This window comes from Hakea prostrata, chromosome 1, assembly GCF_041222555.1.
Source record: "Hakea prostrata isolate BN-2017 chromosome 1, UWA_Hpros_2, whole genome shotgun sequence".
Classification (NCBI taxonomy): domain Eukaryota; kingdom Viridiplantae; phylum Streptophyta; class Magnoliopsida; order Proteales; family Proteaceae; genus Hakea; species Hakea prostrata.
Window position 1 is genome coordinate 45,308,029 of NC_142600.1, and position 72,089 is coordinate 45,380,117.

Below are 72,089 nucleotides of genomic sequence, written 5' to 3' on the forward strand. Positions count from 1 at the left end.
TACTTTTGCCTTGAGAACTAACTTGACACCTCAATGTTTGTCTAGTCATTCATCTATTTGTACCCCTGTTGGGTCTGCTGTTAAACTAGATAAAGTGTTAGAAGATTGTTCTGTTTTGATTTGTGGAAGAAATCTGAAAGCAAACCTTGTATTGTTTGACATGAGAGATTTTGATGAAATCTTGGGAATCGACTGGTTGACCTTCTACAATGCCGTGATCTTATGCTCCTCAAAGAAGATTCAGTTCCGTGTAGAAGAGAATTCAGTTTTCGAATTTCAAGGAGAGAAGGGAAGATTTAGCAAGAAGACCTTGTCCACTCTAATGCAAGTCCATGCCTTTTTGGGAGATGCTTCGTCTGGAAGCAAGGTCAGAGAGAAGAAGAGACTTGGAGAAGTCAGAGTTGTTAGTGAATTCCCTGATGTTTTTCCGGATGACTTGTCAGGTTTGCCTCCTGATAGGGAAGTTGAGTTTTCTATAGACTTAATTCCTGGAGCGGCTCCTGTATCCAAGGCCCCTTACAGAATGGCACCTACCGAACTCAAAGAGTTGCAAACTCAATTAAATGAACACTTAGAGAGAGGTTTCGTGCAGCCAAGTGTGTCGCCTTGGGGAGCTCCGGTCTTGTTTGTAGAGAAGAAAGATGGTAGTATGCGTCTGTGCATTGACTACCGGGGATTGAACAAGTCGACAATCAAGAACAGATATCCTTTGCCTCGGATTGATGACCTTTTTGATCAGTTGAAGGGTGCTGCTGTCTTTTCAAAGATTGATTTGAGATCGGGATATCACCAGCTGAAGGTGAAGTCAAGTGACATCCTTAAGACAACTGTTCGTAACAAGGTACGGACATTATGAATTTAAAGTGATGCCTTTCGGCTTGACTAATGCCCCTGCCGTGTTCATGGACCTCATGAACCGAGTATTTCACGATGTACTCGATAAATTTGTAATCGTCTTCATTGATGACATCTTGATTTACTCAAAGAATGAGGAAGAGCATGCGGAGCACCTGAACTGCACGTTGCAAAGGTTGAGAGAAAAGAAACTCTATGCTAAATTTAGCAAGTGTGACTTCTGGCTCTCAAGTGTAGTATTTCTTGGCCATGTTGTTTCAGCTGAGGGTATTCGTGTTGACCCAGAGAAAGTCCAAACTGTTACTGATTGAGAAAGACCGAAGACCGTGACTGAGATAAGAAGTTTTCTTGGATTAGCAGGATACTACCGGAGATTCATTGAAAACTTTTCTAGGTTGGCTGCCCCTATGACTAAGCTAACTAGAAAAGAAGAGAAGTTTGTCTGGACCAATTCTTGTGAGAAGAACTTTGAAGAGCTGAAAGTTAGATTGACAAGCGCCCCGGTTCTGACTATACCTGATAGTTCCGATGGATTGACGGTCTACATTGATGCTTCTAAAATCAGTTTGGGCTGCGTGTTGATGCAACACGGAAAGGTAGTGGCTTATACCTCTCGACAACTAAAGGATTATGAGCGGAACTACCCCACTCATGACTTAGAGCTTGCAGCTGTTGTATTTGCTTTGAAAATTTGGAGACACTATCTGTACGGTGAGAAGATTGCCATCTTCACGGATCATAAAAGTTTGAAATACTTCTTCACCCAAAAGGAGCTGAATGTGAGACAGAGAAGATGGTTGAATTGGTCTCTGACTATGATTGTGACATCCAGTACCACCCGAGTAAAGCAAATGTAGTGGCGAATGCTCTTAGTAGAAAGAGTCAAAGAAAAGAGTTGGATTTAAATGTTTTGAGTCGGCCTTTGTTGTCCTCGATGGAAAGATTTGGTTTGGAAGTGGTCCCTAAGGGTTCGGATTGTATTCTCTATGCCATGACTGCAAGATCCTCCCTTAGAGATAGAATTGTTGCCTTGCAAAGTTCTGATCAAGAGTTGAAAGAGAAGATTGATAAGATTGCCTCGAATTCAGAAATGGACCCTGCTTTTAGTACATCTATGGATGGTACCTTATTGTTTAGAGGTAGACTCTGTGTGCCCGCTGTTGAGGAAATCAAGAAGGAAATATTGAAAGAAGCACATCAGTCCATCTTTACAGTACACCCTGGAAGTACCAAAATGTACAAGGACTTAAGGGAACATTTTTGGTGGAATGGTTTGAAAGCAAACGTTGAAGACTTTGTTGCCAGGTGTGAAACTTGCCAACGTGTGAAAGCTGTTCGCCAACCCCAATCTGGATTACTTCAGCCTCTTCCTATTCCTAGTTGGAAGTGGGAAGATATCTCAATGGACTTTGTGACTAGCTTGCCGCGGACTAGTAAGGGAAATGACACTGTGTGGGTGATTGTTGATAGGTTGACTAAATCAGCCCATTTCATTCCTATGAAGATCACCTACTCTTTGGATAAGCTAGCTAGACTTTATGTGGACAATGTAATTCGTCTACACGGAGTGCCAGTGAGTATCGTTTCGGACCGTGATCCTAGGTTCACCTCAATGTTTTGGAATGGACTGCAGAAAGCCTTGGGAACCCAATTGAATCTGAGTACAACTCATCACCCACAGTCTGATGGACAATCTGAGCGGACAATTCATATTCTTGAAGACATGCTTAGGTCTTGTGTGGTTGACATGGGTGGAAATTTGGATGAACACCTAGCCTTAGTCGAGTTTGCCTATAACAACAGTTATCAAGCAACAATAGGCATGGCTCCGTTTAAGGCTTTGTATGGTAACACTTGTAGAACGCCCTTGTATTGGACTGAGACTGGTGAAAGAAAAGTCTTAGGTCCAGAGATGATTGAAGCTACCAGTGATATGGTTGACATGATTCAGGAAAGGATCAAGTCTGCTCAATCTAGACAGAAGTCGTATGCCGACAAGAGAAGAACCGACTTAGAATTTCCAATTGGAGAGAAAGTCTTCCTTAAAGTATCACCTATGAAAGGGGTGACGAGATTCAATGTGAAAGGAAAGCTTAGTCCCCGCTTCATTGGACCTTTTGAGATTTTGGAAAGGGTTGGACCTGTAGCATACCGCATGGCCTTGCCTCCGTCACTCGCTGGAGTTCACAATGTGTTCCATGTTTCAATGCTTCGGAAATACCTAGAAAACCCGGAGCACATACTACAGCAAGCACCCGAAGGACTTAGTGCCGATCTTTCTTACGATGAAGGACCAGCCGAGATCCTAGATAGAAAGGACAAGCGATTCTTGGAATCGCACCATCCCTCTGGTGAAGATTCGATGGAAAAACCATACCCCTGAAGAACCTTCATGGGAGAAAGAAGAAGACATGAAGGAGAAGTTTCCTCATCTTTTAGGAAGCACAAGTACGCTTTCAATTTCGAGGACGAAATTCTTTGAAGAGGGGGAGAATGTAATATCCAGCCCTATTCTAACCTTGACCCTGACCCGGATCCACTGTTGTATTCAGGTCCGAGGACCCGAAGCAGTGGAAGAAGAGATTTATGGACCATTCTGATTGATGATCATGATTCGGAGACCAAGCCCATGGACATTGACAATGATACCCCTTGCTTAAATGCATTGTCAGTGTTTAAGGAAAGTCTACGCATCGGAAAAGATTATTATGGTTGATGTACCAAATGACCTCCTGTGCACAATCAGAAGGTATTCCCCGAAACTAGACTTCTTGATTGAATTGTGGAAGAAAACCTCACTCAATTTGACCTTGTATAGCCTTTCAAATCCCTACTTGAAGTTATTGTTCTAAACCTGAGTTTTCTGCTGAAAATATTTTGGTCGATCCTTTTGGTCGATACCATCGACCAAGGACCATCGACCAAAATATCCCAGTCTGCCAAGTTAATGATTCCATGGAATATTCCTTTTCTATTTAATGTGACCTCGAGCCTTGAGCCTTTTGCAATTATTTTTCTCACCTACGAACGTGGGGAGAGCTTCCCAAAGCAGCTCCTTGGTTAGTGTGAAGGGTATCTCATCAAAGACACTTAGTTTATCATTGATTCTTGTCTTCATCTTCCACACTAAGGTATGACTCCTCATTCCACTCTCTACCCTACCATTTTCTACTCTTTTCTATTGTCATCTTGCTGATGAGACATTTGGAATGGTGCTGCAACCTTGCAACCACCACTCCAAGTGCCTACTCATGCTCAATCCATGATTCCCTTAGCCATTCATTGATGCTATGCTTATATCTCATGCCTAGCATATGTATTCCATGATTTACCTATTAACATCATACCGTTTGATATCAAACTGAGCTATAGAGTGTATTATGTTCATGTTTAACATTGCCATATGATTCCAATCGAATTTCTATTAGTTCCTCTAGCTATTGCATGCTATTCCTCATCAATGCAATCAATTCCAACTCATGCCATGATGTTTATCACTTGAACTTGATAGCTCAAATTGGGGCTTTTTAATTAGACCATTGGATTGGGTTAATTCCTTGATTTATAGTGTCCTACTACTGTTGTTAAGTATGCCTCCAAGTTTCAGATTGATCCAAACACCGGAAGACTCATTTAGGACCAAAATCCCCAAAATCCACTATTCTGCCCCGAGGACAATTTTGGTCGATCCTTTTGGTCGATACCATCGACCAAAGTTGTTGTTGCCGACAACAACCTTGGTCGCTTTGACCCAAATGACATCCGATCTTCCCGACTTCTTTTCTAACTTATTATTGATGTTTGTTTTGGGCCTTAACAATTCTATTGGACTATTCTTGGTATTCTCAATCCATCATCAACTCATCCAAGGTAAGGATGGTTATATCCATAAACATATAAGTCATCAAATATTGAACTGTGCTTTATTTAAAGAATGAAATCCCTAAATTTCCTTTCAATCATTATGAGACTGTTACATATGTGTTAGAACAGTAGCATTTAAATCTTTATACTTTTGTTGTGTTACTTTATCATTTTGATTTGCTTATGATTATAATGATTCGTTTCAATATCATGATTTGATTACTATTGTGAATATGCATTGGATGCATGAGAAATGATGAGATTTGATGTGTGATTGCTTACGTATGACTTGGGATTTGGGGGTGTCCTACTGACACTTCTGTCTTTGGGCATCGGAGGGAATAGTATGGATGTTCTCCGATGGTGCCTATCGACACTTTCCCGAGTTATTGGATGACATACATAGGATTGTCTAGTTGTGTGGCTAGGTTCATCCTTGTCGTGTCAGACCCGAATCGGAAGGGCATTGAGACCGAACAACCCGTGGTAGTGTATGGTTGGATGGGCGCTCTAGGCCGGTAGCCAATCCGGTAGGGGACATAAACCATGCTACGGATACCTGAAAGGGGCCATTTATTGGTAGAGTTGCATATGGATAGACTTGGGCTCACGGGCGCTCAAGACCGGTAACCAATCCGTGAGAGGACGTGAGAGCTTACCGTTTACTATATGTGGATGACCAATAGGGTTGATGAGTCCGAAATTCGGGATTTCGCTGACTCTAGTGTGAAGGATACCAGAAAGGATCGTCGGGGGCGAGGAATGGACGTATCTGAATATGACTTGACCGACTGAGTAGATGACTTGCATTGGGCTAGGCTTTACTGTGACATGCGCCAGTACTTGACCAAATGGTGATGTGAGAGAGTGGTGACCGATCCCCTTACCACGGCTTTTGATGACTTTACCGATCTTCCCCGGGCATTCCTAAGATATGGAAATGGGAGAGTGACTGACGACCCAGAGAAGTACGGTGCTATGACTTAAAGCATGTCTACCCTAGAGACCAACATTCATAGAGTTAGGCTCATATCTGCATCATATGTTCCATATCACATTGCATTATTATATGTTCTGAATGTGTATGATTTCTAATTATGGAATAACTTCCTTGCTGAGTTCTTCGAACTCATTCCTTTTTGTGCAAATGTTTTAGATTACATTCCAGGTACCGAAGATTACGATGGCACCTCCTATGAGGCGGACTATGATTCCACATACTACCCTCCGGGTAGTGGCGTCGGTGAGGATCCGTATATTGGAGCCGAGGAGGATTACTATCCACACTAGGGTTAGCCCCACAGTTGTGCGGGAGCGGCAGCGTTGGGTTTACTTCATCCGTACGGTTGAGGAGACTACCATTAGTATAGAAAAAACCCTAGCATAGTGCCCCATTCCCCTGGTGTATTTGTGGAACCTTGGATATTGTAATTAACTTGTCTTTGAATTATTCTAGTGACATTTGGATATATAACTAACTTGATTTACTTCTTTTCCGCTGCTCTGAGAGGGTGGCTACCACACCTTCTTACCCTTTATGATTTTGATCACACTTTATTATTATCTATATTCCGCACTCTGATTTAGTTAATCTTATCTTATTCATGATACTTAGTATTAATTGTTTTTACCATTGATTATTACTGTTCATGATTGTGTTACCGTGTATGTGGGAGGCATGGACCTCAGATGATTGATCCTTGGACTGTGGATCACATCCCGGGTATTCCAAATGGGGTACCGGCTGGGTGGATGTGACAGAGTTGGTCTTGAGCTTGACTCTCCGGTAATTCTTTGATTCGGTTACTTTGCATCGAGATTCACTGTAGTGATGAGCTGGACAAAACATATATACATGGAATCATTAGTAGAGTGTTTGTCATCATCAAAACTGATTAGAGGCCGATGTGGCAAATGCTGACATGGCATTTCACAATAGGGAATAACCAACCCACGGACCTCCAATTAAGCCTGAGTTAAGAAGATCCACTAGGCCACAACATCAATCTACCAGGTATTCACCTACTCAATTTATTATGCTAACAAACGCAGGTGAACCAAAATGCTTTGAAGAAGCAAATGACAGCAAGCATAAAAATGAGTGGTTGAAAGCTATGCAAGAAGAGATGGATTCTTTGCATAAGAACCACACATATGACCTGGTAAAGTTACTTGAAGGTACGAAAGCACTCGAAAACTGGGTGTTTAAGCTAAAAGCCCAACAGAAAAGCTCACAACCAAGGTACAAGGCAAGATTGGTCGTGAGGGGATTAGGCAAAAAAAAGGTATTAACTTCAATGAAATTTTTTCACCTATAGTAAAAATGTCTTCTATACGGGTGGTGTTAAGTATAGCTGTTAGTATGGATTTGGAAATCCATCAACTAGATGTAAAGATGGCCTTTCTCTATGGAGATTTGGGGGAAGAAATTTACATGGAGCAGCTAGAAGGTTTTGAAGTCAAAGGTAAGGAACACATGGTCTGCAGGTTAAGAAAGAGCTTGTATGGCTTGAAACAAGCACCAAGGCAATTGTACAAGAAGTTTGATTCATTCATGATGGATCATGGGAATAACAAAACAGCATCAGACCATTGTGTGTTTGTTAAGAAATTTTCTAAAGAAGATTTCATTATTCTCTTGTTCTATGTTGATGACATGTTGATTGTTGGTCAAGATGTTAATAAAATTGACAAGTTGAAGAAAGAATTGAGCAAGTCCTTTGCCATGAAGGATTTGGGAGCTACACAACATATCTTAGGCATAAAGATTTATAGTGACCAAGCAGCTAGAAAGTTACGACTATCACAAGAAAAGTATGTGCAGAAGGTACTTGAAAGATTTAATATGAGCAAAGCAAAATATGTAAGTACCCCCCTTGGTAGTCATTTCAAGTTGAGTAGTGAACAAAGTCCCTCAACTGAAGAAGAAAGGGATGAAATGAAGCATTCCCTACTCTTCAGCAGTAGGAAGCCTGATGTATGCCATGGTTTGTACTAGACCTGATATTGCACATGCAGTAGGAATTATTAGTAGATTTCTATCCAATCCTAGAAATGAACACTGGGAAGCAGTGAAGTGGATAATGAGATATCTTAAAGGTACTACTAACATTTCGTTTTGGAGGTGAGAAACCTATGGTATAAGCATATACAAATGCTGATTTGGCTGGAGTCATTGACTCCAGAAAATCCACATCAGGATACCTAGTTACCTTTGCAAGGGGAGCAATATCATGGCAATCTAAGTTGCAAAGATGTGTGGCTTTGTCATCCATAGAAGCAGAATACATCGTTGTTGTTGAAGCATGTAAGGAGATGTTGTGGATGAAGCAATTCACTCAAGAACTTGGTTTGAAACAAGAAAAATATGTTGTTCATTGCGACAACCAAAGTGCAATCCATATAAGTAAGAATCTGAGTTTCTATTATAAATCGAAACACATCCATGTAAGGTATCACTGGATACGAGATGTACTGGAACATAAGCAGTTGCAGCTTGAGAAAATCCATACTGACAGAAATAGAGCAGATATGATGATAAAAGGCTCTACCAATGGGCAAACATGACTACTATAGAAGCATGAGTTGTCCCTCCTTATAAGTCAGAAGGGGAGTTTGTGGGGTCCTCTCATAAAGTGACAAATAGTCACCAAAAATGAGAAAAATGAGATTTATCTCTCAGCCACAATATTTGACGAAGTGAAAGAGAGGAAATCTCTCTCTCTCCCTGCCTCCCTCCTGATATCTTTAAATCTTATATGGGTGACAACCCATTAATGAGAACGGCACCTCCTTTGACAAATGACAATGGAGACAAAAGCAATAAATAAGAGACGTCCAGTTTTCTCTCTTTAACATCCCCCTTTCCATCTATAAATAGGGGGGGGGTTCATTTGAGAGGAGAAAAACAAGTGAGCGAGAGATCTCACGAGAGAACTCATTAAGTGCAGGGTTTTGGGGGTTTGAGTGAGGTGCTTTCTGTGTTCGGAGTAGTGGATTTGAAACTCTTCAAGGATAAGAGTGTGAGTTGAGAGAGGGTTTACAGAGGTATCCAATTTTGGATACAGGGTTGGTTTTGGTTATAAATCCAAGCACTGTACAAGTATTGTATTTCTATTTTCTCATAGTGAAAAGTCTTATTACGCCCGTGGATGTAGGCAAAGCCAAACCACGTATACTGTTGTCTGTGTTTCTTTTGTGATTATTTATTTTGTTATCTTTCACGTGGGCCCCACACAAGTACTATTCACGTGGGCCCCACACAGGCACTATTTACGACATTATTCACACGGGCACTATTCACGAATACCTTTTTTCTCTGTCGATCTTTTACACAAGCAGGAAAAGAGTGAACCGTCTTTCTATATTTTTCCCAACAAGAGATGCATGAATCATTGTTGTTGTTTCGTATAGCATCAAAAGAACATCAACATTGCTTGCAAGGGGTTCTCTATTGTGGAATTTCTCTATATATTGAGAGAGAAAGGAGGTCAAGGTCATGTGACAAGTGTTCTACGCCGCATTATCAAGATTTGACTCAGTCTTTTTAGAGTTTGGAATATCCATTCTCGGCATTCGGCAATCCCTTTCAGAGTTTCAGACCTCAGTAGAGAGAGCAGGAGGTGAACATGAAGGGTGGACAGATGTGGTTTCCCAAACTTGAGGATTTGAGGAACTGCAAGTTTGAAGAAGACAAAATGAAGGACAGAACATTTAAATGCCTCGCTAGATCCACCTTTATTCACTTTGAGTGCTTCGTGTCAATTGAGACCTTGACAAGGAAGAAGCACGCAAGTTAACGAGCCAATGTAACTGCTCCTGTTGCCATTACTCTACAGCATAAGGAAGGAAGATGGAGGAAGAAAAATGAAAGATGGAGGAAAGGGAGAGAGATGGAAGATGGGAAAAATCGTGAGAACTTCAACTTTTAGGACTGGGTTTTGAGACTAATTCTAAACTGGTCATAAAAATGTGTATTTTCACTTAAAACCCAATCTTCTAATTTCAATCCTTTATTTAGTATATCACACTTGTCATGCTATGGTGCTGCACTACTATATACAGCAGAGGATTTTAGTCAACCTTAGAACAACCTAAAGCACTTCCCTCCCTTTGAATCCTTATCCATTCATGTTTGGTTTGTGCCAGCCGTTGCATTACTTGCCGTCTAGACAATTAGTTGTCAAAGAAGCTATAATCTGCTATCGGATTACACTTCCAATAAGAGTGATATTCCCCAGGCCGTGTTGTTGAATATGACTTCAACATACACCATCAGCGTTGAGCTTGAGCCTACCACGGCAAGTTTTATCACTGTAATAACTGTATAAGGAACACCAAGGCTGCCGAGTCGATTCCATTCACTAGTCATGCCATCTCATATTTGCTACAATTTATAGTCCAACCAAAAGAGCCTTCACGATGCAGTCTTACATAGATATCATCCAAGCTTGGAAAGCCTTAACAAACTATGTTGGTGCCCATCTATTTGAGTTATTAGTATATTTACATTGGGGTCCAATAAAATTCCCAAACAAGGGTCAAAGTGCACCAAGACCAGATCTTGGTCTTGGTATCTCTATTTATATGACCCCCAAAGAAAACTCTAGGTTAACTTTTGAATAACTGAAACCATGTAATAATATCAATAGGATAACACGAGCAGGTGGGCAAGGAAGTTCTCTGCAATGTGTGCTATTAATAAAACCTGTTAGATACATTTGAGCATTTAAAGGTACCAAATGGCAAAATCTCATGTTACAAACTAGAATCTGAAGAAAAAAAGAACTGTGGGAGAGACAACGAACGAAGAAGAAGAAGAACAAGAAGAAGAAGAAGATGAGAAGACGGGATAATAGACTGCATAAGGTTATCATACAAACCAATGTGTCTTCATACTGAACCGAAATAGAAATGAAAAAGGAACATTACTCTCACCTACCTAAGTTCAAATCCTAATTACAACAGGAAAACTAAGAATTATACTTGAATAGGACTAAGAATAAAAACCAGCTACACAGTTAGGAACAAACTCCCATGCTATAGACGCATTGAATCATAGAAAAATTATTTCCTCGTATATGCACATGGAAACTATAAGATATTGTTGCACAAGATACATGTACAAGTTTTGATGAATCACAAGCCCTCATCCTGCTGTATAAGGAACCCTGCAAGCGTATCCCAGGAAGTGCCAAGAGCAAATTATTTACCTTTTCTGGTGAGAAGCTTTTAATTATATACCAGTAGCATCTACCTGGGACTTGGCCAGTTGCAGTTCCCAATTCATCTACTCCTAAGAAAGATTGACACTGTAACGTCAGTTTTTTAATATGCTGCAACATTTTTACCTGGACCAGAAGAAAACAGTACCTCTAGATTATCAATTGAGGAAGAATTTGGTTCTGCTTCCAGGAGTGCCTCCGAGTTCTTTGCTTCAGATTTCCCATTTGAGTTACTATGGGAAATAAAAGATGATCAATATCTAATAATCATAAGAGAAAAGCACACACATAGGTAAATTAGTTGATACATGAAGATGGTAGCAAAAGTTAGCATGTTGTTTTGAATGATACATGGGGCATTATTTGTATAAGGGCATGACCAATTATTCGATATGAAGACAGTGCAGCACAAACTGGTAAGGTTATCATGTACATCCCACAGAGGAGATTGACAAATTCCCAGAATGATGCAACAAATTCCTTCACATTAACTCATAACTATGGGTTGAGCATGCATAAGTGGTTTACACATTAAATGGTGATCTCAGATTAGGTCTTGCTAGGGGAGTTACCCTGAATCAGGACCTAATAAGCATTTAGAGTCTGTATCCCACCAATGAACACGGCAGGATAATCAATATATTATTTGATGGAAATCCTAATGTGATTGAATGACAACTTCAGTTAGAATATCCTACCATGATTAGATGTCACTGAACATCAATTATAGAATTTATTTTTTTTACTTTTTTGAGGGAATAATCCACCACATCCTAAGATCTCTATTGCATAGTTAAAACAATCAAAAGGTACCTGCATTCTCACACACGAACCTCATAAAGTCTACCAACAATTTTTTTCAAAAGCAACCAAACGAGGGATTTAGATGGAAACCCAGGCCCCAGCTTCCTCACAGATGAATGTTGATCGTGTAAGTGGAAAATATCAAACTCAGACAAGCAGCAGATAGAAACCGTTATCTTTTAGGTTTGCTGGTATAACTGAGATCAACTGCCAAAAATTTGTGACACCTTTTAATTGATGGATCTTTTCAAGTGTAGCAGGTTCAAATTTCTTTTCATGTTCTAGAGGTCAGAACTTAAGGGTTTAGAATTAATGGGTATTAATTGATCATAATCAAGTTGAATACTTACGTTGATAGTATGGTCACCCAGATAAGCTCCACACAGTCCACCCAAAGAAGCCTTTGTTCCAATGAAATCACACCATATGTAATCAGGTGGGCAAAAGGCCAAAGCTTCCACCCTGCCTGTCAAGGAAACAACACCATGAAAGATGTATGACATAGATTTATAGAAAAAAAATTCCAACTTGGTTAAGCACTTGCCATTATATTCCACTGCTCCATTTGTTACGGCCTAAAATTTTACATGTTGAAAAGTTTTTCAATGTTTATTTCCATTTAAGAAAAGAAAAAGAAAAAAATAATGAATTGGCTACTTTTAAACATGAAATATTTTGCTGGTCAAATTTTCGAAGTTCAAACTCTCGATGGTGAAATAACAAAGCCAATAGTTATAACAAATAAGTACTTAAATTCTAAACTTAACTCAACAGCTTCTACAAATTCGATATTTTTTTTATTTTTTTTTTGTACAAGGGGCTTTATTAAACCGGGGGATGGGGATATTAATATGCCTCAGCAGAGTCAAACCCACGACCTCTTCACTAAGAGGTGTTGGTTTCGACCACTAGGACAGCTCTGCTTTGGCACAAATTCGATATTTTAAGTGAGCCCGACAATAGGTAATCCATTTGTGAAAGGGTTCCTTAGGCTTGACGAAATACTAGCAAGTCGATATTTTGTTAAAAAATTCCTCATTTGAAGCATCGAAAGAAGAAATAAATAGAGGATGCCAGAAGTTTTCTCTTACCGTAAGCAGGGGCCAAAATGTTGCTTTCAGCTCACTAAAAATACTGGCTGGAGATTCAAATCGTAAGAAGCCCAGTACAACATAGTAAATGTTGTTCCAAACAGAAGCCTATGCAGTTTGATCAAATAAAACCGTAGCAGGGACCACCCACCAGTCCTCAAAAGGAAATAGAGCCTGGACAATAAAGTAATCTTCAGTCTTCCAAAGAAAGTCAACTATATGGTTGAGCTAAATACTCCAATGTTAATTACGGCAGTTACCTCACAGTACTAGTAATAATAGTGAGAAAGGGAGCCATGTAGAGAAAACCCAACAAGACCAGATCTGAACATTCGGCCTCTGTCAAACTCAAAAAGAGGTTTTCCTTCATAGCACTGCAAGTATAAGAATATAAATGTTGGAATTTATTAATATAATTAATAAATTAAATGTCCAAGGGAAAATTTATAAATTCACTATTAGGGCGGTTACAAAATAGGGTTATATATTTTGGTAACCACCGCATAAGTGAGAGTATTTTACATTACGTAAGTTTTCCAAGAAAAGGAGGCGGCTCCCATCTCTCTCTCTCCCTCTCTCCCTCTCTCCATCTCTCCAAGAAACGCAGAAAGGATAAACCTAATGGAGGTTTCCTTCCTTTGCCTTAGATTATTCTCCCATCTTCTTTCCAAACGGCATTTGGGTTGTGGAAATACTTCCCTTTCCTTGTGATTGTGGAATCATCCCGGTAGAGATTCGGTGGTGGAACGAGAACATGGATCCAGACTTACTTCCGCTGCGAATACTTCATAAAAAAGGAAAAGCTAATCCAGGTAAGGAATCTTTCCCCGTCAATTAAATAGAATTGATATATATGGAGTATTACCAATATTGGTATTAGAGCCGTGGTTCCCACGATTCTCGGTTCCTCCCCATTGTTTAATTTTATTGTATGGATCCAATGGGAGGATCAAGGGTTTATGGAAACCCACAGAGAATCCAGGGTTTAATACGAAACCCATGGGAGAATTGATAGGGTTTTTAGAAACCCTTATGTTTTGGTTTCGGATCCAAGTGGGAGAATCCTTGTGAATTTCTCTTGTGAATTTTTGCATGAATTGATTATCTGTGAAAATTATTTTTTGTTTAATAATTATTGCTGGATTTTTTAATGCATTTTTGGATGATTTTTTGGGTGAAAAAACGTGTTTTACCGTTTTTTGAAAAAAATTCGTTCATGAAAAAATCAGAAAAAACGTCATTTTCTGGTCACTGTGGACCAGACGGTCGTCCATATATTTTCAGACAGATCACAGTGACCCAAACGGAATTTCCGTCTGGGAGACGGTCATCCATTTGGCTAGACGGCAGGATTTTTTTGGATATTGGTTTGTCCAGTTTAGAATGTGTTTCTAACTTACTGGACACCAATGGCCCGACAATCTGTGTGATGTTTGGGCATTGAGAGCCAAATGGGGCCTAGTGGGAGCTAATGAGGTATAAGTGTTCTGTGTGAACCACCTCATAGTATTAACATGATTGCATGTTTTATTTTAATAAAACTGTTGTTTTTAATTATGGGTCTATCAATCATGTTTCTTGCACAGAATAAAACTAGTGTATAAGTCTATGTGGGTTTGCATGAGAATTTGATTGAATGTTTGTTAGCATCTCTTTTGGTTTAAGTGCTTATCCCATAAGTTGACTATGCTAGTGTGATTTGCTATTGCATGAGTTGTGTTTTATGCTAGAATAGTTGAACTCATTCTAGTATATAATGTCTCTAGAATAAATGGCTGCTACCAAGAGCATTGTTGTTAACTTCGCAAAAGGAGATAAACTGAATGAGAGGTATTATGCCCTTTAGCACCGAAAGGTGCAGTATCTCCTAGAAGAACAGAATATGCTGTAAACTGTAAACTAGACCATGTCCCCACCTGAGGAAGGTACCACTGCACAGTATCGCAGGAACCTTGAGCTTTACAATGCCTGGAAGAGGAAAGACCGGGTAGCTAGGATTAGTATCTTAGGCTCCATGAGGGATGACCTGATGCTTCGGTTTGAGAAGCATAGGACTGCAAAGTCTTTGTGGGAGGCTGTGAAGTTCCAGTATGGAGGGACTTCCACCACAAGAGGCCGCCAGCTTAGACTCACATTTGATGGTTATAAGATGCGCCAGGGTCACACCATGAGGCAGCATATAACCATCATGTCCAACATGATTAGTGAGTTGAGCGCATGTGGGCGCCAAAAGACTGATGAGGAGCAAGTCTGGAGTCATCAAATCATTGCCTAAGTCTTGGGAGCATATGAAGATCTTCTTGACTCATACTGATGAGGTCAAGACATTTGATCAAGCTGCCAAGCACCTTGAGCTAGAGGACGATCGGATGTTGGCCGATGCTCCTCACACTGAAGTACTTGCTACTGAAGCTAGCACTAGTAAGGGTGCAGGCTTCGAGCTCAAGAAGGAGAAAGCTCAACCTCAGCGGTCTAGGCAAAGTAACAGAGATGGGAACAGAAACAAGAGTGGTTTATGAGACATGGTTTTAGAATTGTATTTGAAAACAATTCTTTGGTTTTGTATCTAGGTGATATAGTTTATGGTTATAGTTTTCTTAAAAATGGTTTCATTGTATTGGATACAATTGATTATTCATTTAATTCTAGTAGTGCTTTTGTTTGCCAAGATACTGTGTGTATTGATTCTAATTTGTGGCATGCTAGACTAGGACATATTGGCTTAGATAGAATGAACAGGTTGGCAAGAGAAGGTCTCTTAGGCCAAGGTTCACTATCTGATTTGCCAACATGTCAGTCATGTCTAGCAGGAAAAGCAACTAGAAAACCATTTGAAAAGGCTTTGAAAGCCTCTCTTCCTTTAGAACTTATCCATTCAGATGTGTGTGGACCCATGAATGTGCATACTAGAAAATGATAGGCTTATTTCATCACATTCATAAATGACTATACCCAGTATGGTCACATTTATCTAATTTCTCATAAGTCAGAAGCTCTAGAATGTTTTAAGAAATTCATGAGCTTAGTTGAGAATCAGTTAGATAAGAAGATTAAAACTCTTAGAACGGATAGAGGTAGAGAGTATCTCTCCGATATATTCAAAGGGTTGTGTGATGAAAAGGGGATATCTAGACAACTTACTATTCCAGGGACTCCACAGCAGAAATGGGGTTCTTTGAGAGGAGGAATAGAACCTTGCTAGACATAGTGAGATCCATGATGGCGCAGGCAAATCTACCCATCTCTTATTGGGGAGATGCTTTGCTGACTACGGCCTATATCCTCAACAGAGTTCCAACCAAATCGGTTCCTTCCACACCATATGAGTTGTGGACCGGAAGGAAGCCAGATTTGAGTTACTTGCGCGCATGGGGATGTGCAGCATATGTTCACTCTACTTCTCACCAATATGGAAAGCTTGGACCCAGAGGAAGAAAGTGTATCTTTGTGAGATATTCTGAACCCTCAAAGGGCCATGTCTTCATTAGACTAGATGAGAGTGAGAGGACAACGGAACTTGAGTCTAGGGATGCAACATTCTTGGAGAATGATTTTCCATCTCTTTCAAGAGTTAACAAAGAATCATGGGAATTCTTTGAAATACAAGATAGTGGTCTTGTCACTCCAGGGATTCAGATTCTGGATAATGAACCTGGGGTTCATCCAGAAGATCCTAGTGGGAGTGGGTGTGCAGATGTGATAGCTACCTCAGAGGGTGAGCAATCTGACATGCACTTGCGCCGTAGTGAGCGCGGGCAAGTTCCTCGTCGACGTTTCGACATAGAGGATGAAGCCTACATGGTAACTCCTGAAGAGATCGACTGTGAGATGACTTCAGTCGATGAGCATAAACCGAAGAGCGTACAGGAAGCTCTTTGCGGGGTCAAGCTAAAAGAAATGGTTGAAAGCAATAGAGGAAGAGTTGGAGTCGATAAAAGTTAATCATGTCTGGGACTTGGTTGACTTGCCACCGAGCCGAAAGGCAATTGGGAACAAGTGGGTTCTCAAGATTAAAAGGAAGGCGGATGGATCTATTGAGAGATTCAAGGCTCATTTAGTGGCTAAGGGCTACACCCAACGAGAGGGCGTTGATTATGAGGAAACTTTTTCCCCTGTGGTTAGGTTTGCCTCGATCCACCTCATACTAGCCATTGTTGCTCAGTTGGACTTGGAGCTTTATCAGATGGATGTAAAAATTGCTTTTCTCAATGGAGAACTTGAGGAAATGGACTTTGAAGCAAATGGACTTGAGCGCAAAGTGTGCAAGCTTAAGAAGTCCATACACGGCTTAAAGCAATCATCTAGACAGTGGAATGTGCGCTTCCACCAAGCTATGATGGAAAATGGTTTTTCCATGCTTGAGGAAGACCACTGTGTTTACACCAAGAGATCTGATGGTAATTATGTCATTCTGACACTGTATGTAGATGACATACTTATGGCTAGCAATAGCAAGGTGTTATTGGAAACCATTAAGAAATGGTTGTCCTCTGTATTTGATATGAAGGACATGGGTGAAGCAAACAATGTGCTTGGTGTCAAGATTGTCAGAAATAGGCATAAGCAAGCATCTAGACAGTGCGCTTCCACCAAGCTATGATGGAAAATGGTTTTTCCATGCTTGAGGAAGACCACTGTGTTTACACCAAGAGATCTAATGGTAATTATGTCATTCTGACACTGTACGTAGATGACATACTTATGGCTAGCAATAGCAAGGTGCTATTGGAAACCATTAAGAAATGGTTGTCCTCTGTATTTGATATGAAGGACATGGGTGAAACAAGCTATGTGCTTGGTGTCAAGATTGTCAGAAATAGGCAAAAGAGATTATTGGGTTTATCTCAGGAGACCTATATTGACAATGTTTTGACAAGATACCAGATGCACAACTACAAACCAATTGATACTCCAGTGGAGAAGGGTTTGCATTTGAGCCTTGATATGGGTCCTAAGACTTCAGAGGAGAAAATCAAGATGGAAAGAGTTCCATATTCCAGTGTAGTGGTTAGCCTAATGTACACTATGATGTGTACTAGGTCGAATATTTGTTATGCAGTGGGTTTGGTTAGTCGATACCAATCAAACCTAGGCATAGAGCACTGGAAAGTAGTTAAGAGGATATTGAGATATCTCAGAGGAACGAGTAACTACATGTTGTGTTACCAAGGATTGGATTTGCGCTTAGTTGGCTATAGTGATGCTGACTGGGCTGGAGACATTGATGAGCACAAATCAACCTCTGGATATGCTTTCTTGCTGAATGACGGGGTCATTTCGTGGTGTAGCAAGAAGCAGACTTGTATATCCCTCTTGACCATGGAAGCAAAGTATGTGGCATGCTCAGCTGCGGTTCAAGAGGCTGTTTGGTTGAGGAGATTCCTTCGACATACTGGAATTGTGATGACATCCAAAGAGGCTGCCCTTGTCTACTGTGATAGTACGGCAGCTCTTAGCTATGTCAAGGACCCTAAGTATCATGGGAAGACCAAACATATATACAATTGAGATATCACTTTATTAGAGACATTACATCAAAGAAGAAAGTTGTACTTAAGCACATATCTACTAGTCAGATGGTAGCTAACCCAATTACCAAACCTATAGCCAAGGATGTTTTTTTATTTCTCATGTAAAATCCTTGGGCTTGTGTAGATTGTGACTTACTTTTGTACTGAGACTTTCTTATTAATGAGTAATATAAGTTCATTCCAGCATTTATTTTTATTCACTTTCTGTGTGATTGTGTTTCTTCTAGCATAAAACAAGATATGTCAATAGGTAAGAGAATGGCTCACTCACACGAGCATTCGCCTCTGGCGCCTTGAAGGCGAGCAGAGATGAGACGGATTGTGAATGACTTTGTGTAGGTCAAGTCATAATCATGCTGTCGCCTTGATTTGGAATCAAGATGAGTTTCTCTATTGTGAAGAGAATCGACATGAATGTTCCCACTATTCATGTTGCCTATAGGAGCTAGGTGCGAGTACTTTATGTGGCGCTAGGGTGGCAACAATAAAGCAACTCGGGTTAGGCGCAAGAGGTTGCGACTAGACTAAGACCTGTATGGTGTTGAGATGGACTATAGAATGCTCCACCATAGCACGTATATCATACTATGTATGCTTAGCGATCATTGGAAATGAGAGGATGGATCCCTGCTCCTCTCATTGTGTGAGTCCTAGACCTGGACCTTATGGTCCATTAGTGTTCTAAGTGACTTTCAACGACATTATGAAACGAAGGGTTGTTGTGGCTACTTTGGGGTGTTACCTATGGTCATGATTGATTCGACCTAAAGCGGCACTACCGGGAAATGAGTCAATCCTAAGTGTAGTGATGGTTTGGGGCGAAAGGAAATGTTTGATTCAACTACACCCTAAAAGTGTTTGCTGGCGCCAACTGTATGTGTTACAGTAGTGAACATTTTAAGGACAAGAAGGTGATCTCTCAGAGGGATTGAGATACCTTTAGTCTGGTGAGTTTGAATAAACCTAGGACACTGTGTTATACTAATACTTATTTGCTATGTTTCTTTGAGGGATGTGCCATTCTGGCCTTCTGGGAAGGTTTCTAGTTTGGGGCTCATGCGTGTAGGTATATCACTGGTCGCACGACCCATTTTGCTAGTATGACTTGTGGATATTAGTATCTGAGACATAGGTGGTCTATGTATATGGGATACATAGTGAAGAGATCAATATATATATATATATATATATATATATTATATATATATATATATATATATATATATATATATATATATATATATATATATATATATATATATATATATAGGATATACATGTGTGTATGGGACACAAGAGGTCTATGTATCTGGGATACATAGCAGAGAGATTGAATATGTATATCTAGGATATACATGTGTGTCTGGGACTCAAGAGGTCTATGTATCTGGGATACATAGCAGAGAGATTGAATATGTATATCTAGGATATACATGTGTGTCTGGGACACATTGAAAGATTAACACTTGCCCTTGTGCAAGTGGGAGCTGTTGGAATTTATTAATATAATTAATAAATTAAATGTCCAAGGGAAAATTTGGAAATTCACTATTAGGGCGGTTACAAAATAGGGTTATATATTTTGGTAACCACCGCATAAATGAGAGTATTTTACATTACGTAAGTTTTCCAAGAAAAGGAGGCGGCTCCCATCTCTCTCTCTCCCTCTCTCCAAGAAACGCAGGAAGGATAAACCTAGTGGAGGTTTCCTTTCTTTGCGTTAGATCATTCTTCCATTTTCTTTCCACACGGCATTTGGGTTGTGGAAATACTTCCCTTTCCTTGTGATTGTGAAATCATCCCGGTAGAAATTTGGTAGTGGAACGAGAACGTAGATCAAGACTTACTTCCGCTGCGAATACTTCATAAAAAAGGGAAAGCGAATCCAGGTAAGGAATCTTTCCCCCCGTCAATTAAATAGAACTGATATATCTGGAGTATTACCAATAATAAACATGAAAGATTACAAAAAGATTTGTTAAAGAAAAAGAAGACAGCAAAGAAATAAGCTTCTCTTTCAAGATGGAGTCATTACCTGTGCAATCCAGTCCCCCAGCGAGTAGACAATCCCACTTATTACCATCTTGGCCAAAACTGGATTTGTTTTCAGAGCTTCCTCATAAGCAGTCCAGTTGTGCTGGGGTGCATATCTAAATATCTCATAGAGAGTCCATCCCTAAGGAATGCATGTAAACTGCCATGAGATACATTTGAAAAAACACAAAAAGAGAATAAAAAATGGCGAAGGAGGTTGCTTCTTTACAATAGCACATGAAATGAGTCAAATGACAATTACATCCAGATCCCAGTTTCTAGACATTCATGACCTTTATCTTCCATATAAGAAATTAATTTATCTTGCTAAACTCAGACGGCTTTGAAGTGAAATTCAACTTAAAATGCAAAAACAAGTAAGAATTCCACACCAGTAAACGGTATGATAAATATAAAATCCCAGAATCCACTATCGCAATCTGAGAGCAATTAAGCTGATGGTTTAACGCAATGGATCGAAACCCTGGTAGAACAAAGTCAACAAACAAATAAATGGCAAAATGCAATCGGATATTCGTACAGCCATGAATGTTTTGAGCCGATTACAGCAAATCAGAAAGAAAAACACAAGGACTGCACAGTAGAACTCATGCCCAAAATCATCAAAATCATAAGAAAAGCCCAAGACAACAGAGCCCAAATAATTAGAACATAACGGAAGCCAGTCAAATTTATATTCAAAATTCCTTCATTTTTTAACTGAAGGGAACTCAGAGTGGAGAAAACTGGGTAGAAGGTAAAGTTTTATCAAAGCAGCCAATCTCATTTGGGACCATATGATGACACCAAATAAAAGAAAAGAGGAGCAGGAGAGAGCAAACAGACTACGAAAACAATTGAAATTAAAAAGATAAACCTTTTCGATTCGAACACACCAGCAGTGGCAGTAGTAGTAGTAGTTCAAGTAGGAGTAATGGAGGGCTTCAACTTAAGAAAATTGGACTTAGGAAAAGAAATTCATATAAAGTCGCGTATGTATCAAGTATATGCATTGCAACTAATCTAGAAATCACAAGAGAATCCGAATTTGAAGTGGTCCACAGTTTCATTTCTACAAAATGAAAATCAAAGAATAGAAAAGAGATTAGATGACTCACATGCCAGTAATCACGATCGATAGTAAGCAATTTAGTGATGGCAAAAGTGCCCGCAGCAAGAACAATAGTGGTATTGATTGCCGTATCGATTAACTTATAGATTTCTTCCCACTCTATTTTCTCTGAAGAAACAGACGAAGAAGACGAACAGAACCCTCCAGCCCCTTCGAACGATAACCTGTTCTCTTTAGGGAACCCACCAACCTGGTTAACGTTTTCTGTTTCCCTCTCTGTCCATTTCAGCAGCAACTCCATCTTGCTGGTCCGTCGAATCACTGCTCTGCACTGGAATGACATCGACATCTTCCACAACTGAACCAACGACACAACCTCTCCTCTTTCCTTTCAAGAAACTAGAATTCGAACCAGTTACCGGTAAACTGCATTTGGGTTTCGCTTCTTTTATGGGTTTCGCCATGGGAAGAAATACCTGGGCTGCGACGCTATTTAGAGAAGCCATTGCTGGCTGAGTTTGGGAAGAACAAAGCGGCGTACAAGACCTAAGAGTGAAATCCACCAGCCTGGTTTCTCCAAACCAGAGAAGGGTACAGTTCTACGGCTTTAATATGTAAACAAATTCATGGTTATCAATTAATCATAAATGAGTAGAATTTTTATAGTTAGGACGGATAAGCTGTCAGAAAATCCAGAGCAAGTCTTTTTCTTTGTGATTGAACGAGGAATGCAGTCCACAAATTGGAAACTGGAATTTCTGGATTTCGAACTGGGAGTATAGCAGACTCTTCTGGAATGAGGATGAGCGGCATGGCATTCACAGAAAATCCAACTCCAAATTCCTCCAAAAATTCTATTTCTTTTGGATTATAAGGAGAATTCCAGTCCGATAAAAAAAAGTTGTCACTTATTACAAAATTAGTTACAGTAAGATAATGTCACAGCACCAGTTCAAATCCATAAGAATCTGGGTTTCAAGGTTGAACACACACCCACCCCTTCCCCAAACTATAACTCAATAATTGAAATCAAGAAGCTATAGTTCCAGTCGAGTGGCCCAGGATACATGTGGAAGGACGATGAAGTCTCTCATAATCACGAAAAATCTTCTTCATCCCAAAGAAAATAATTATATATATTTCCTTCTCGATTATGGATATGTAGGATTTCATTTTATATTTTATATTTGATGGATCAAAGGGGCTTATGCAGCTTAGTCCGAGAATTTGACAAGGACCTGCAGGGTATTGTTGACAACATATCCTCAAGCGGGGAAGGAAATTCTCATTAAAGCAGTTGCAACTGCTTTGCCAACATACACAATGTCAAATTTCTTAATCCCTAAAGAGATGAGCGATAAGCTTTCTCGCCTCTTAAGGAAGTTTTGGTGGAAAAATAAAGGAACCACAGGTATTAATTAGATTAATTGGGACACACTATGCAAATCAAAGAAACAAGGTGGTCTGGGATTTAGGTACCTTCATTCTCTTAACAAAGCCCTACTAGCGAAACAAGGATGGAGGCTCCTTACAAATCCAAGCTCACTTTGGGCAAGAACAATGAGGGGCAAATATTTGAAAGATTCAAACTTCTTAAAAGTCCAGGTGTCAAAAAAAGCATCTTGGGGGTGGAAAAGCATTTTAGTGGGGTGGGAAATCCTAAAAAAAAGTTTGATTTGTAGAATAGGAAATGGCCTATCTACAAGAGTGTTCCTAGATCCTTGGATACCTCATTTTCCCTCCTCTTTTGCTTCAAGGGACCCAACACCTTTCGGGCCTATTCTTGTACATGACTTAATTGATTGGCCTAACAAAAAATGGAATTCTCAAATGCTAGATTGTTGGTTTAACCATGATGAAAAGCAAGCTATCTTATCTATTCCAATTTTATCGGAGGAATTTGAAGATGAATGGGTATGGAAATTATCAAAAAATGGATCTTTTCAAGTGAAATCTGCATAATAATGTTCTAGAGATACTGCTAACCACTCTCAAGCCCAATCATCTATCTCGGTAAATGAGAACTGGGGAAGACTTTGGAAAATCAAATCTTTGCCAAAAATCAAAACCTTCTTATGAAAGGCAGCTCATAATGGTATTGCAACTCAACAAGCTCTTTTTTCTAGGAATAGTAGTCCTTCACCTCTATGTCTTATATGTGCTTCACATGTGGAAACTACTATTCATGCATTATTCCATTGTGAGTTTGCAAAAGCTTGTTGGAGAGCTCCTCCTCTTAGAATTGACACTAATGAATTTGTTGGTAACTCTATTCATGATTGGTTGAATTTCTTGGATGCAAAATTTAAAGATTCTGGTCATAATGAACATGTGCATACAATTAGTAGTATACTTTGTTGGGTCATTTGGTATGCAAGAAATGAATTTTTATTTAATGGTAAAAGTACTTCACTTTCTAATACTATGATTTGGATGAATAGGTTACTCAACGAAATTCAATGGGTGCAAGAACACACTTCTATCCAGGGTCCAATTGATAGTGTGGATATCACAGCAAGCAACAGTAGTGCTTTAGATACAAATCTTTTACCACCTAAAACATGTTTCAAGGTTTTCTCATATGCTTCGTGGGACAAGTCTTCAAGGCATTCAGGGAGGAGTAACATTGTTTGGAGTCCTATAGGGCATTTTGTTCTTGCAAAGGTTAACTTTGGGTTTGGTTTTTCTGCACTTGCAGCAGAATTAGAAGCAATTAGAGACGTTGTCTTACTTATATGTAATTTGCATATTAATCAGGTTGTAATATTTTCAGATTGCCTCATAGCTGTAAAGGCCTTAAATGGCCAAGTCCAGTCTCTAGACTGGCCAAGTCACGGCTTAGTCCAGGAAATTCTGAGGCTCTTTTCTAGTTTGGTGTATATAAGTTTTCGCTTTGTCCATAGATCTTGTAACTATCTTACTGATTTCTTAGCCCGTGGCTCTAAGAAATTTCAGCTTAATCATATCTGGTGGCAGCCCCCACCTTGTTTTGTAAACACTAATTTCCTTTCCTCTAGTATTAGCCTAGAGAGTTTAATATAAGTTATTATTTGTTCAAAAAAAAAAAAAAAAAAGACAACATATCCTCCGACAATTACTGGCATAGAAAAACAAATCGAAATTCAGCCGAGGTCATTTTCGCAGTTCAAAATTTTTTTTTAGCTGAAATCGAAACCGTCCAAATTTTGGCAATATCTGGTGATAAATCACGGAACCGTTAATTTATCGACCTTTCGGCAATTTTTTACAAAATATCGGAATTTCTCAATAATTTTGGCAATATAAACCGAAAAATCTCCAAAATTTCCATGAATTTTCATTCTATTTTTAATAAATTTATCTCCCTTCTCCGGAACTTTTCTCTCCTATTTCTTACATTTTTACCATATTTTCTTTCGATCTTCGACATATTGTAGTAAAATTCGCTTCATTCTTTACAAGTATAGCATTGTTTGCAATCAAACGGGATTTCACACAGATTTGAGAATTTTGCCCGATACAGTCGGGTATGTGCTGATCAACAACAATTTAAGTGAAATCTTAGGCAAAATTATCAATTCTAATGTGTTTACTAGCATCAAATTATACTAGACATCCAATTTGGGCCCAAAATGACCTAAAATACCCACCCGAAATGGGGGGGTCGAAACCTGCCAATATTTTGGCTGAAGTTTTGGCAAACTTTGCTGGTTCGCCAGTTTCACCAAGGGGCAAACGGGTGAATTTAGCCAAAACTTCACACCCTGGTTACTAGAGAACTAGAAGATGATAGAAGGCATACATGATGAGTAACCAACAGGTTGTTCCACAATGATTCTTGGTGTTTCTCGCCTAGTTTCTGGTGATTCTGTGCCCAATTTTTCATTCACTCAGTTAAAATCTTATTTGGTAAAACCAGAATGAACACATGCCAGTGGCAAAATGGACACAGAATCTTATTTGGCAAGTGCAAAAAGTGGGCACATTATTTTTTTTGTTTTAGTTTTTTAAATAACAATCATCTTAAAAACAAGTTAAAATATAAATATTCAGACTTAACACCTGAATTGTTCATAATACCACAAATATTATTAGAAATGTTAACAATATAATTACAACTCTAAATAATATAATGTCTAAAGTGAATCTGCAAAACCTCTTTTGCTGCCAATTCATTCTCAATTGTCTTCTTTAAATGTTTCATTTGTCTTGCTTCGTTTATAGCGTTGTGAAATCCAGCCCTAACCCTAACCCAAAAACCCTGTTGTCTGTAGGTCTAAAGACTCAAAGTGAAGGTAGAAGGCTACTATGGGCCATCTCAATGGAAGACATGGTATTTGACCCAGAACCCATGGAAATTGATGATGGTGTTCCATATTTAGAAACTTTATCTGAGTTGGAGAAGAAACTGCACATTGATGAAGGAGAGCCTGGTTATTAAACCTAAAGCCTAGTTGGACATGGTTTGAAGGCATCATTCCATGCTAGGTAAGTTGTTTGATGAGTTGGGAGAAGCCCCATAAAAAATCTTGAGGTTTGGAGCTACAAATCCCTATTTTTGGGCAAGTTGCCAAGGTAGGGGCACTTTGGTAAACTCTGTTTTCTTTAGGGTTTTGAAGCTCTATTTATTGAATTTCGTGGTGATCAGCCCCATTATGTTCATAAGCCTCTGGAGAACGTGGGAAGGACCTTAGAACCTCCTCTTCGAAGCCAAGGAAGATCCCCAAGCATCCGTTAAATCTTCTTTTGCAAGGTTAGTAATCGATCTATTTCTTCTTTGATCTATTCTCTCTTCTATTCTTCTAATTATTTGATTATGAGGAAGATATTACACTACTATAATGGCCTCTTCTCTAATTCTTGAAGCCATATGGTGATGTTCTTGAAATTGATCTTACTTGAAATCTTGATCACTCCCTCATTATTTTTCTACCTATCTTGGTGATTGTGGGAAAGGTCTCACATCAGTGTTACAATCTTTCCTTCTATCCCCATAATTGTTGGGTTGATCCCTATTTTTCTTTCTACCTTGAGAATCTGCTACTGATTGATTTTGGGAGGAAACCCTTGGATAACCCTCAAGAGAGATTATCCAAATTGGGAACCCTAGTTTTATTTTAATTCGTTGGATCCTCCCTATCACCTTTCTTGATTATAAATTTATATTTTTTCTTGACCTAGGGTGAATCTTTATTCTCCCTAATCTTTATTGGTTGATTTTGGGAGGAAACTCTTGGGTAACTCTCATGAGAGGGTATCCAAATTGGGACCATGATTTATCTTCTATTTGTTGGATCCTCCCTAACACCTTTCTTGATTATAAATTTCTATTTTTCTTGACCTAAGGTGAATCTTTATTCTCCCTAATCTTTTCATGAGATCCATGGACTATATGCAATTAAACCCTAATCCTATGGTTCAATTAGGATTCTACTTTTTGACCATGTTTTGATGCTTAGACCTTCATATATAGTCTTAATATGTTTTTTGGAAAACTCTCTTTCGAATTTCGGAGCAATCAGACTTCAAACGAAGAAGTTATGACCAAATTAGGGTTTTCTGCCCCATTGGTCTACTAACCCAATCGCCCAACCAAGCTGCAAATAGTGACAACAGCTTGTTTCTTCGTTCGATTTGATCCGTTTGACTTCTAATATTCTAGGGCTTATTCCTAAAGATTATATATTCGGATTACAAGGTGAATATTCCAACTCACAATATGCCTATTTACATGCTTTTATGCATTATGACATGAATGCATGACTAGCTACTAATGTTTTATTTTCTTTACATTATGATACTTCTGCAACTACAGTAGTATGTTTATAACTTTATTTACATATTGGAATTGATGGTTTAATGTTGTGAATGCGATATGGACTATGATGTGGATATGAATGTGAATGCGATTTGTATGGAATCATGATGTGATGTGAATGCCTAGGTCGTAGTTGTGAAATGGGGAATGCCCTTTTGGCGTTTCTGTCTTTGGACACCAGTGGAGGTGGTATGGGACACTTTCCTATGGTGCCCCTTGACTCTTTCCTTGACTACTGGTTGACATACCTAGGATTGATCTAGCAGTGTTTGGCTAGGAATACCCTGTCATATCAGACCCGATTCGGAAGGGTATTGAAGCCGAGTGACCCGTGGTAGCAATGGGGATTTATGGGCGCTCAAGACCGGTAACCAACCCATGAGAGGACATGTGTAAAATCCAGCTTTTACCTAACCTTGACCCGACCCGGTCATTGTTGTGTTTGTAGGTCCGAAGACCCGAAGTGGTGGTAGGAAGGACTTGTGGGCCCTGATTGTTGAGGACGTGGTGTCGGAACTCCAGTACATGGACATTGATGATGCTTCTCCTTCCTTGAGCACATTATCAGTGTTAAGTTAGAATCTGCGCAGTGATGAAGAGTGAGACAGTTGAGATATCAAACGGACTCCTGTGCATAATCCGAAGGTACCCCCTAAAACTAGACCTCTTGAGTGAACTGTAGGAGAAAACTCCATGCAATTTGACCTTGTGTAGCCCTCCAAGTCCACACCTAAAGTTGCTGAACTATTCTGTTAAATTCTGCAGAAACATGATTTGGTCGATACTATCAACCAAATGTATCGACCAACAGGTTTGCAGAACCCAAGTTTAAAGATTCTCTGGAATATTCTTTTCTATTTATTTATTCCTCGAGACTGGAGCCCTATTCTAGCGTTTTCAACATTTGGGAATGTGGGAGAGCCTCTCAAGGACTTCTCCTTGGTAGTGGTGAAGCATCTTCTTCATCAATCATTGCCAACCACTCATTCCTACTTTCTTGTTCCACTCTCAAGGTATGACTCTCTCTCCTAATCACTTTCTCACTCATCTTTTCTCTATCTTACTGTTGGGACCATGGCCAAGATGCTGCAACCTTGCAAACACCTTGCCATGAACCTTCTAAACCCCATACAATGATGTTTTCATCGATATGACTATGATTGATTCACCTCATGATCATTAACTACACATTCCCATGATTTATTGCTCACCAACTTGCTTTATTTACCAAAACTGAGGTGAAGCTTATGAATAACCTAGTCTATATCTTGCTTATGAGTTCAATGTTACTTCTAAATGATTCCCTACCTAATCCCCCGTGTTTTTCCCCAATTTGCATTAAGATGTAGCCAATGCCATGATCTACAACTCTTAACCTTGTTATGTCAATTTGGGGTTTTCCAAATGGACCATTGGATTATGATAATTTCTTAATAATTAGTGCCCCTATGTTGTGCTTAGACTATCCTCCAAGTTTTGTGTCGATTCGAGACCCAAAAGACCAAATCTGGGCAAGAATCCAAAAAGCCAGCTTGTTGTTCGAAAATTGATTTGGTCGATACTATCGACCAAATGTATCGACCAATAGAGTTGCTGTCAGCAACTTTTGCCTAGTTCTGATTCATTTGATCTCCAATTGTTCTGAATTCTTCTCTAACCTTTCATATATGCTTGTTTAGGACTTTAAGACTATTTGGGCCACTTGCTTGTAATCTTGGACCATTCTCATCTCCGATTCAAGGTAAGGATAGTTATCGATAAAATTACTTAGGATATGGAATTTTGACTTGGTGTTCTTAACCTAGTAAATTTAGTTTCTATTTCACATTCTTATCATGTTAGACTTGCTACATATGTCTTTCAACAGTAGCTTTGTGTTTACATTATTTTATTTCAATGTCTTATCATGTTTATCAATTTCGATATATGATGATTTATGTCAATGTCATGAATTGAACATTTATTATGATGTTGTATCTTGTGAACTGATATGATGAACTTGGGCATGTGATTGCTTAAGTATAACTTGGGATTGAGGGGTACCCTACTAGTGCTTCTGTCCTTGGACATCGGAGGGAATAGTATGGGATGTTCTCCAAAGGTGTCCATTGACGCTTTCCCGGGTTATTGGATGACATACATAGGACTTGTCTAGATGTATGGCTAGGATGTCCCTATCATATCAGACCCGATTCGGAAGGGCATTGAGACCGAACAACCCATGGTAGTAGTGTGGATTTGTGGACGCTCAAGACCGGTATCCACTCTGTGAGAGGACATAAATTGCATTACGGTTACCCGAAAGGGGCAATTTATTGGTAGGGTTGCAAATGGCTAGACTTGGGCTCACGGGCACTCAAGACCGGTGAAGTGATCCGTGAGAGGGACGTGAGAGCTTCCCGTTTACCATTTGTGGATGACCAATAGGGTTGATGAGTCCGATGAGTAATATCCGTGAGTCTAGTGTGAAGGATACCGGAAAGGATCCCGAGAGGGGAGGAATGGACGTATCTGGAACTGACATGATATGATCAAGTAGTTGACTTGCATTGGGCTAGGCTTCACCTTGACATGCGCCAATACTTGTACCAAATGGTGACGTGAGTGAGTGGTGACCAAAACCCCCAACCATGGATTTGTCCGAGAGGGATGCAGGACCCAATTCCCCCCGGTGATGAGTGACTGAGACTACCTAAAGAAGTATGGTGCTATGACTTAAAGCATGTCTACCATAGAGGACCAGCATACTTAGAGTAGAATCATATTGCATTATATGTCTCATATCATCTGCATCATTTTATGATTATCTTGTGGCTTATGTGTTGTGGAATAACTTCCTTGCTGAGTTCTTTTGAACTCATTCCTTTTTTGTTGCAATATTTTGCTAGGCTACTCTACAAGTGATTTCTCGGATGGCACATTCCTTGAGGCAGACCCGGATGCCTTGTACTACTATCCGGAGGCTAGCTACAATGAAGACTTCGGTGATGGTACCGAAGCAGATCCTCCGGCGTATTAGGGTTAGCCTTGAGATAGTATGGGAGCAGCCATATTAGGTCTCTAAGGTCTTCACTATTGAAGAGAACATATTTATTGTGGAGGAGACTTATGTGTAGCTACCCACCCCCTTTTTGTGACAGTTAAACTCAGAGGAATTGTAATAACCTTAAATTAAATTTCATAACTTGAGACTTGTACTTATTTAGTTTTGACCTCACTTCCGCTTATTTGAAGGAGTGGATTCCGCCCACTGCCTTCTTAATTTATCTGATATGATATTTACTTCCGTACTCTGATTATCCTTGGTATTTTTTTCTAAATTTTATGATTATCCATTGTTAGTTTATTATTATTATTATCTGTTCATGATTATATTATCTTCAATGTGGATGATGTGGTCCCTGAACTATGGATCTTCGGGGCTGTGGATCACATCCCGGGTATGCCAGATTGGGTACCGGCTGGGTGGATGTGACAACATGAATCAAGTTGTGGGGGCCATTCATTGGTAGGGTCACATTTAGTAAACTTGGGCTCATGGGCGCTCAAGACCAGTAACCAACCCTTGAGAGGACATGAGAGCTTCTCGTTTGCTATTTGTGGATGACCAATAGGGTTAATGAGTCCGTAGTCTGAGTTGGTTGTAGCTATAGGATATGCTGATTCTAGTGAGAAGGATATTGGAAAGGATCGCCCGGGGCGAGAAATGGATGTATCTGGATCTAAGTTGATATAATTAAGTAGAAGACTTGCATAACCCTGATATGTGCCAGTACTTAGACCAAACGGTGGTGTGATAGAGTGGTGACCTAAACTGTCACATCCACCCAGCTGGTACCCTATCTGGCATACCCGGGAATGTGATCCACAGTCCAAGGATCAAGAATCGAGGGACAATGCCTCCCACATACGCGATAACACAATCATGAACAATAATAATCAAGGTAAAAGCAACTAATAATAGATATCATAAATAAGATAAGATTCAATAAATTAAAGTACGAAAAATAGATAATGTCAATGTATAAGTGTGATCATAAAGATGAGAGATTAAGTGAAAATCACTCTCTCAAAGCAGCGAAAATGAAGTAATAATCAAGTTAGTTACAATCCCATGTTTCGAAAGACAATCTAAAGAAAGTTAATTACATATCCAGTTGTTCCACTAGGCTAGGGTTTCTTCTATCCTAATGATCATCTCCTCATAGGTGTGGATGAAGAAAGCCTAGCTCTGCCGCTCCCGCACTATCGTGGGGCTAACCCATGTTCGAAGAGTAATCATCTTCGGCACCAAAACTCTGATCTTCACTGAAGCTACCACCCGGAGGGTAGTATGTGGGATCAAAGTCCATCTTGAAGAAGGTACCATCAGAGTCTTCGGTACCTGCAGGATAATCTAACAACATTTGCACAAAAGGAATGAGTTCGAAGAACTCATCAAGGTAGTTATTCCATAATTTAAAATCGTACATATATAAAACATTACATAATGCAATGTGATATGAAACATATGATGCAAATATGATTCTAACTCTATGAATGGTAGTCTCTATGGTAGACATGCTTTAAGTCATAGCACCATACTCCTTTGGGTTGTCAGTCACTCTCCCTTAACCCATTCCATATCTTGGGAATGCCGTGGTAATTGGGTAAAGTCCTCTCAAACCATGGTAGGGGAATCGGTCACCGCTCTCTCACATCACCGTTTGGTATAAGTACTGGCGCATGTCACAGTAAAGCCTAGCCCAATGCAAGTCATCTACTCAGTCATATCAAGTCAGATCCAGATACGTCCATTCCTCGCCCCTAGCAATCCTTTCCGGTATCCTTCACACTAGAGTCAGCGTAATCCCAGATTGTGGACTCATCAACCCTATTGGTCATCCACAAATAGTAAACGGGAAGCTCTCACGTCCTCTCACAGATTGGTTACCGGTCTTGAGCGCCCGTGAGCCCAAGTCTAGCCATTTGTAACCCTACCAATAAATGGCCCCTTTTGTTTATCCGTAGCATGGTTTATGTCCCCTACCGAGTTGGTTACCGGTCTTGAGCGCCCATCAAACCATACACTACCACGGGTCGTTCGGTCTCAATGCCCTTCCGATTCGGGTCTGACATGACAAAGACAATCCTAGCCACACAACTAGACAATCCTATGTATGTCATCCAATAACCTGGGAAAGTGTCGATAGGCACCTTCGGAGAACATCCCATACTATTCCCTCCGAAGCCCAAGGACAGAAGTGTCAATAGGACACTCCCCAATCCCAAGTTATACGTAGGCAATCACATATTCAAGTTCATCATTTCTCATGCATTCAATACATCTTCATGATAAAAGTTAAATCATAATATTGAAATGATTCATCATAGACACAAGTAATCAAGAATAATAAATTAATATGACAAGAGTATATGAGTCGCAATACTACTGTCCTAAAACATGTATAACAGTCTTATAATAATTAAAAGCACTCAAGAGACTATGTTCTTTAAGTATAAGCACAAATCATAAGTTTATGGCCTATATGTTTATGGGGATAACCATCCTTTCCTTAGGTTGAGTTGATGATGAATTGAGAATTACCAAGGAATGGTCCAAAAGAAATGTTAAGACCCTAAACAAATATCAATAATAAGTTAGAGAAGAAATCGGGAAGATCGGATGTTAAACGGGTCAAAACTGGCTAAGGTTGCTATCAGCAACAACTTTGGTCAATGGTCGTTGGTCGATGGCATAGACCAAAGAGGATCGACCAAAACTTCTTGGGGACAGAATAGTGGATTTTGGGGGTTTTGATCCGAAATTGGTTTTCCGGGGTTCGGATCAATCCGAAACTTGGAGGAATGCTTAAGAACAGTATGAGGACACTACAAATTAAGGAATTAACATAATCTAATGGTCTAAATAGAAAGCCCTAAATTAAGCTACCAAGTTCAAGAGATAAGCATCATAGCATGAATTAGAATTGATTGCATTGACATTGAAAAGGCATGCATTAGCTAAGGGAACTTATAGAAATTCGATTAGAATCATATGCTAGTGATAAACATGTACATAGCATACTATACAACTCAGTTTTGTACAAAATGGCATGATGTTAAGAGGAAAATCAAAGAATGTATATTCTAGGCTTGAGATGGGGGCATAGCATCAATAGATAGTTAAGAGGATCATAGGTTAAGCAAGGGTGGACACTTGGAGTGATGGTTGTAAGGTTGCAACACCATCTCCAAGGTCTCAACAGCAAAAGAGGGATAGAAAAGAATAAAAAAAAGATAGAATAGAAAGTGGAATGATGAATCATACCTTGTTGTTGTAGATGGAGACAAGAAATAATGATTAACAATGAGTTTTGGTGGAGTATCCTTCACAAATGCCTAGGAGTTGCTTTAGGAAGCTCACCCCACATTCTCAAGAGTGAAAATGATTGCAATAGGGCTCAAAACATGAGGCTAGTATAAATAGAATAGGGAATATTCCAAAGAATCATTAACTTGGCTGATTGGGAAACTTTGGTCGATGGTCCTTGGTCGATGGCATCGACCAAAGAGGATCGACCAAAACATAAATCAACAGAAAAGTCAGGTTTAGTTTAGCAACTTCACACAGGGTTTTGGAAGGCTATACAAGGTCAAATTGAGTGGGGTTTTCTTCTACAATTCAATCAAGAAGTCTAGTTTGGGGAATACCTTCGGATTGTCCACGGGAGGTCAGTAGGTACTTCAACTAAAACATTCATCTCCGATGCGCAGACTTTCATTAAACACCGACAATGTACTCAAGCAAGGGGTATCATCGTTAATGTCCATGGGCTCGATCTCCGACTCATAATTATCAATCAAAAGGGTCCATAAGTCTCTTCTACCACCGCTTCAGGTCTTTGGACCTAAATACAACAGTGGATCCGGGTTAGGGTCAGGGTTAGAATAGGGCTGGATATTACATAAACCCCAGCCATGGAATGTCCTGAGGGATGTAGGACCCATTACCAACCGGAGAACCCAAGATATCTTAAATGGTTGAGGGAGAGTGATTTGGACCAGACCTAGGGGAGTATGGTGCTATGGCTTAAAGCATGTCTACCAATAGAGACCAACATACATATATAGAGTTAGAAGCATACTTGCATATACTATTTCATATCATTGCATTTATGTTTGCCTTTGATTGCGTGTGAAGATGCTTATTGTGATTGGATATACTTGCTAAGTTCTTTTAAGCGTACCCTTCGGGGGACTTGTTCTTAGATGACATTGCAGGTGCGAAAAGAACTTGTGCCATGGTACGAAGGACCCTTCCATATGTGATACAGCTCTGAAAGTCTTTGGACAAGGTTATGACCAGCGGAGCAGCCAACACACAGGTTTGGACTACATTGATGGCTCCTATTGACGGCAGTAGGCATTGTCTTGTTTGCCGATGGGATCGTGAGCTAGATGCTGACCTGAAGCTACAAGAGCACAACCCAAAGGTGAAGAAGATGAAGATTGAAGAAGAAGAAGAGCCGATGGAAGATGTTGATTAGATTGTCTCTTTTCTTCTAGACTTTTTCCTTTTGATTTGTAATAGCTTAGCTTTGCTTTAGATTTCGATCTACCTTCAGCATATGTTTGTGGGGTATATTTCCACTATACTTCATAGTTGCCTTTCGATTTGGTATATTGTTATTCACACTTTGATATTCTTTTGTGATCCTTCTGAGATCCTTTCTTGACTTTTATTAGTAAAATACTTGAATACTATGATTTGTTCTTACTTTTGATTATGTTATTGTGCTAAATGGATATGATCGTTCCTAAACTTGATCTTCGGGGCTGTGGATTACACCTTCGGGTATTCCAGAAAGGCTACCGACTGGAGGGATGTGATATCAAATGTAAAATCCAGCCCTATCCTAACCCTGACCCTAACCCGGATCCACTGTTCTTTTTAGGTCCGAAGAACCGAAGCGGTGGTAGAAGAGATTTGTGGACCCTTTTGATTGATAATTATGAGTTGGAGTCTGAGCCCATGGACATTGACGATGATACCCCTTACTTGAGTACATTGTCGATGTTTAGTGAAAATCTGTGCATCGGAGAAGAATGATTTATTTGAAGTACCTAATGGACTCCCGTGCACAATCCAAAGGTATTTCCCGAAACTAGACTTCTTGATTGAATTGTAGAAGAAAATCCTATTCAATTTGACCCTGTATAGCCCTCCAAGTCCCTATCCGAAGTTACTAAACTAAATCTGATTTTCTGTTGAATTATGTTTTGGTCGATCCTCTTTGGTCGATGGCATCGACCAAAGACCATCGACCAAAGTTTCCCAGACAAACAAGTTAATGATTCTTTGGAATATTCCCTATTCTATTTATACTAGCCTCGTGTTTTGAGCCCTATTCCAATCATTATCACTCTTGAGAACGTGGGGAGAGCTTCCCAAAGCACCTCCTAGGCATTTGTGAAGAAGATCCCACAAAAAATCATTGTTAATCATTGTTCCTTGTCTCCATCAACAACTACAAGGTATGATTCATCACTCCCACTCTCTATTCTATTCTTTTCTATCATTTTCTATCCCTCTTTTGCTGTTGAGACCTTGGAGATGGTGTTGCAACTTTGCAACCATCACTCCAAGTGTCTATTCTTGCTTAACCTATGATTCTCTCACTTGTCCATTGATGCTATACTCTCATTTCAAGCCTTGCATATGCATTCCTTGATTTTTCTTCTTAACTTCATGCCTTCTTGTACAAAACTGAAGTAGATATTATGCTATGTACATGTTTATCACTAGCATATGATCCTAATCAAATTCCTATAAGTTCCCTTAGCTAATGCATGCCTTTCCAATGTCAATGCAATCAATTTCAATCCATGCTATGATGCTTGTCTCTTGAACTTAGTAACTCAATTTGGGGCTTTCTATTTAGACCATTAGATTATGTTAACTCCTTGATTTGTAGTGTCCTCATACTGTTCTTAAGCATTGCTCCAAGTTCTGATCGATCCGAACCCCGAAAGACCAATTTTAGACCAAAATCCCCAAAACCCATTATGCAACCTTGAAGACATTTTGGTTGATCCTCCTTGGTCGATGATATCGAACAAGACCATCGACCAAACTTGTTGTTGACAGCAACCTCAGCCAGTTTTGGACTGTCTTACATCCGATCTTCCTGATTTCTTCTCTAACCTCTTATTTATGTTTGTTTAGGGTCTTAACACTACTTTTGGATCATTCCTTGGTAATTCTTGATTCATCATCAACTCAACCTAAGGTAAGGATGGTTATCTCCATAAACACATAGGCTATGAACTTATGCTTTGGTGATTATACTTAGTGAACATAGTCTCTTAATTGCTTTTGATTATTATAGGACTGCTATACATGTTTTAGAACAGTAGTATTGTGATTCATATACTCTTGTCATAATGATTTATTATTCTTCTTACTTGTATTCATGATGGATCATTTCGATATTATAATTTAACTTTTATCATGATGATGTATCAAATGTATGAGATATGATGAACTTGGGTATGTGATTGCCTTGGTATAACTTGGGATTGGGGAGTGTCCTATTGACGCTTCTGTCCTTGGGCATCGGAGGGAATAATATGGGATGTTCTCCGAAGGTGCCTATCGACACTTTCCCGGGTTATTGGATGACATACATAGGATTGTCTAGTTGTGTGGCTAGGATCGTCCTTGTCGTGTCAGACCCGAATCGGAAGGGCATTGAGACCGAACGACCCATGGTAGTGTGTGGTTTGATGGGCACTCAAGACCGGTAACCAACCCGAGGGAGGAAATAAACCATGCTACGGATACCCGAAAGGGGCCTTTTATTGGTAGGGTTGCAAATAGCTAGACCTAGGCTCACGGGAGCTCAAGACCGGTAACCAACCCGTGAGAGGACGTGAGAGCTTCCCGTTTACTATTTGTGGATGACCAATAGGGTTGATGAGTCCATAATCCGGGATTACGCTGACTCTAGTGTGAAGGATACCGGAAAGGATCGCCGGGGCGAGGAATGGACGTATCAGGATCTGAGTTGATACGACTGAGTAGATGACTTGCATTGGGCTAGGCTTTACCGTAACATGCACTAATACTTATACCAAATGATGATGTGAGAGAGTGGTGACCGAATCTGTAAAATCCGACCTTATCCTAACCCTTACCCGGCCCGGATTTGGTACTGTTGTAGGTCCGAAGACTCGAAGTGGAGGTAGGAGAGACTTGTGGGCCCTTATAGTTGAAGATTCGGTGCTTGATCCAAAGCCTATGGACATTGACAATGATGCCCCTTACTTGAGCACATTGTCAGTGTTTAGTGAAAATCTGCACATCGAAGAAGATTGGATTAGTTGAAGCACCTATTGAACCCCCGTGCTCAATCCGAAGGTATTTCTTGAAGCTAGACTTGTTGATTGATTTGTAGGAGAAAACCCAACTCAATTCGGATCAGTCTGGCCTTCCGAATCCATGTTCTAAGGTTGCTGTTAGCCTTGGTCGACTGACCAGTCGACCAGCCAGTCGACCAGCAGTTATGAAATTCGAAAATCACAAAAATACTTACCATTTTGACCCTACCTTTTTGGAACTCGTGAATGAAGGTCTACCCTTATCATTGGCACTCTAGAGAACGAGGAGTGGCATTCCCTAGGCCATCTCTTGGTGTTTGTGAAGATCTTTGGCTCCAATCATTGGTTTTCCATCTCAATCATCACTTCAAGGTATGATTTCTCTTATTATTCTTCTAATATACTCAATCTCTTTTTAATTTATAATCTTTGGACCATGGCTGAAGTGCTGCAACCTTGCAAACACTTGGCCATGAGCTTCCCCTTTCATTTCCATCAATCTCAATTCATTCTTGCTATGATTATGTTAACCAACCCCATGATTTCCTTCATTTCAACCTATTCTTTAATTCAAATTGAAGTGTAGATGTATGCTTGGTTTGAATTACTATTGATTCATGATTCTAATTTATTTTTTATCATCTCCTTAATTGATTCCCCATCAATTCTTGCTATTGCAATCAATCCCAATTCAATCCTTGATGTTTAACATATAGAACATAGGATTTCAATTTGGGTATTCACAATTGGACCGTTGGATCGTGATAACTTTTGGTGTGTAGTGTCCCCATATTGCCATAATCATGCCCTCCAAGTTTCATGTCGATCGGAGCATCGGAAGATCAGTTTTGGGCCAAATCCCCAATTCTGCCCATTACTGTTTGCTTTGGTCGATTGCTTGGTCGACTGACAGTCGACCAGCTAGTCGACCAAGATATGAAAACAACTTTGTCTTTGGCCGAATTGCTTCATTTGACCTCCGATTCGATTGCTTTCTTCTCTAATGTTGATTAAATGTTGTCTAGGGTACAAACACTAACTTTTGGGCTATTCTTGGTGACTCTTAGTTTTATTTCCGACTCGATTAAGGTAAGGATGGTCATTACCTCAAGTATGTTGATTATGCAAATCTACTTCTACTTTGGAAACTTAGTAGATATACTTCATATGTGTACTCCTTAGCCATGTATGACTGTTGTATGCATTTTATATCAGTAATAGTATGTTACATGTCATTCGGAATATCATGCTTAATTATTCTTTATGATTACGTATATGATTAATCATGTTATATTATGCCTTTGTTTATATGATGAATTATTGATCATGTATGATATGAATTGAGATTGAGCTTGTGAATGACTAAGTATGACATAGAATTGGGAAGTGTCCTACCGACACTTCTGTCCTTCAACATCGGAGGGAATAGTATGGGATGTTCTCCGAAGGTGTCCATCGACACTCTCCCGGGTTATTGGATGACATACATAGGATTGTCTAGATGGATGGCTAGGACTATCCTTGTTGTATCAGACCCGAATCGGAAGGGTATTGAGACCGAACGACCAGTGGTAGGGTATGGTTTGATGGGCGCTTCAGACCGGTAACCACCCCGTGAGAGGACATAAACCATACTGCGGATACTCGGAAGGGGCCATTTATTGGTAGGGTTGCAAATGGATAGACTTGAACTCACGGGCGCTCAAGACTGGTAACCAATCCATGAGAGGACGTGAGAGCTTCCTGTTTACCATTTGTGGATGACCAATAGGGTTGATGAGTCCGTAGTTTGAGTTGGTTGTAGCCATAGGATACGCTGACTCTAGTGTGAAGGATACGAAACCGAGTTGGTCGGTGCCATAGGGGAAGTATCCGGATCTGACTTGATACGACTAAGTAAATGACTTGCATTGGGCTAGGCTTCACCGTGACATGCACCAATACTTATACCAATGGTGATGTGAGAGAGTGGTGACCTAATCCCCAACCATGGTTTCTAATGAGGACTTTACCCAATTACCCCGGTAGACCCAAGATATCATGTATGATTGAGGGGGAGCGACAGACGACCTAAAGAAGTATGGTGCTATGGCTTAAAGCATGTCTACCTTAGAGACTAGCATACTCAGAGTTATAATCATATTTCATTATTGTCTTATATCATCTTGCATCGTATTGTGACTTGTATTGTATGATTTGTGTATTGTGGAACGACTCGCCTTGCTGAGTTCTTTGAACTCATTTCCTTTCTACAATTGTTTTTTTTAGACATATCTGCAGGTACCGAAGACATTGATGGCTCCTACTATGAGGCGGCGCAGGATCCCTCATACTATGGTGAAGGTCCTAGCTATTACAAAGATTATGGTGAAGGTGCCGAGGGTGATTACCCTCCGTACTAGAGTTAGTCCGACCTTGTTTTTGGAGAGGCCGTGATTGGTCTCCTTTGTGTACACATACAAGGACACTCTATACAAGATGGAGGAGACTCTAGCTTAGGCCCCTTTATGTCATTTTGGAACTTGGATACGTTGTAATAACTCCTTTGGATTTACTCTTTGATATTGGGATTTGTAACTGAATTGATCAACCTTTTCCGCTGCCTTTGAGAAGGAGTGACTTCTGATCACTCTCTTTCTCTTTTGAGAATGTTCTTGATATGTACTCGATACTTGATAATTTCCGCACTCTAATTGATTTTCTTATCTTATCCATTTGATCTGGTTATTACTTGTTTAAAACATTTGATTATATTATTCGTAATTATGTTATTGTGTATGTGGGAGGCATGGCCGCTCGATCCTTGATCCTCAGGCTGTGGATCACATTCCCGGGTATGCCAGATAGGATACCAGTTGGGTGGATGTGACAGAATCCCCTACCATGGTTTGAGAAGATTTTACCCAACTACTACGACAATCCCAAGATACGGAATTGGTTGAGGGAGAGTGATTGATGACCCAAAAAAGTATGGTGCTATGGCTTAAAGCATGTCTACCCTAGAGACTAGCATTCATTGAGTTAGAATCATACTCACATCATATGTTTCATATCACATTGCATTATGTTATGATTTGTACTTATATGATTTTGAATTATGGAATAACTGCCTTGCTGAGTTCTTTTGAACTCATTCCTTTTGTGCAAATGTTGTTAGATTTTCCTGCAGGTATTGAAAACTCTGATGGCACACTCTACGAGACGGACTTTGATTCCTTATACTACCCTCCGGGTGGTAGCTATGGTGAAGATCAGAGTTATGGTGCCGAAGAGAATTACTCTACGTACCAGGGTTAGCCCCACTATGGTGAGGGAGCAGCCGTGCTAGGCTTTCTTCGTCCACACCTATGAGGAGACAATCATTAGGATAGAAGAAACCCTTGCTTAGTGCCCCATTTCCCTGGATTATTGTTAAACATTTGGGATATGTAATTAACTTTCTTTGAGTTACTCTTTAAACATGGGATTGTAACTTAACTTGATTTTACTACTTTTCTGCTGCCTTGAGAGAGTGACTTTCACTGATTTTCTCATTCTTATGATTACACTTATACACATGGTATCATTTATTTCCACACTCTGATTATTTGAATCTTATCTTATTTATGATGTCTATTATTTATTGCTTTTACCTTGATTATTATTGTTCATGATTGTGTTATCGCATATGTGGGAGGCAAGGTCCCTCGATGCTTGATCCTTGGACTGTGGATCACATTCCCAGGTATGCCAGATAGGGTACCGGCTGGGTGGATGTGACATGACCAATAGGGTTGATGAGTCCGTAGTCCGAGTTGGTTGTAACCATAGGATACGATGACTCTAGGGGGGAAGGTACTGGAAAGGATCCCCCGGGGCGAGGAATGGAAGTATCCAACCCTAAGTTGATATAACAAAGTAGATGACTTGCATTTGGCTAGGCTTTACCTTGACATGTGCCAATACTTAGACCAATGGTGAGAGAACAGTGACGTAAACCCCAGCCAAGGAATGTCCTGAGGGATGCATGTAAAACCCAGCCCTAACCTTGACCCGGAAACCTTGTTATTTGTAGGTCCGATGACCCGAAGTAAAGTAAGAAGTCAGCTTTGGGCCATCCCAGTGGAGGACTTGGTGTCTGGCTTTGAATCCATGAAAGTTGATGATGAGGTTCTATTTATGGAAACTGAATCCTAATGAAGATCTAATTAGTTGATGGACTTGGAGTGCTCTCTATCTTGGTTTGAAGGCATTTCTACCTATTAGGTAAGTCACTTGACTTGTGTGCAAAACCCCTTTAGGATTGGATTTGATCTGGACCTTCAATTCCCTGTTTTGGTCTTGCTGTCAGCATTGGTCGACTGATTGGTCGACTGGGCCAGTCGACCAATCCACTCAACCAATGAGTGCTGTCTTTGGCAATTAGGTTGTTCTTGCTCTATTTAAGTCCAACCTTGAGTCCACTTCGTATTTGCTGCCTCCAAACCCTCCGGAGCAGACCAAAGACCTCTGCAAGTCATCTCTCTTGCATCCTTGGTGTTTTCTTGACGGATCTTCGTCGGAACTCTTCTTTTTGCATCAAAAGGTATGTCTACTCTCTCTTCTTCTCCTCCATCTTTGTTTTTCTTTCCTTTTTGAGTTGAGACAGTAGAAGAGATGCTGCATTCTCTGTTGCAAACATCTCTGAACATGTTCTCATGATCATCCTAAGGATTTAAGGCTAGAACAATGATCTTAACCATGATCATTGCAAGCTTTTGAAGGATTCATGATCAAACCATGATTTAATCTCTGTTAAACTTCTAATCTGAATTCGATCTCTTTGGATCTTCTTTTGTTGATCATGTTAGTAGTAATTCTTGTGTTTTCTTTCCATGATTCATAATCTATAGATTTCTAGATGTTCTCTTCTACCATACTATGTGTTCTTCATGATGCATGATAGTTACATATATGGTAGGTTTTATTTCCTTATTTAGATTTATGCTTCTAAGCCTTATTCCATGAAGACCTATGTATGTTTTCATGTTTTCATTACCGAAAGCAATGATCCATCCTCCTATTGTTCTTGTCTTTGTTTTCTATTTCAAATTCATCAAGATCCATGTTTGAGTTAATTATGGTAACTTTTTGTTTCCTAATTTGGATCTTGATATCTTGATTTGATTGGTGTTTTGAGGTCCCCTATTTGTTAGAATACTACTGATGTAGTCTACCCCTTGATTAGTACCCTTTTGAACCACCAAATTCGGATTTCATATCTTAAAACTCTGATTTTATAGGCTCTATCATGCTGCATTGGTCGATGGACCACTCGACCAATCCACTCGACCAATGAGTACAGCAACTCCAGATTTGGTCGTTTCGGATGTTTTGATATCTTTTCTGTTAGGGATCTTTCCTAATATGTTGTATATACTTGTTTAGGACCTTCTTCTCAAGTTTGCCAAGATCTTACTTGATTTCTTAGGATCCCTTTGCGAGTTATAAAAGGTAAGGATGGTTATTTCCTTAATTACATAGATAGCATGAATCTAGTTTCTATATTTGAATATCATTAATATGTTTCCTAAATTAGATTCTTACAATGATATACTACTGTTGCATAACTTTGATTACGGTAGCATTACTTATTCATATTAAATTGATTCATGTATGATTTACTTAACAATGTTATACAAGTGATTGTAATTACTGATTTCTTTCCATATATGAAGTTACCATATATGTGATGATATGAATTGATGCATGTGTATGCTTACGTATGGTTTGGAAAGGAGAGGTGTCCTTTCGACACTTCTGTCCTTGGACTACTACGGGAATATTATGGGATGTTTCCGGAGATGCCCTCTGGACACCTTCCTAAACCGTTGGATGACATATCTAGGATTGTCTAGTAGTGTTTGGCTAGGATGTCCTGTTATGTCGACCCTAATCGGAGGGGTATTGAGACCGAACGACCCGTGGTAGCAATGGGGATTCATGGGCGCTCAAGACCGGTAACCAACCCGTGAGAGGACGGAATCACATTGTGGGGGCCATTTATTGGTAGGGTTGCATATGGTTAGACTTGGGCTCACGGGCGCTTAAGACCGGTAACCAACCCGTGAGAGGACGTGAGAGCTTCCCGTTTACCATATGTGGATGATCAATAGGGTTGATGAGTCCGTAGTCCGGTTGGTCGGTGCCATAGGATACGTTGACTCTAGTGTGAAGGATACCGGAAAGGATCGTCGGGGCGAGGAATGGAAGTATCTGGATCGACTTGATGTAACCAAGTAGAAGACTTGCATTTGGCTAGGTTTACCCGCATGCGCCGGTCTTATACCAAATGGTTGTGAGAGAGTGTGTTGACTTAACCCCCTGCCAAGGTTTGTCCGGGGATGAAGGACCCATTACCAATCGGCTGCTCAAGACCGGTGAAATGATCCGTGAGAGAATCCAAGATATCTTAAATGGTTGAGGATGTGAGTGGACTTTCCTAAAGAGTACGGTGCTATGACTTAAAGCATGTCCGCCAATAGAGACCAGCATACATAGAGTTAGATTCATTCATTCATTGTTTGTCTCATGTCATATTGCATTTATGTTTGTTCGGAATCCTGCCATTTATGTTATTATGGATTTTAACGCCTTCGGTTTCTTGAAACTCATTCCTTTATTGTACAATGTTGTTAGACTATCCTGGGTCCGAGTACTATGCGGTTCCTATGAAGAGCGCAAGGCGAAGGGCATATCTCCGGAAGGTGATTGCGGTTACCACAATTACTCGAAGATCCCGCGTGGTTATGCTCCGTCGATGCTTAGTCCGCCATTGGTGGAGCGTCCTTGTGCTATTTATGAGTTTACACTTACAAGGATGTTGTCTATAAAGTGGAGAACAATTTAGTTCCCAATGTACTTGCTCGGGATTAGGTTTTGTCTGTTTATTCTTTTAGAGTTACTTTTCCGCGGTTGTAAAGTGGGATTTTGCCTCGCTTACTTATCCGTTTGATACTCGATTATATCTATTATTCGATTCATTTATGATTCATTCTTTCTTTATTGGATCTATGATTTATCTTCCGCCTCTTGTTATGATTGTTCATGATTATGTTATTGTTTATGTGGGAGGTTGATCACTCGATACCGATCTTGGGGAGCCACTCTCGGGTATGCCAGATAGGGTACCGGCTGGGAGGGCGTGACAATGCAAGACCCAATTACTGCCGGAGAACCCAAGATACCTGAATGGTTGAGGGAGAGTGATTTGAGACCTACCCAAAGAAGTATGGTGCTATGACTTAAAGCATGTCTGTCAATAGAGACCAGCATACATAGAGTTAGATTCATACATGCATTGTCTATGAAATCCAGCCCTATCCTAACCCTGACCTTGACCCAAAAACCCGGTTGTTTGTAGGTCCGAAGACCCGGAGTAAAGGAAGAAGCCAACTATGGGCCATCTCAGTAGAAGACATGGTGTTTGACCCAGAACCCATGGAGATTGATGATGGAGTTCCATACTTGGAAGTCTGTGCAGATTTGGAAAGAAAGCTGCAGCTTGACGAAGGTGAGTCTAATTGATGGACTTGAAGTATAGTTAGATATAATTCAAAAACATTTTTCTATACTAGATAAGTCATATGTTGTGTTGGGAGAAGCCCATGAGGTGGTTTCTCACTTTCTATTTAAATTAACTTCGTGTTTCTTAGTATCCTTTGCCGCGAAAACTCTCTGAGAACATGGGAAGATTCATTCAAAGCTCTCTTTGGTGATTTTGAAGGATCTTTGCGAGATCTAAAGCTTCTCATCTCCGATCTATCAATCCAAAGTTAGTGATCTCTTCTTTCTTGTGATTTATTCTTCTACGGTCTTATTCTTGATTGAGATTGGGAAGAAGATGCTGCATTCTTGCAATCATCTCTTCCATAATCTCATTCAATTCTTAAGGGTTTATGATCATCATAGTGACCTTAACCCTAATCCTTGATAAACTCCTTTTGAAACGCTAATTTTACCCTTTCTAATCACTTTCTTAACATGATTGAATCCAACTCTCATGACGTACTTGTGTTTGATTTTGATTACCTTCTTCTAGGATGAGCTGATCATCCCTAGTCTTTTCCGTGATTTCATAGTATATTTTTCATCGAAGTCTAGCGTTTTCACCCAATTGGGGAAACCATGATTTCAAATTGGAAGGTAGTGTTTTTAATCATTATTAAGGCCTAATCTATACTCCTTTAGTGTTAGAATACTGTTCTAAAGGTTTCCTCCAAGTTTCGTGAAGTTTTGAATCTTGTAGATTGAGTTTCGGATCAAAATCCATTGATTTGCTTCGTAACTTAGTTGGTCAACTGGTTGGTCGACTGGGTCAATAGACCAACCAATAGACCAAGCAAGTCAGTAGCTTTGTTTTTCGCTCAGTTTGATTCGTTTGCTCTCCAATCTTTTAGGCTACTTTCCTAATGTTGTATCTATGATTGTTAGGGGTTTATTTGCTAGGTTTGGAACCTCTCTCTTTGATCTTTGGATAATCATCAACACTAATTAAGGTAAGGACAGTTATCTCCATAAGGACATAGATTGCGTGTATGTTAGTTTCTGATTTCGGAAACTCTTAGATACGATACTAATATTATACTTTCTATTTATGATGTACTGTTGTAAGTACAGTAGTACCTTACTTATGTTGTCTTTTCATTATTCAAGTATATATGCATGCTTACTCATGTATGTTGTTAATGAATTGATCATGCTTTTACAAATTCTTTTATGTGATGAGATGTCGGTTATGTATGATGTGATTGATCTGAGAATGTTATTGATTAGGTATGATTTGGGATTGAGGAATGTCCTTTTGACATTTCTGTCCTTGGACATCGGAGAGAATAGTATGGGATGTTCTCCAAAGATGCCCATCGACGCTTTCCCGGATTATTGGATGTCATACCTAGGGCTGTCTAGCAGTGGTTGGCTAGGATGTCCCCGTTATATCAGACCCGATTCGGAAGGGTATTGAGACCGAACATGTCACATCCTCCCAGCCAGTACCCTAACTGGCATACCCGAGAGTGTGATCCACAGCCCCGAAGATCAAGTATCGAGGAAATCATCCTCCCACATATACAATAACATAATCATAAACAGGGAATAATCAAGGTTTAAATATTATAACAAAAGATTAAAATCAAGAAATGAATAAAAAATATAATCAGAGTGCGGAAAATGATACCAAATATCCAAAGATATCAAAAGAAGTAGAGTGAGGCGGAAACTCACTCCACAAAATATAACGGAATGTAGTATGTAAGTCTAAAAGGAATTACAACTAAAACAAATGAAATAAGAAAGACAACTAAACTAAGAGTCTTCTATCCTATAGATGACATCTTCAAAATAGTGGACTTCATCAATCCAGCTGAGATGTTCCAACTCCACGTTGCCTTTAATCGTAGTACGAAACTTGATCAACTGAGGGATCATTAGAGTAATCTTGATTGTCGCCAAAACCTCGTGTGTAGTACGCTTCATCGGCTTGCGCTTCATCGTAATGCCCTTCATAGTAATCAGTACCTGTAGAATATTCTAACAAGAGATTGTACAAAAAGGAATGAGTTTCGAAGAAACTCAGTAAGGTAGTTAATCCATAACAACATAAATAACATGTGTCAGAACATAGCAAGATGCAATGCAGTATGAAATAGATAATGTATATATGCATCTAAACTCTATGTATGCTGGTCTCTATTGGCAGACATGCTTTAAGTCATAACACCGTACTTCTTTAGGTAGGTCTCCCATACGGCTCCTGTTGGTAGTGGGTCCGGCATCCCTTGGGACAAACCATGGCTGGGGGTTAAGTCAACATTCTCTCACATAACCATTTGGTATAAGTACCGGTGCATGTCAGGGTAAAGCCTAGCCCAATGCAAGTCATCTACTCAGTTACATCAACTCAGGTCCAGATACTTCCATTCGTCCCCTCTCAGGATCCTTTCTGGTATCCTTTCCACTAGAGTCCTAATAATCCCGGACTACAGACTCATCAACCCTATTGGTTATCCACATATGGTAAACGGGAAGCTCTCATGTCCTCTCACGGATATAACTCACCGGTCTTGAGCGCCCATAAGCCCAAGTCTAGCCATATGCAACCCTCCAATACATGTTCCAAAGTGTGATTCCAGTCCTCTCATGGGTTGGTTACCGGTCTTGAGCGCCCGTGAATCCCCATTGCTGCCACGAGTCATTCGGTCTCAATACCCTTCCGATTTGGGTCTGACATAACGGGGACATCCTAGCCAAACACTGCTAGGCAGTCCTAGGTATGACAATCAATAATTCGGGAAAGCATCGATGGGAAACTCCGGAAACATCCCATACTATTTCCGATAATGTCCAAGGACAGAAGTGTCAAAAGGACACCTCTCAATCCCAAATCATACCCAATCAGACACAATCTCAGATCAGACATGACATACACAATCAACAGTTCATCATATACAAGAGAGTATACAGTCATGATCTAATCGTTAAACAATATAGCAATAAGCAATTCACATAAGCTTACATAATAAAAAGAAAACATAAGCAAGTGCTACTGTTCTCACAGTAGTAAATCAGAAATATAAAGTATAACAACAGTAGGTAAACTCATAGTTTCATAAGGTAGAAATCGGAGAGTATGCGATCTATGTAATTAAAGAATAATTGTCCTTACCTTTTAACTCGTAAAGGAACTTAGGGAATCAAGTAAGACCTTGACTAAACCTGAGAAGAAAGTCTTAAACAAGTGTATACAACATGTTAGGAAAGATATCAAATCAATCAAAACAGACCAAGAATGAGGTTGATGTACTCATTGGTTGATTGATTGGTCTACTGCCCCAGTCGACCAATGAGTCGACCAACAGAGACAGTGGCCTTCAAGAATCTGAATTTTTTAGAATAAGAAACCGAATCTGGTGGTTCAAAAGGGTACAAAATAAGGGGGAAACTACAATGGCAGTATCCTAGTATATAGAGGACATCAAACCACCACCCAAATCAAGTTTCCAAGTTACAACTCAGGAACCAAAAGGTTAACCTAATTAGGTTAAATCATGGATCATGAAGAAAACATAGTATGATCAAGGATAAATAATTAGAGGATGATAGGTTACAATTCTTGTAAGGAAAACACATTGATTGGCTATTAACAGGGTCAATAACATATATCCAAGAAGTTAGGGTTTCAACCTTTTTGGCTCTCATGAGATGTCACATCCTCCCAGCCGGTACCCTAACTGGCATACCCGAGAGTGTGATCCACAGCCCCGAAGATCAAGTATCGAGGAAATCATCCTCCCACATAAACAATAACATAATCATAAACAGTAATTAATCAAGGTTTAATATTTTAAATAATGGTTTAAAACAAATAATGAATAATCAGTATAATCAGAGTGCGGAAAGATACCAGATATCCAAAGATATCAAAGGAAGTAAAGTGAGGCGGAAACTCACTCCACAAACAAAGCGGAACGTAGTATGAAAATCAAAAGGGAATTACAACTGAAATAATGTGCTAAGAAATAAACTAAGAACAAGAATCCTCTAGTTTATAGATAACGTCTTCATAAGTGTGGACTTCATCAATCCAACTAATCTGTTCCAGCTCTATGCCATTCTCATAAGTAGTACGCAGCTTGATCCGCCGGGGGATCATCAAAGTAATCTTGATCGTTGCCAGCACTTTGCGTGTAATACGCTTGATCAACTTGTGCTTCGTTGTTCTGCTCGTCATGATAATCTATACCTACAGGATAATCTAACAGAAGAAATATACAAAAGGAATGAGTTTCGAAGAAACTCAGTAAGGTAAGTTAATCCATAACATCATAGATAACATGTGACAAAACATAACGAGATGCAATGCAATATGAGACAAACAAAGTATGAATGCATCCAACTCTATGTATGCTGGTCTCTATGGTAGACATGCTTTAAGTCATAGCACCGTACTTCTCTGGGAAAGTCCACTCACATCCTCAACCATTTAAGATATCTTGGGCAGCCGGTTGGTAATGGGTCTTGCATCCCTCTCGGACAAACCATGGTAAGGGGTTAAGTCAACACACTCTCTCACAACCATTTGGCATAAGTACCGGCGCATGTCAAGGAAAAGCCTAGCCCAATGCAAGTCATCTAGTCAGTTACATCAAGTCAGGTCCAGATACTTCCAATCCTCCCCTCTCAGGATCCTTTCCGGTATCCTTTCCACTAGAGTCAGCGTATCCGACTCTCTCAAATACGGACTCATCAACCCTATTGGTTATCCACATATGGTAAATGGGAAGCTCTCATGTCCCCTCATGGATCATTTCACCGGTCTTGAGCGCCCATGAGCCCAAGTCTAGCCATATGCAACCCTCTAATAAATGGCCCCCACAATGTGATTCCCGTCCCCTCACGGATCATTTCACCGGTCTTGAGCACCCGTGAATCCCCATTGCTACCATGGGTCGTTCGGTCTCAATGCCCTTCCGAATTGGGTCTGATATAACAAGGGTAAAACCTAGCCAAACACTGCTAGACATCCCTAGGTATGACAATCAATGATTCGGGAAAGCGTCGATGGGCAACCCCGGAAACATCCCATACTATTTCCGATAATGTCCAAGGACAGAAGTGTCAAAAGGACACTCCCCAATCCCAAACCAAACTTAAGTAAACACATTCTCAGAACAGTCATGACATACACAACCAGTAGTTCATCATATAAAAGAGAATGTAAAAGCATAAATCAGATTAGGCAATAATCAGTAACTCATATATCATGAATAATAAAAAGACAATATAAACAAGTGCTACTGTTCCCACAGTAGGAGATCAGAATTAAAGTACAATAACAGTAGGTAATCTCATAGTTTCATAAAGTAGAAACCAGAGAACAAGCAATCTATGTAGTTAAGGAATTAACTGTCCTTACCTTCTAACTCGTATAGAAACTTAAAGAATCAAGTATGAACTTGACAAAACCTGAGAAGACTGTCCTAAACAAGTACATACAACATGTTAGGAAAGATGCATAAAGGAACAGATCAGAAATCAATAAAATCGTCCAAGACTGAGGTTACTGTACTCATTGGTCGATTGATTGGTCTGTTGCACCAATCGACCAATGAGTCGACCAATGCAGACAGTGGCCTTCAAGAAATCCGAATTTTGAGAATCAAGAATCGATTTCGGTGGTTCAAAAGAGTACAAATCAGAGGGAAACTATTATGGTAGTATCCTAGGGTATAGGGGACATCAATCATAGATCAAAACAAGTTCTCAAGTTACAACCTGGAAATCATGAGGTTAACCTAATTAGGTTGAACATAGGTTAGGAGGGAAAATAGAAAATCTAAAGATAATGAACTAGGATATGAAAGAATTCAGATCTAGTCAAGAAAACGTAACAATTGGGTTAACATGATCAACAAGGGGGTTCCTGGGTTTGATTCCAGTAAATTAGGGTTTCACCCTTTTTTTCGCTCCCTGGACAAAGGTTGAGATATCCGGATGAACAAAGACAAATCAAAACAGGAAAATATAGATGATCAAGTTTAGGTTAACATAATATCACCCAAAAAGGATTTTCCCTACACAAGGTAGGTTACCAAAAGTTCTCCAGACAATCACACAGGTTAGGATTTCAAAGGATTAGGGTTAGGGTTTTCAAAGAATTCACTGGCAGAGGTTATGATCATGATGATGATCATGAATCTTAAAGAATATGGTGAGATCAGAGAATTGATGATTACAAGAATGCTTCATCACCTTTCTGATCTCAAGGAAGAACAGAATACAAGAAGAAAATCAGAGATAGAAGAGAGAGTGGTTGAGATCATACCTTTTCCGTAAAAGATGAAGGATTCTTCAAGTCTTTGAAAGAGATCACCAAAGAATGCAAGGGAATGGGTTAGATTAGGGTTTAACTCGTTCCAGAGGCTTAGGAGGCAGAGGAGGCGGAGTATTCCCGAGATTAGACTTAAATAGAAGAGACAGGATTCAAATTTCAAAAATAGAATCAATTGGTCGATTGATTGGTCGATTGGTCCAATCGACCAATGAGTCGACCAATCAAGACAGCAACTTCAAAATAGAAAATTGAAGGCTCAGATCAAGTCCAAACATCAAGGGGTTTTGCACACACCTAGAGTGACATACCTAGGAGTAAGAAATGCCTTCGAACCAATACAGAGACCACTCCAAGACCATCAACTAATCCAATCTTCATCAAGGTGCAGTATCCAAAATTGGAACACTGGCATCAACACTCATGGATTCCAATTCAGCCATCAAGTCTTCAACAGAAATGGCCCAAAGATGACTTCTTGTCTTACTTTGGGTTGCAGGACCTGCAAATAACAGGGTTTCCGGGTCAGGGTCAGAGCTGGGTTTCACATGAGAGGTTGAGATCACAGGATGAAAGGGAAGTAAATTGTTGGCCAATAACAACAAGAAAAACTATAGAAAGATCAAATTTAGATTATCATAAATGTTGCTCACGGGGTTTCCCTCACATGGGAAGTTACCAAAAGGTTTCCAGAAAGATCATTTAAAGGTTAGGGTTACAAGAATTTAATTGGCTAGGGTTTCAAGAGTTCAACTGGTAAGGGTTAAGATCATGACGATGATCATAGATCTTAAAGAATCGAATTAGATCATGGAGTAGATGGTTTCAAGAATGCAGCATCATCTTCCTGATCTCAACCAAGAACAGATCAAAGAAAAGAAAATCAGAGATGGAAGAAAAAGAGAACATAGACATACCTTTGTTGCAGGAGGAAGGAGATCACTTGAGTTCTTGCGAGATATCAACCAAGGATGAAAGGGAATTGATTAGAATGGAGTTCTAACTCGTTCCAGAGGCTTAGGAGGTAGATGAGGCGGAGTATTCCCGAGATTAGACTTAAATAGAGTAGCCACGACCTAATTTACAAAAACATAATTAATTGGTCAACTAGTCCAGTCGACCAATGAGTCGACCAATCAGGACAGCAAGACCAATACAGGGAATTGAAGGCTCAGATCAAGTCCAAACATCAAGGGGTTTTGCACACACCTAAAGTGACATACCTAGTAGGTAGAAATGCCTTCGAACCAATACAGAGAGCACTCCAAGTCCATCAACTAATCCGATCTTCAACAAGGTGCGGTTTCCATCAATGGAACACTGACATCAACACTCAAGGATTTCAATTCCAGCCACCAAGTCTTCTACTGAAATGGCCCAAAGCTGACTTCTTGCCTTACTTCAGGTTGCTGGACCTACAAACAACAGGGTTTCCGGGTCAAGGTTAGGGCTTGGTTTCACATTCTCCCCCCCTTAAAGAAATTTCGTCCTCGAAATTGAAAGCATACCTATGCTCCCAAAGAGGTGAATAAACTTCTCCTTCATATCTTCTTCCTTCTCCCAAGAAGTTTCTTTAGGGTTATGGTTCTTCCAACGAATCTTTACCAAAGGGATGGTGCGATTCCGCAATTGCTTGTTCTTCTTATCCAAAATTTCGGCTGGCTCTTCATCATAGGTGAGATCAGCACTAAGTCCTTCAGGTGCTTGCTGTAAAATGTATTCCAGATTCTCTATATATTTTCGGAGCATTGAAACATGAAACACATTGTGCATAGCAGCAATAGATGGAGGTAGTGCCAATCGATAAGCAATAGGTCCAACCTTTTCCAAAATCTCAAAAAGGTCCAATGAAGCGGGGACTAAGCTTTCCTTTCACATTGAATCTCGTCACCCCTTTCATAGGTGATACTTTAAGGAAGACTTTCTCTCCAATTGGAAATTCTAAGTCAGTTCTTCTCTTGTCGGCATACGACTTCTGTCTAGATTGAGCAGACTTGATCCTTTCCCGAATCATGTCAACCATATCACTGGTAGCTTCAATCATCTCAGGACCTAAGACTTTTCTTTCACCAGTCTCAGTCTAGTACAATGGTGTCCTACAAGTATTACCATACAAAGCCTTAAACGGAGCCATGCCTATTGTTGCTTGATAACTGTTGTTATAGGCAAACTCAACCAAAGCTAAATGTTCATCCCAATTTCCACCCATATCCACCACACAAGATCTGAGCATGTCTTCCAAAGTTTGAATCGTCCGCTCAGATTGTCCATCAGACTATGGATGATGAGTTGTACTCAAATTGAATTGGGTTCCCAAGGCCTTCTGCAGACTGTTCCAAAACCTTGAGGTAAACCTAGGATCATGATCAGAAACATTACTCATTGGCACTCCGTGCAGTCGAACCACATTGTCCACATAAAGCCTAGCTAGCTTATCCAGAGTATGAGTGATCTTCATAGGAATGAAATGGGCTGATTTGGTCAACCTATCAACAATCACCCACATAGTGGCATTGCCTTTACTTGTCCGAGGCAAGCTAGTCACAAAGTCCATAGAGATATCCTCCCATTTCCAACTAGGAACGAGAAGGGGCTGAAGTAATCCAGATGGAGGTTGAAGAACGGCTTTCACACATTGGCAAGTCTCACACTTGGCAACAAAATCATCAACATCAGCCTTCAAACCAATCCACCAAAAATGTTCCTTCAAGTCCTTGTACATCTTGGTGCTTCTAGGGTGTATTGTAAAGATTGACTGGTGTGCTTCCTTCAATATTTCCTTCTTAATTTCCTCATTTGCTGGCACACACAATCTACCTCTAAACAATAAGGCACCATCCATGGATATACCAAAGTCAAGGTCCGACTCAGGATTCGAAGAAATCTTCTAAACTTTATCCTTAAGTTCTTGATCAGAACTCTGTAGGGCAACAATCTTATCTCTAAGATCAGATCTTGCCATCATGGCAGAAAGAACAGAATCAGAATTCTCAGGGACAACTTTCAAATCAAAACTCTCAATAGAAGACAACAATGGTAGACTCAAAGTATTCAAATCCAAAGTCTTCTTCTGAGTCTTCCTACTAAGAGCATCAGCAACAACATTTTCCTTCCCAGGGAGATACTGAATATCACAATCATAATCAAAAACTAGTTCCAACCATCTTCTTTGCCTCATGTTTAACTCCTTTTGGGTAAAGAAGTATTTCAAACTCTTATGATCCATGAAAATGGCAATCTTCTCACCGTAGGTAATGTCTCCAAATCTTCAAAGCAAAAACCACCACGGCAAGTTCTAGGTCGTCAGTGGGATAATTCCGCTCATAATCCTTCAATTGCCGAGAAGCATAGGCTACCACTTTACCATGCTGCATCAGTACACAACCCAAACCAATCATTGACGCATCAGTAGAGACTGTCATACCACCGGAACTATCAGGTATAGTCAATACCGTGGCACTCGTCAATCTATCCTTCAACTCTTGGAAATTATTCTCACAAGCCTCAGGCCAAACAAACTTCTCTTCTTTCCTGGTTAACTTTGTCATAGGAGCAGCCAACCGGGAAAAATTCTCAATAAACCTTCTGTAGTAACCCGCCAATCCAAGGAAACTTCTTATTTCCGTAACCGTCTTCGGTCTTTCCCAATCAGCCACTGCTTGTGTGAAACCCGGCCCTAACCTTAATCCGGATACTCTTTTGTATAGGTCCGAAGACCCGAAGTAGAAGTGAAAGTCAACTATGGGCCATATTGGTAGAAGATATAGTGTTCGACTCCGAACCTATGGAGATTGAAGATGATGCCCCATACTTGAAGACAATGATTGGATATAGAGAAGAGACTACGCCTTGATGAAGAGAAGATTAGTTGATGACCTTAGAGCTTGGAGGGATATGATTTAAAGCCATTTTTCCATGCTAGGTATGTTATAGAATATGTGTTTAAAGTTTCGTTTGATTCCGAGTTGTGGGAAACCCTCAAATCCCTGTTTTTGGGTTTGCTATCAGCCTGGGTCGACTGGGCCATGCTACCCAGCCAATCGACCCAGAGATGCTGAACTCGAACAGAATCTTCAGTTTTGAGTATCTTGCTATATATACCCCATGACTTCATGATTTTAGTATCCCTAGCCTCTGTAACACTTAGAGAACAAAGGGAAACCATCTCCAAGCCTCCAAGAGTGAAGAAGAAGACCTAATCTTGCAATCTTGCAAACTCTCTCTCTAGTTCAATTAAAGGTTAGTATTCTATCTTATGTGTTATTGATTTATTCTTTCCATGATCACTCTCATCTTTGAACTGAGATTATGATGAAGATGCTGCAACCTTGTAGTCACATCTTTACAATCTCTTTTCATTCTCTTATGCCATGATCATCTCATTCATTCTTAACATGATTCTTATGATTTCTTCTTAAACTATGATCATATTCCTATTTTGATTTATTCTAGCATTATAGATACTTCTCTATGATTGTTCATACCTCTGATCTACTGTGTTCTTGTACTAGAATGAGATCTTATCATCTCTAGTTCATCTCTTTCATTCATAGCATGTTTCCAATGAAAACTATGATTTTTACCAAAATAGAAACTATGATTCCAAATTAGTAAGTAATGGTTTTAATGGTTGTTTGATTCTAAATTATGCTTTTTAGTGTTAGACTACTGTGTTAGACAATCTCTCCAAGTTTCGTCGCATTCCGGATTGTGTAGCATAGGTTTCAGATCAAGATTCTATTCTTGAATTTGGATTCGCTCTTGGGCAGACTGGCTCAGTCAACCCAGCCACTCAACCCGCAACAGCAGAATTTGATTTCTTCGTCCGATTCGATTTGATTGATGCTTATTCTTTTAGGACTACTTCCTAATGATTGTGTGATGCTATTCTAGGGTTTATTTGCTAACTTTGGATTCATCCTCTTGTCTGTCCGGAATATATTCGAATCTATTTAAGGTAAGGAAGTTGTTACCATATTAACATAGATTGCATAGATTTAGTTTCTAATTTGGGAACTACTTAGATTTGCTACTGTTATGTTAGTTTCTATTATGATATGAATGCTGCAAGTACATTAGGATCTTATTTCCTTATGTACTTGATTATGTATGACTACTTACTCATGTATGTTTCTTATTTATTTAATCTGTCTTATTATACTCTTTCATATGATGAGATATCTGTCGTGGATGATATGACTGAATTATGATTGTGATTGTTTAGGTATGATTTGGGATTGGGGAATGTCCTTTGACATTTCTGTCCTTGGACCTCATTGGGAGTAGTATGGGATATTTTCAATGTTGCCCTTTGACGCTTTCTCGGATTATTTCTTGTCATACCTAGGACTTGTCTAGCAATGTTTGGCTAGGTTATACCCCTGTTATATCAGACCCGATTCGGAAGGGTATTGAGACTGAACGACCCGTGGTAGCAATGGGGATTTATGGGCGCTCAAGACCGGTAACCAACCCGTGAGGGGACATGAATCACATTGTGGGGGCCATTTATGGGTAGAGTTGCATATGGATAGACTTGGGCTCATGGGCGTTCAAGACCGGTAACCAACCAGTGAGAAGACATGAGAGCTTCCCGTTTACTATATGTGGATGACCTATAGGGTTGATGAGTCCGTAGTTTGGGACTATGCTGACTCTAGTGTGAAGGATACAGGATAGGATCGCTAGGGGCGAGGAATGGACGTATCTGGATCTGAGTTGATGTAACTAAGTAGAAGACTTGCATTGGGCTAGGCTTTACCCTAACATGTGCCAATACTTAGACCAATGGTATGTGAGAGAGAGGTGACTTAACCCCCAACCAAGGAATGTCCAAGAAGGATGCAGGACCCAACTACCACCAGCAGACCCAAGATGCTAAGATGGCTGAGGGGGAGTGATTGACCTACCCAAAGAAGTATGGTGCTATGACTTAAAGCATGTCTGCCTATAGAGACCAGCATACATAGAGTTAGACTCATACATACATTGTTTGTCTCATATCATATCATCTTATGCTTTGTTTGTGTTACTATGTTATTTATGCTATTATGGAATAACTTGCCTTGCTAAGTTTCTTTTGAAACTCACTCCTTTTTGTACAATATCGTTTGTTAGATTATTCTACAGGTCTTGATGGCTATGAAGCGCAATATGAGGAAGCGCAAGATGAAGAAGCGTACCATACACAAAGTGTTGGCGACTACGAAGATTACATTGAGGATCCCTCGAGTGATCTCTCTTGTTACTAAGATTAGCCCTACTGTGGAGTGGGAGCGTCTGAGCATAATCGATGAAGTCTATGTTTATGCAGACATCCTTTATAAAGTAGAAAAGACTCTAGCTTAGTTAGAATATATCTTTCTTTCTTTTCTTTAGAATCAGTTGTAATCCCTTTGATTTTCGAACTACATTCCGCTGTACTCGTGGAGTGAGATTCTGCCTCACTCTACTTTTGATTTATATATCTATTGGTATCATTTCCGCACTCTGGTGATTATCTCATTACTTAACTATGATTCATTTGAATAATATTGTTAACATTGATTTAGTCTTGTTCTTGATTATATTGTTGTGAATGTGGGAGGTTGATTTTACTAACTACTGGATCTTGTGGACTGTGGATCACACACTCGGGTATGCCAAATAGGGTACCGGCTGAGTGGATGTGACAGCATGGACTTTTTCAGGATCAACATGAATACCTTCAGCTGAAACCACATGGCCGAGGAATACTACACTCTTGAGCCAGAAATCACACTTGCTAAACTTGGTGTACAGCTTCTTTTCTCTCAGTCTTCGCAAGGTGAAATCTAGATGCCTTGCATGCTCTTCTTCACTCTTCGAATAAATCAGGATATCGTCAATGAAGACAATCACAAACTTATCGAGCACATCGTGAAAGACTCGGTTCATAAGGTCCATGAACACTACAGGAGCATTAGTCAATCCGAAAGGCATGACTCTTAACTCATAATGGCCGTACCTTGTTCGGAAAGCTATCTTGAAAATATCAATAGGCTTCACTTTCAACTGGTGATATCCAGACCTTAAATCAATCTCCGAGAACACAGCTGCACCCTTCAACTAATCAAAGAGATCATCAATTTTGGGCACCGGGTATCTATTCTTTATGGTCAGCTTATTGAACTCACGGTAGTTGATGCACAGATGCATACTACCATCCTTCTTCTTAACGAACAAAACCGAAGCTCCCCAAGGTGACACACTAGGTTGTACAAAACCTCTATCAATGAGCTCATTCAACTGGTTTTGTAACTCCTTCAGCTCAGTAGGAGCCATCCTATACGAAGCCTTAGATACCGGAGTGGCACCAGGGATGAGATCAATAGAAAACTCAACATCCCTATCTGGAGGCACTCCCGATATATCATCAGGGAAGACATCAACAAAGTCACAGACAATCTTGACTTCGTCAACTCTTTTCTCCACTTTACTCTTGCCTTCAGATGAAGCATCATCTACTAGGGCATATATTTGCATCAATGCAGACAGTATCTTCCTACAAACCCTTCTTTTCTCACCTTGAAATTCAAAAACCGAACTTCCACAAATATGGAACTGGATCTTCCTTGAGGAACAAAGAAACATAGCTTTGTGGGCTGTCAACCAGTCAATTCCCAAAATGACATCAAAGTCCTTCATATCAAGAAGTACCAAATTTGCTTCCAAGTTCTTCTCACCAATCAACACGGGACAATTAACTAACCATTTATCTAGTTTCACAACAGGACCAGTAGGTGTACTAATCAATAAACAACTAGACAATTTCTCAGGGATTAGGTCAGTCTTCTTGATGAATGCAGGTGATATGAATGAATGAGATGCACCCGTATCAAATAAAACAAATGCAGGAATAGAAGCGACTAACAATGTACCTGTAATCACATCATGGCTCGCATCTTGCTCAGTACTGGAGATACTGAACACTCTACCAGAGGGAGGAGCAAGGGCACTCTTCACCACTGGGGCGGGTTGCTGGGCAGGCTTCTTAGGACATTCACAAGCAAAATGACCAGTCTGCTTACAGTAAAAGCAAACAGGGTTGCTAGGTCTTACTGAAGTAGCCCCAACAGGGGGCTTCTGAACCAATGGCCGAGGAGTCGCATTCATTGGTTGTCGATTCCTGCCATACTGTCTAAACTGGACCGGTTGCTGAAAACTAGGGCTCTGACCTACACTCCTAGGTTGAAAAGCAGGAGTTGGGTAGGGTGTAGGTCTCACAAAACGCCGATCATTACGATCCACCAATCCAGGGTTCCTAGGCTGCCAGGGCCTTTGCACACGTGCATTCTCCTTCTCAGTTTCTTCCAACTTCTTCGAGTTCTGCACCACTTGAGCATATCTCACTATAGGCTAGACAGTGTGGTATGCTTTAATGGCAGGGCGCAGTCCTTTAAAGAATATCTTCGCTTTGGCAAGATCAAGCTTCAGAGAATTAGGAGCAAAGAAATGAAGTTCCTCGAATTTCTGTTGGTACTCCAACACAGACAAAGATCCTTGCGCAATAACCATAAACTCAGCTTCTTTCGCATCCTTCACCGCCTCAGGGAAGTAATTCATGTAGAAAGCTTCCTTGAACAACTCCCAAGTTACAACACCCGCATGCAAACCTTCCAAAACAGGCCGAGTGGAGGTACACCAAGAGTCAGCTTCATGTTGCATTCTGCTCGGCAAACAAAATCTTCTGGGCTTCAGTACATTGCAAATGACGAAAAGCCTTCTCCAACTCACGAAGCCACTTGTTAGGAAACAAGAGGTCCTTGGTAACTACAGTGAAACTGAGCACTTGCATCTTCAGAAAACTCTCCATCAGACGAGCATGAGGAGTTCCAGCCAAACCTCCCACATTCGGGACTACAGTATGAAGATTTCCATTAACACCTGCACGAGTCTCATTATGCAGAGTCATGAAACCCGTCATCATCTGGTTAAACTGGGCTGCTTGCTGCTGCATCATATTACCCATAATATTGGCAATATCACGAAAGCTTCCAACATTCGGGGCACCGGGTATGTCATGGGTACCCTGATCACCAGTATTGGTCCGCTGATCATGACCATCTTCAGGTATCTCACCACGACCATGACCACTTCTCAGAGTAACCATTCTGCAAAAACTGAGAACATCAAAATACTGAATTTCGAAGTTTCCACACAATCCACAAGTCCAAATGATTTGAAAATTTAAATCATGCTTAAGTACATCCATTTAGTCATCCAACAATAAACCATAGGACAAAAATCACATTTTCCAAAAAATCCAATAGAAAATGAGGTTATTGGGTCCATTGGTCGATTGATTGGTCGACTGGTCTAGTAAACCAATGAGTTGACCAATGCTCAGAGAATACGAAAATTCGCATTATAAGCCTCATTTTCACATTCCAACTTCATTCTAACTTCTTCCAAAAGTGAGAGAGCTCAGGGGAAAGACTCCAAAGGTTCTTCCAAGTATTCTTGAGGTCATTTGGTGCTTCAACAACAACAGAACAACCTACATTCGTCACACACAAGGTAAATCTCTCATTTTCTCTTTTATCTTCATCTTCTCATGCTTGCATTTCAATAAAATCCACGTTTTACTTGTATCCAATGTTAGAAATCATGTTTAGGAATACTTAGAAACATATTCCCTAGGTTTTAAACACAATGCCATCCATAGACAACAAGTTCTAACACATTCCAACACTTCTCGCAATGTTTTCGTACTGAAATCATTAACTTTAGAAAAATTTCGTTTTCTCCCAAACCGCTTGGAGTTTTCGCACGAAATCAAATGCTACATGCTCAAGATGATATTGTAGATATGTCCATATAGTTTGATTTAACCAATTTCAACTTTTCAAAAATCCAATTTTGACCTAGAAAGCAAAAATCCCCAAATTCTTCTTGCTGAATTTTCCACTTTGAACCAAGTTTTCGGTCGATTTCCTTCAAACAAACTTCATAGCCATGCAATTCCAAGTATCGTGCACATGCTAGTATCTTCAAATCAAAATTTCCCCAAATTTGAAAATTTTCCAAAAAATTACGAAAATACCCTTTTGGCTGAAATCTTGAAATAGTACTAACAACAATGTCTTTTGCTTCTTCTACAGACATTCACTATGCCTAGAGGAGTACGAGGACGAGGTCGAGGTCGCATGGTAGGGGCACTCAGAGGCAGAGGTCAGGTTCCTTCAGAGCCTAGACAGGTAGTCCGGAGACCAGAGGGATTCGACACTCCATAGGCCGAGTTCTTGTACGAGGCCTACTTCAGTTATTGCAGTATCGAGCTGGGACGTCTACTTCACCTTCGTCAGCTCAGAGTCTTCAGGATATAGCAGAGATTCGACACTTTGCAGTGGACACATCTCTTCACAGAGGATTTGCCTATATATCCGGAGCTAGTGAGGTTGTTCTTCAGCAACCTTACCTATACAGAGGAGTCTCGAGGTCCAGGACATCCTCTTCGGCTAGTCCTCAGGAGAAGGGTTTTTCAGACACAGATCTGATTCTCCACGAGATCATTGGCTGAGATCTTGCGGGTTCCTTACTATCCAGAGCAGTGCGTGTGGATACCTGCGGGGGCAGACATAGACAGCTACTTAATGCCATATGAGCTGCGCGAGATATGCTCCACACTGTGGGATAGTCACCGATGCTACACTCCGTGGAACAGCGGGCGGATGACAGATTCAGTACGGATCATCAGTCGCATCGTCGGCCGAAACATCATGCCGAAGGCCGGACATCACCATCGGGTCACAGTGATGGAGGCCTTAGTCATCTACCGCATCTACATGGGCTTCGAGATAGACCTTTCTTACATCATTCAGCAGGTTATGCTGGATCTGGTTCTGCGGCCTAGTATGTGGAACCTTTGCTATGGGAGGCTACTGACCTTGATCTTCAGGCATTTCGGGGTGAGTTTCGAGGATACACCAGTGGACACTAGTTCACGGGGATACACGATCGGGACTCGGACCATTCGTCAGATGAGGGTGCAACAGACTGTGAGATCTCTTGGTCTAGAGGGTGAGGATGACGAGGAGATAGAGGATGAGGAGCAGGACTCAGAGGATGGAGAGGAGGATGTCGGTCTTGATAGTGATGATCAGGCCGGAGATGATACAGAGATGCACGAGGCTGAGCCAGTGCATCACAAGTTTCCGTCATCGCACTTTGAGACAGGTGGCCCTTCTCATGCAGTTCCAAAGACTTCAGATCTTGGGGCACAAATGAGATCGATGACTTCCATGCTAGAGAGGATGGAGGTCAGACAGGAGCAGATGTATGAGAGGATGGAGTCACGACAGGATAGGATAGAGCATCAGGTTACTCCGCTATCAGAGGACTTCAGAGCTTACAGAGATCAGAGGAGATCACTTGGATAGACTGTACTTAGGATTTCCATTTATGCTTTTCTGATGTAATCGTTGTAAAACTCTTAATATTATTGAAGTTCACTTCGTTTCACTTTATTATTGTGTATTATGCATTTTTCTTGTATTGCATTAAGTGACAATTGTGTAAGTATAATTATTATGCATTATTCAGAAGTATTCAGTTATGCTTCATCACACAGTTTTTAGTCCAAGTGTTCTATTATTTCATATCTAAGAGTAGATGAGTCACTTCTGGATCTATGACTCAGGAATGTTCTGTTACTGTTTTCTGTGGTTAGGATTTCCTTGAACTTTGGGCTTTGATACCAATCAGTCACATCCTCCCAGCCGGTACCCTAACTGGCATACCCGAGAGTGTGATCCACAGCCTCAAAGATCAAGTATCGAGGAAATCATCCTCCCACATATACAATAACATAATCATAAACAGGGAATAATTAAGGTTTAAATATTATAAACAAAAGATTAAAGTCAAGAAATGAATAAACAATATAATCAGAGTGCGGAAAATGATACCAGATATCCAAAGATATCAAAAGAAGTAGAGTGAGGCGGAAACTCACTCCACAAAATACAACGGAACGTAGTATATAATTCTAAAAGGAAATACAACTAAAACAAATGAAATAAGAAAGAAAACTAAACTAAGAGTCTTCTATCCTATAGATGACATCTTCAAAATAGTGGACTTCATCAATCCAGCTGAGATGTTCCAACTCCACGTTGCCTTTAATCGTAGTACGAAACTTGATTAACTGAGGGATCATTAGAGTAATCTTGATTGTCACCAAAACCTCGTGTGTAGTACGCTTCATCGGCTTGCGCTTCATCGTAATGCCCTTCATAGTAATCAGTACCTATAGAATATTCTAACAAGAGGTTGTACAAAAAGGAATGAGTTTCGAAGAAACTCAATAAGGTAGTTAATCCATAACAACATAAATAACATGTGGCAGAACATAGCAAGATGCAATGCAGTATGAAATAGATATTGTATGTATGCATCTAAACTCTATGTATGCTGGTCTCTATTGGCAAACATGCTTTAAGTCATAACACCGTACTTCTTTAGGTAGGTCTCCCATACGGCTCCTGTTGGTAGTGGGTCCGGCATCCCTCGGGACAAACCATGGCTGGGGGTAAAGTCAACACTCTCTCACATAACCATTTGGTATAAGTACCTGTGCATGTCAGGGTAAAGCCTAGCCCAATGCAAGTCATCTACTCAGTTACATCAACTGATGTCCAGATACTTCCATTCCTTCCCTCTCAGGATCCTTTCCGGTATCCTTTCCACTAGAGTCCTAATAGTCCCGGACTACGGACTCATCAACCCTATTGGTTATCCACATATGGTAAACGGGAAGCTCTCATGTCCTCTCACGGATATAACTCACCGGTCTTGAGCGCCCATGAGCCCAAGTCTAGCCATATGCAACCCTCCAATACATAGCCCCCACAATGTGATTCCCGTCCTCTCACGGGTTTGTTACCGGTCTTGAGCGCCCGTGAATCCCCATTGCTGCCACGGGTCGTTTAGTCTCAATACCCTTCCGATTTGAGTCTGATATAACGGGGACATCCTAGCCAAACACTGCTAGACAGTCCTTGGTATGACAATCAATAATTCGGGAAAGCGTCAATGGGCAACCCCGGAAACATCCCATACTATTTCTGATAATCCCCCCCCCCCCCCCCGGGCCCCCCCCCCCCCCCCCCCCCCCCCCCCCCCCCCCCCGGGATGTGATCCACAGCCCCGAAGATCCATAGTTCAGGGACCACATAATCCACATCGACGATAATACAATCATGAACAGATAATAATCATAAACTAACAATGAATGATCATGGAATTCAGAAATAAGGAGTCAAGACATAATCGAGTGCGGAAATAAATATCAAATCAGATAAATTAAGAAGGCAGTGGGCGGAATCCACACTCCTTCACCAAACGGAAGTGAGGTCAAAATTTAGTTAAGTACACGTCCCAAGTTATAAAGGTAAGTTAAAATTATTACAATTCTTCTAAGTATACTGTCACAAAAGAAGGGGTAACTACTCATAAGTCTCCTCCATAATAAATATATCTTCTTCAAAGTTAAGGACCATGGAGACCCAACATGACTGCTCCCATACAACTCGGGGCTAACCACAGTACGCTGGTAATCTTCTTCGGTATGGTCACCGAAGTCTTCAACGTAGCCAGCCTCCGGATGGTAGTATGAGGTATCCGGGTCCGCCTCGGGGAGGGTGCCATCGGAGTAATCACACCGTAGAATAGCCTAACAAAATATTGCAACGAGAAAAGGAATGAGTTCAAAAGAACTCAGCAAGGAAGTTATCCCACCACACATAAACCACAAGATAATCATAAAATGATGCAGATGATATGAGGCATATAATGCAATATGACTTTATTCTAAGTATGCTGGTCATCTATGGTAGACATGCTTTAAGTCATAGCACCATACTTCTTTAGGTAGTCTCAGACACTCATCACCGGGGGAAATTGGGTCCTGCATCCCTCTCGGACAAATCCATTGTTGGGGGTTTCGGTCACCGCTCTCTCACATCACCGTTTGGTCTAAGTATTGGCGCATGTCAAGGTATAGCCTAGCCCAATGCAAGTCATCTACTTAATCATATCATGCCAGTTCCAGATACTTCCATTCCTCCCCTCTCGGGATCCTTTCCGGTATCCTTCACACTAGAGTCCCGGATATTACTCACCGGACTCATCAACCCTATTGGTCATCCACAAATGGTAAACGGGAAGCTCTCACGTCCCTCTCACGGATCATTTCACCGGTCTTGGGTGCCCGTGAGCCCAAGTCTAGCCATTTGTAACCCTACCAATAAATGGCCCCTTTCGGGTAACCGTAATGCAATTTATGTCCTCTCACGGAGTGGATACCGGTCTTGAGCGTCCACAAATCCACACTACTACCACGGGTTGTTCGGTCTCAATGCCCTTCCGAATCGGGTCTGATATGATAGGGACATCCTAGCCATACATCTAGACAAATCCTATGCATGTCATTCAATAACCCGGGAAAGCGTCAATGGACACCTTCGGAGAACATCCCATACTATTCCCTCCGATGTCCAAGGACAGAAGCACCAGTAGGGTACCCCTCAATCCCAAGTTATACTTAAGCAATCACATGCCCAAGTTCATCATATCAGTTCACAAGATACAACGTCATGATAAACATTCGATTTCATGACATTGACATAAGTCATCATATATTGAAATTGATAAACATGATAAAACATTGAAGTAATATAATGTAAACACAAAGCTACTGTTAAAAGACATATGTAGCAAGTCTAACATGATAAGAATATGAAATAGAAACTATATTTACTAGGTTAGGAATACCAAGTCAAGATTTCCATATCCTAGGTAATTACATCGATAACTATCCTTACCTTGAATCGGAGAAGAGAATGGTCCAAGATCACAAGCGATGGCCCAAATAGTCTTAAAGTCCTAAACAAGCATATATGAAAGGTTAGAGAAGAAATCGGAACAATCGGAGATCAAACGAATCGGAAGCTGGGCAAAAGTTGCTGACAACTCTATTGGTCGATACATTTGGTCGATAGTATCGACCAATAGTATCGACCAAATCAATTCCAAGACAGCAAGCTGGCTTTTCGGATTCTTGCCCAGATTTGGTCTTCCGGGTCTTGGATTGACATGAAACTTGGAGGATAGTCTAAGCACAACATGGGGACACTAATTATCAAGAAACTTTCATAATCCAATGGTCCATTTGGAAATCCCCAAATTGACATATTAAGGTTAAGAGTTGTAAATCATAGCATTGGCTATAACTCAATGCAAATTAGGGGAAAACATGGGGGATTAGGTAGGGAATCGTTTAGAAGTAACATGGAGCACACATGCAAGGTATAGATTAAGTAAATCACGAGCTTCATCTCAATTTTGGTAAATAAAGCAAGTTGGTAAGCAATAAATCATGGAAATGTGTAGTCAATGATCATGAGGTGAATCAATCATAGTCCTATCGGTGAAAACATCATTGTATGGGGTTTAGAAGGTTCATGGCAAGGTGTATGCAAGGTTGCAGCACCTTGACCATGGTCCCAACAGTAAAATAGAGAAAAGATGAGTGAGAAAGTGATTAGGAGAGAGAGTCATACCTTTAAAGTGGAACAAGAAGGTAGGAATAAGTGGTTGGCAATGATTGATGAAGAAGATGCTTCACCACTACCAAGGAGGAGTTCTTGGGAGGCTCTCTCACGTTCCCAAAAGTTAAAGACGCGAGAATGGGGCTCCAGTCTCGAGGAATAAATAAATAGAAAAGAATATTCTAAGAATCTTTAATTCTGGGCTCAGCAGACTTGTTGGTCGATACCTTTGGTCGATGGTATCGACCAATAGTATCGACCAAAACAAACTCTGCAGAATTTTTACAGAATAGTTTAGCAACTTTAGGTGTGGACTTGGAGGGCTATACAAGGTCAAATTGCATGGGGTTTTCTCCTACAGTTCACTCAAGAGGTCTAGTTTCAGGGAGTACCTTCGGATTATGCACAGGAGTCCGTTTGCTATTTCAACTGTCTCGCTCTTCATCAGTGCGCAGATTCTAACTTAACACTGGTAATGTGCTCAAGGAAAGAGCAGCATCATCAATGTCCATAAACTGGAATCCCGACATTACGTCATCAACCAGTAGGGCCCATAAGTCCCTCCTACCACCACTTCGGGTCTTTGGACCTACAAACATAACAATGACCGGGTCGGGTCAAGGTTAGGTAAAAGCTGGATTTTACATTCTTCCCCCCTTAAAAGAATTTCGTCCTCGAAATTGAAAGCGTACCTGTGCTCCCAAAAAGATGAGGAAACTTCTCCTTCATTTCTTCTTCCTTTTCCCATGAAGCCTCTTCCGGGGTATGGTTCTTCCACCGAATCTTCACCAAAGGGATGGTGCGATTCCGCATGTTGCTTGTCCTTTTTATCTAGGATTTCAGCTGGTCCTTCATCGTAAGAAAGATCAGCACTAAGTCCTTCGGGTGCTTGCTGTAGTATGTGTTCCGGGTTCTCTATGTACTTCCGAAGCATCGAAACATGGAACACATTGTGAACTCCAGCAAGAGATGGAGGCAAGGCCAAGCGATAAGCAACGGGTCCAACCCTTTCCAAGATTTCAAAAGGTCCGATGAAGCGGGGGCTAAGCTTTCCTCTCACATTGAATCTCATCACACCTTTCATAGGTGATACCTTAAGGAAAACTTTCTCTCCAATAGGAAACTCCAGATCGGTCCTTCTCTTGTCGGCATAGGATTTCTGTCTTGACTGAGCAGACTTAATCCTCTCTCTAATCATGTCGACCATAGCACTTGTAGCTTCAATCATTTCCGGGCCTAAGACTTTTCTTTCACTGTCTCGAGTCCAATACAAAGGCGTTCTACAAGTGTTACCGTACAAAGCTTTAAAAGGAGCCATGCCTATTGTTGATTGATAAGCTGTTGTTATAGGCAAACTCCACTAAAGCTAAGTGTTCATCCCAATTTCCACCCATGTCCACCACACAAGATCTAAGCATATCTTCTAAAATTTGAATCGTCCGCTCAGATTGTCCATCAGACTGGGGATGATGAGCTGTACTCAGGTTTAATTGGGTTCCCAAGGCTTTCTGCAATCCATTCCAAAACCTTGAGGTGAACCTAGGATCACGGTCAGACACAATACTCACCGGCACACCGTGTAGACGAACCACGTTGTCCACATAGAGTCTAGCTAGCTTGTCCAAAGTGTAGGTGATCTTCATAGGTATGAAATGGGCTGATTTAGTCAACCTATCTACAACCACCCACACAGTGTCATTTCCCTTACTTGTCCGCGGCAAGCTAGTCACGAAGTCCATGGATATATCTTCCCACTTCCAACTAGGAACGGGAAGGGGCTGAAGCAATCCGGACGGAGGTTGGCGAACGGCTTTAACACGCTGACAAGTCTCGCACTTGGCAACAAAGTCTTCCACATCCGCCTTCAAACTATTCCACCAAAAATGTTCCCTTAAGTCTTTATACATTTTGGTACCCCCAGGGTGTATTGTAAAGATCGACTGGTGTGCTTCTTTCAATATTTCCTTCTTGATTTCATCAACAGAAGGCACACAGAGTCTACCTCTAAACAATAAGGCACCATCTAAAGATGTACTAAAAGCAGGGCCCATCTCTGAATTCATGGCAACCTTCTCAATCTTCTCTCTCAGTTCAAGGTCAGAACTTTGCAAAGCGACTATCCGGTCTCTAAGGGTGGATCTTGCCGTCATGGCAAAAAGAATACAATCCGAACCCTCAGGAACCACTTCTAAGCCAAACCTTTCCATTGACAGCAATAAAGGTCGACTCAAAGCACACAAGTTCAAATCCTTCTTCTGACTCTTCCTACTAAGAGCATCCGCAACTACATTTGCTTTACAGGTGATATTGGATGTCACAATCATAGTCGAAACCAACTCCAGCCATCTTCTTTGTCTCATATTCAGCTCTTTCTGGGTGAAGAAGTATTTCAAACTCTTATGATCTGTGAAGATAGCGATCTTCTCACCGTATAGGTAATGTCTCCAAATCTTTAAAGCAAAAACAACGGCGGCAAGCTTTAAGTCGTGAGTGGGATAATTCCGCTCATAGTCTTTCAATTGCCGAGAAGCATAAGCCACAACTTTTCCGTGTTGCATCAACACGCAACCCAATCCGATCATGGAAGCATTGGTGTAGACTGTCAACCCACCGGAACTATCAGGTATAGTCAAAACCGGGGCGCTTGTCAATCTAACCTTCAGCTCCTCAAAATTCCTCTCGCAAGACTCGGTCCAAACGAACTTCTCTTCCTTTCTAGTTAGCTTAGTCATAGGGGCAGCCAACCTAGAAAAATTCTCGATAAATCTCCGATAGTATCCTGCCAATCCAAGGAAACTTCTTATCTCGATCCACGGTCTTCGGTCTTTCCCAATCGGTAACGGTTTGCACTTTTTCCGGGTCGACACGAATACCTTCGGCTGAAACAACATGGCCAAGAAACACTACCCTTGAGAGCCAAAAGTCACACTTGCTAAACTTAGCATAGAGTTTCTTTTCTCTCAACCTTTGCAAAGTGAAGTTCGGATGTTCCGCATGCTCTTCTTCATTCTTCGAGTAAATCAAGATGTCATCAATGAATACGATCACAAACTTATCGAGCACATCATGAAATACCCGGTTCATGAGGTCCATGAACACGGCGGGGGCATTTGTTAAGCCAAAAGGCATAACTTTGAATTCATAGTGTCCATACCTTGTTCGGAACGCCGTCTTAAAGATATCACTTGACTTCACTTTCAACTGGTGATACCACGATCTTAAGTCAATCTTCGAGAAAGCAGACGCACCCTTCAAGCTGGTCAAACAGGTCATCAATCCGAGGCAACGGGTATCTGTTCTTGATCGTTAACTTGTTCAATTCTCTGTAGTCAATGCATAGGCGCATACTACCATCTTTCTTCTTAACGAACAAGACCGGAGCTCCCCAGGGTGACACACTTGGCTGCACAAAACCTCTATCCGGGAGTTCATTCAGCTGAGCTTGCAACTCCTCTAGCTCGGTAGGCGCCATCCTGTAAGGAGCTTTAGACACCGGAGACGCTCCGGGAGTTAAGTCTATGGAAAACTCAACCTCTCTATCGGGGGCAGTCCCCGATAATTCGTGCTGGAAACACATCAGCGAAGTTACAAACTACACCGATATTTTCGGGTCTCTTCTTTTCCTTAACCTTGCTTCCGGATGAAACATCTTCCACTAGGGAGTGGACTTGCATTAAAGCGGTCAAAGTCTTCTTGCTCACTCTTCCCTTCCTTCCTTGGAACTCCAAAACTGAATTCCCCTCCAATCGGAATTGGATCTTCTTTGAAGAGCACAAGATCACAGCGTTGTAGGATGTCAACCAATCAATTCCCAAGATCACGTCGAAATCTCTCATATCGAACAACACCAACCTTGCCTTCAAGTTCAAACCACAAACACAAACAGGACATTCCTCTAACACTTTATCTAGTTTAACAGCGGACCCAACGGGGGTACAAATTGATAAATAACTAGACAAACATTTGGGTGTTAGGTTAGTCTTCCACGACAAAAGTAGATGAAATGAATGAATGAGATGCACCCGTATCAAACAATACAAATGCTTGGTAAAGAAGCGACTAACAATGTACCTGTAACAACATCATGACAAGCTTCTTGGTCGGTACCGGATATCTTGAAGACTCGCCGGCGGGGGGCGGGGACACTCTTACGAACAGGAGCACCGGGCTGAACAGACTTCTTGGGGGCGAGGCGGGCAAAATGGCCGGGCTGTTTGCAAAAGAAGCAAACGTTATCCTTCGGTCCAACGAGAGGTAGCTGCCACTGGAGGTCTCGAAATGCGGGCACAGGGTGTACCATTCCGGGTAGAGAAGGCTGAACAATTCCTGCGGGTCGGGTCCCACTAGTGCGGCCATCTTGGCCTACATGAGCAGCACTTGGGACTCGGCCCAACACTCCGGGGCTGATAGGTGGGAGTGGGGTGCGGTGCGGGCTTCACAAAACGACGGTCGATACGATCAACAAATCCGGATTGGTCCGGATTGCCAAGGTTTATGTGCTCGCACATTCTCCTTCTCGGTTTCCTCAATTTTCTTCGCATTCTCCACGGCTGAGCATAGTCTCCAAGAGGTAAGGCGGTGAGGTGGACTTTGATCGAAGGTCGCAGCCCTTTGAAAAATTTCTTCGCCTTGGCAACATCGGAACTCAAAGAATCAGGGGCAAAGAAAAAGAGTTCTTCAAACTTCTGCTGGTATTCCGGCACGAAAGGGCACCTTGTACCAATGCCATGGATTCTGCCTCTTTGGCATCCTTCACCGACTCGGGGAAATAGTTCCTACAAAATGCTTCCTTGAACAACTCCCAAGTAACCACACCAGCATGAAGGTTCTCGAGAATAGGCCTGGTGGAGGTCCACCATGCATCGGCTTCATGTTGGAGCTTACGTTACGCAAACAACACCTTCGATTATCCGAACACTGCGGGTGTCTAAATGCCTTTTCCAATTCTCTCAACCATCTATTAGGAAAGAGGGTGTCCTTGGTCATTCCGGTAAAAGATGGCACTTGGAGTTTAAGAAAACTTTCCATCAGCTTGGT

At 40.6% G+C, this 72,089-nt stretch overlaps 1 pseudogene across 1 annotated transcript; it reads right to left on the bottom strand.

Moving 5' to 3' along the window:
- Positions 1-10,558: 10,558 nt before the first annotated feature.
- Positions 10,559-22,273, bottom strand: LOC149029031 (uncharacterized; annotated as a pseudogene). Its single transcript, XR_016170745.1, has 7 exons — positions 21,522-22,273; positions 20,405-20,545; positions 13,099-13,212; positions 12,839-13,012; positions 12,098-12,213; positions 11,092-11,176; positions 10,559-11,014 (listed from the first exon to the last, which is right to left on the bottom strand). The product of XR_016170745.1 is annotated as an uncharacterized LOC149029031 (transcript).
- Between the last annotated feature and the right edge of the window lie 49,816 nt (positions 22,274-72,089).